Below are 72,089 nucleotides of genomic sequence, written 5' to 3' on the forward strand. Positions count from 1 at the left end.
TTGCACTGGTGAGTCCAGCACTGACAAGACCAAGTAACACCAGTGAGAACTAGATGGCAAAAGGCAAACGCAGGAAAGTCACTAACAGAAATCAAGGCAGTATGGCAACATCTGAACCCAATTCTCCTCTACCAGCATGTCCTGGATACCCCATCACACCAGTAAAACAAGATATGGATTTAAAATCACTGGTCATGATGCTGGTACAGGATCACATGAAGGACATACTTAAAGAAATTCAGGAGAAAATGGAACAAAAGTTAGAAGCTCTTGCACGGGAAACACAAAAATCATTGAAAGAAATCCAGGAGAATGCAAAAGCCAACAATGAGAAAACACAAAAAACACTTAAAGAAATACAGGAGAACTTTGGTCAACAGGCTGAGGTCATGAAAGACAAAACACAAAAATCTCTTAAAGAATTACAGGAAAGCACAAACAAGCAAGTGAAGGAGCTAAGCAAAACCATCCAGGATCTAAAATCAGAAGTAGAAACAACTAAGGAAACTCAAAGGGAGACAACTTTGGAGATAGAAAGCCTTGGGAAGAAATCAGGGGACAGAGATGCAAATATCAACAACAGAATACAAGAGATAGAAGAAAGAATCTCAGATGCTGAAGATTCCATAGAAACCATGGACTCAACAGTTAAAGAAAATGCAAAAAGCTTGTAACCCAAAATATCCAGGAAATCCAGGGTCAAAGACAAACACTACCTTAGAGTAAAAGGCTGGAAGACAATTTTACAAGCAAATGGTCTCAGGAAACAAGCTAGAGTAGCCATTTTAATATCAGATAAAATTGACTTTCAACCCAAAGTCATCAAAAGAGACTCTGAGGGACACTTTTTGCTGGTCAAAGGAAAAATACAACAAGAACTCTCAATCCTAAACATCTATGCTCCAAATGCAAGGGCATCCTCTTTCGTAAAAGAAACTTTATTAAAACTCAAAGCACACATTGCACCTAACACAATAATTGTGGGTGACTTCAACACTGCAGTTTCCTCAAGGGACCGATCAGGAAAACAGAAACTAAACAGGGACACAATGAAACTAATTGAAGCTTTGGAACAATTAGATTTAACAGATATATATATATAGAACATTCTATCCTAAAACAAAAGAATATACCTTTTTCTCAGCACCTCATGGTACTTTCTCCAAAATCGACCATATAATTGGTCACAAGACAGAGCTCAACAAATATAAGGAGATCGAACTAATCCCATGCCTCCTATCTGATCACTATGGAGTAAAAGTGGTCTTCAATAGCAACAGAAACAACAGAAAACCCACATACACGTGGAAACTGAACAATACTCTACTCAATGATACCTTAGTCAAGGAAGAAATAAAGAAAGAAATTAAAGACTTTTTAGAACACAATGAAAATGAAAACACAACATACTCAAATCTATGGGACACAATGAAAGCAGTGCTAAGAGGAAAACTCATAGCCCTGAGTGCTTCCAAAAAGAAAATGGAGAGAGCATACATTACCAGCTTAATGACACACCTGAAAGCCCTGGAACAAAAAGAAGCTATTTCACCCAGGAGGAGTAGAAGGCAGGAAATCATCAAACTCAGGGCTGAAATCAATCAAGTAGAAACAAAGAGAACCATACAAAAAATCAACAAAACCAGGAGCTGGTTCTTTGAGAAAATCAACAAGATAGATAAACCCTTAGCCAGATGGACCAAAGGGCACAGAGAAAGTATCCAAATTAACAAACTTAGAAATGAAAAGGGAGATATAACAACGGAAACTGAGGAAATCCAAAAAATCATCATATCCTACTACAAGAGCCTGTACTCAACACAACTGGAGAATCTGGAGGAAATGGACAATTTCCTTGACAGATACCAAATACCAAAATTAAATCAGGACCAACTAGACCATCTAAACCATCCCATAATGCCTAAAGAAATAGAAGGATTCATAGAAAGTCTTCCAACCAAAAAAAGCACAGAACCAGATGGTTTCAGTGCAGAATTCTATCAGACCTTCAAAGAAGAGTTAACACCAATACTCTTCAAACTATTCCACAAAATAGAAACAGAAGGAACACTACCCAATTCCTTCTACGAAGCCACAATTACGCTGATACCAAAGCCACACAAAGATCCAACAAAGAAAGAGAACTTCAGACCCTTATGAACATCGATGCAAAAATACTCAATAAAATTCTTGCCAACGGAATCCAAGAACACATCAAAACGATCATCCACCATGATCAAGTAGGCTTTATCCCAGGAATGCAGGGTTGGTTCAATATACGGAAATCCATCAATACAATCCACTACATAAACAAACTCAAAGAACAAAACCACATGGTCATTTCATTGGATGCTGAAAAAGCATTTGACAAAATTCAGCATCCTTTCATGCTTAGAGTCTTGGAGAGAACAGGAATTCAAGGCCCATACCTAAACATAGTAAAAGCAATATACAGCAAACCGGTAGCCAGCATCAAACTAAATGGAGAGAAACTTGAAGCAATCCCACTGAAATCAGGGACCAGACAAGGCTGCCCCCTTTCTCCTTATCTTTTCAATATTGTACTTGAGGTACTAGCTCGGGCAATTCGACAACATAAGGAGGTCAAAGGGATACAAATTGGAAAGGAAGAAGTCAAACTATGATTATTTGCAGACGACATGATAGTCTACCTAAGTGACCCAAAAAACTCCACTAGAGAGCTCCTACAGCTGATAAACAACTTCAGCAAAGTGGCAGGTTATAAAATCAACTCAAGCAAATCAGTGGCCTTTCTATACTCAAAGGATAAGCAGGCTGAGAAAGAAATTAGGGAAATGACCCCCTTCACAATAGCCATAAACAGTATAAAGTATCTTGGGGTGACTCTTACCAAACATGCGAAAGATCTGTATGACAAGAACTTCAAGGCTCTGAAGAAGGAAATGGAAGAAGACCTCAAAAAATGGGAAAACCTCCCATGCTCATGGATCGGTAGAATCAATATAGTTAAAATGGCCATTTTGCCAAAAGCAATATACAGATTCAATGCAATACCCATCAAAATCCCAACTCAATTCTTCACAGAGTTAGAAAAAGCAATTCTCAAATTCATCTGAAATAACAAAAAACCCAGGATAGCTAAAACTATTCTCAGCAACAAAAGAAAGTCTGGGGGAATCAGTATCGCTGACCTCAAGCAATACTACAGAGCAATAGTGTTAAAAACTGCATGGTATTGGTACAGTGACAGGCAGGAGGATCAATAGAACAGGATTGAAGATCCAGAAATGAACCCACACACCTATGGCCACTTGATCCTCGACAAAGAGGCTGAAAACATCCAATGAAAAAAAGATAGCCTTTTCAACAAATGGTACTGTTTCAACTGGAGGTCAGCATGCAGAAGAATGCGAATTGATCCATCCTTGTCTCCTTGTACTAAGCTCAAATCCAAATGGATCAAGGACCTCCACATAAAGCCAGACACTCTGAAGCTAATAGAAAAGAAACTGGGGAAGACCCTTGAGGAAATCGGTACAGGGAGAAAGTTTCTGAACAGAACACCAATAGCGTATGCTCTAAGAGCAAGAATTGACAAATGGGACCTCATAAAATTACAAAGTTTCTGTAAGGCAAAGGACACCATCAAGAGGACAAATCGGCAACCAACAAATTGGGAAAAGTTCTTCACCAATCCTACATCAGATAGAGGGCTAATATCCAATATATATAAAGAACTCAAGAAGTTAGACTCCAGAAAACGGAACAATCCAATTAAAAAATGGGGTACAGAGTTAAAGAAAGAATTCTCACCTGAAGAACTTCGGATGGCGGAGAAGCATCTTAAAAAATGCTCAACTTCATTAGTCATTAGGGAAATGCAAATCAAAACAACCCTGAGATTTCATCTTACACCAGTCAGAATGGCTAAAATTAAAAATTCAGGAGACAGCAGGTGTTGGAGAGGGTGTGGAGAAAGAGGAACACTCCTCCACTGCTGGTGGGGTTGCAAATTGGTACAACCACTCTGGAAATCTGTCTGGCGGTTCCTCCGAAAACTGGGCACCTCACTGCCAGAAGATCCTGCTATACCACTCCTGGGCATATACCCAGAGGATTACCCACCATGTAATAAGGATACATGCTCTACTATGTTCATAGCAGCCCTATTTATAATTGCCAGATGCTCGAAAGAACCCAGGTATCCCTTGACAGAAGAGTGGATGCCAAAAATGTGTTATATCTACACAATGGAGTACTATTCAGCCGTTAGAAACAATGAATTCATGAAATTCTTAGGCAAATGGATGGAGCTAAAGAACATCATACTAAGTGAGGTAACCCAGACTCAAAAGGTGATTCATGGTATGCACTCACTAATAAGTGGTTATTAACCTAGAAAACTGGAATACCCAAAACATAATCCACACATCAAATGAGGTACAAGAAGAAAGGTGGAGTGGCCCCTGGTTCTGGAAAGACTCAGTGAAACAGTATTCAGCAAAACCAGAACGGGGAAGTGGGAAGGGGTGGGTGGGAGGACAGGGGAAGAGAAGGGGGCTTACGGGACTTTCGGGGAGTGGGGGGCTAGAAAAGGGGAAATTATTTGAAATGTAAATAAATTATTTTGAATAAAAAAATTAAAAAAAATCAATAAAATAACTCCTAATAATATTCTTCTATAATGATAGATCACTGTGTTATCCAGTCATCATCAGAGAGTTTTACCCAGAAGCAGATAGAATAGATGCAGAGAGCCACAGGCAGATATTAGTCAGAAAGGGACTCTGTCTGGAAGATCTCCACTGCATCCCTCCCCTCAGAGCACAGGGGATCTTTTTGAAGAGGAGGGAGAAAGATTGTAAGAGGCAGAGAGGATGGAGGGCATCTGAAGAACAACACCTCGCAATCAACTGAGCAAGGGGCATATGAGCTCACAGAGACTGAAGCAGCAAGAACAGGACTGAAATGAGTATCCACAGGTCCTCAGTACACAGAACTTGGTTAGTTGTTCATTTTCTCACCTCACATCCTTCCTGTCAAAATAATTAAACCCTAATTAAGGTAGAAATAATTTCTGAGCAAAACAGATGTAACTGTGGGAGAGAGGGAAGCTGTACTTCAGGGACTGAGGCCCCACAGTGGCCTTCCTTCCCCCTGTCACTGTGACAAGATGAAACCTGAAATCTGAAGTACCTGATGGCAGCCAAGAGCCCCACAGATGCAGATAGTACAAATATGACCTGGCAAGTGTCACCTTCCCAGAGCTGCTCCAGAGCCTGTCTGCACCACAGAGGTCCAGGTGAGTACATGAAGGTAAGATATTAGATCCCCTCAGCTGTGCCATGGAGAGATTCATTAAACTGAAGTCTTTCTCTGACTGAGCCAGAGAGACTGTGAGCCTTGGACTTTCCTTCTGACCCTGAGAAGGCTGGTCTCTGGGTCCAGAGAGATCAAAGGAAACAAGTTCTAGGAGACACAGAAATGCTGAGGCATTGCCATCCATCCTCTGGTTGGAGTCAGGGCAGAGCTCTGGGTGGAGCTGTGCCTAAGGCTACCTCTTTAGAGTTTATAAATAAATCAGAAAGATGGAGATTTTCAGATGTCTATCAAAAATTGGAGACAATTATGAAACACATAGGTATTATCAGTACTAGAGAGACTGTCAGTATAAATGTTTTCCAATAGTTGGCATAGGGAGACTGTCTCAAAAGAAACAAGACAAACGTAAATGCACAAAAATAAATGTTTTCCAGCATTGTGACTCCCACAGAGGTAGTGGTATTTGTAATGTTTGTACTTTTCACTTCTGATGCATTTCTATTTTTTAAGTATTGACACGTTTTCTTTTACAATACCTTTATTACTTCTAAGTGAAAATTTCCTTCTGGATTCATCCTTATACTCTTGATTAAGTCACCTAATATTTAAATGCTTATCTTAACTTTAGTCATGGTGTTTTCAGCATGTGGAGAACTGTAAACCATAAGGTGTAATAGTCATTGTTATCATCTTGAGATTTCCTGCTACAAGGGTCCAGGCTGTGAACTAGCACATCCTGAAACAGCTCATTTTAACTTTATCCCAAAACTAAACTGCAAAGAACAATAATCTTTTTTGTTTTGTTTGATTGTTTGCTTACATGCTTTTAGAAAATCAGAATAAATGGATATAATCTAGCTCAGGCTCTTGGGAGGTAAACTCCTCATGGGAACATCCATATATCTAAACACAAATCAATCCTGCCTTTTAAATGAATTTCCTTTAACATTTCCCAAACAATGTGGGTGATGAGTCACCTCTCTCCTCTGACAGTCCACTTCAGTAGAAATGAATCACTTATTAGAAGTGCCAGAGGCTGGTCTCATGTGTGATTTAAAGTTTGGAAACAGGAATAAAGGACTTAAAATGGAGGATTCCTCAGGAAAACTAGCATTAAACAAACAGAAAAATGTTAATATTTTCCACCAGGACTTGAAGTTATTGATTGCAGCAATTTTTATGAACTCCAGCCTTTGATAGAACAGTTAAAGTGTGTGTTAAAGACAATAAAAATGCTAATGACTTTCATGTTAATATCTGGAATATTCTTCATTCTATTCAGATATTCAGGATGGTATTATGATTTCTGAGATATTAAAAATATCTAGTAAACATTCATGGAGAATGAAATCACACAATGGTCACTATAAAAACTTAACATATTAAGATGTAGGAATTGAAGTTATAAAGCTTTGAAGTCAAATGCCATTCTAGAAATTGTACTATTGAAGATGTAGATAAGAAAGGAATATCAAACAAAGCAAGAAAAATGTAGAAAGAAAAGATACTAAATGTGATAGTTGATACAGGTAGTGAGCAGCAGTGTCTTTGTGTGATGTGGGAAATGATTTGGGAATTGTGTGGGTAAATAGGAAGAAATAGAATAAGAAACAGAGGAATAACTTTTGGTAATGAGAACTTGGAATTCAATTCAACTATGGTGAGAGATATCAAGGACAATGAGTGCATGCAGACAGACAGACTCTCTCTCTCTCTCTCTCTCTCTCTCTCTCTCTCTCTCTCACAGATACACACACACACACACACACCATGCACATGTACACGTATATACACACACATACACACACACACAAACTTGAACAAGACAATTTTGCCAGTGTAAAGCTCAAAAATATTTCTTTTAAATTTTAGATTAAAAACCAGTTACCAAACTCCCCTGTCTGCACACTCAAAATATCCTAGAGCCTGCAGGAAGAAGGAGAAGTTTCATGGACCTAATCAGCTACATTGCATGTCTGTCCCTGCTTTGTGAACTCCAGAAAATGCTATTCAGAAAAGTTTGCTGTGCACAACTATGTCTAGAATTGCAGAGACTTCCTTCAAAAAGTGTTTGCATCCTGGATACAAGGTTTTCTACCTAGGAATGAAGAAATGATTTTAAAGTATATTAAGGACATAATTTTCCTCCTTATAACTCTGCTTGGCATTCTGGGGAACATGTCTGTTTCTATGAATCATGTGTTCAGTTGGTGGGAAGGCACTGAGAAGAAACCCATACACCTCATTCTCATCCACTTGGCTTTTACAAACATCCTCATCCTTCTTGCAAAAGGATTGCCAAAGACAGTAGCAGCTTTTGGTTTGAGAAACTTCCTAGATGATATAGGCTGTAAGATCATTGTTTACCTGGAGAGGGTGGCCAGGGGCCTCTCCATCTGCACCAGCAGTCTCCTCACTGTGGTCCAGGCCATCATCATCAGTCCCAGAGAATCTGGGTGGAATAGGTTCAGGCCAAAGTCTGCAAGGCACATCCTTCCATTTTTCTCATTCTTTTGGATAATCAATGCTTTGATAAGTACAGACCTAATCCATTCCATTAGAAGTACAAGTCTGAATATATCACAGTATATAAATGATGAGCGTTATTGCTATTTTATACTAGAAAATCAGAAAATAAAATGGATTGTTCTCCCTCTTATGGTCCTGAGAGATGCAGTGTTTCAGGGTGCCATGGGAGGGGCCAGTGGCTACATGGTATTTCTTCTCCACAAGCACCACCAGCATGTCCTCTACCTTCAGAGCTCCAAGCTTCTCTACAGAACTCCCCCTGAGCTGAGAGCTGCCCAGAGTGTCCTCCTTCTGATGCTCTGTTTTGTTTTCTTCTACTGGATAGATTGTGCCTTTTCTCTAATTATAAGCATTTCTTCAAGCAAAAATACCCTGACGGTAAATATTCGAAATTTTTTAACTCTTGGTTATGCAACTTTTAGCCCCTTTGTGCTGATTCACAGGGATGGGCTTTTGGTTAAATTTTGGCATGCTCAGTGGGAGAAATCAAGAAAATATCTCCAATTTATATATCCAAAAGTCTCAAAGAAATCTCAGTTCTGTAATACTGTGGTAAGATAAGCCACTGACAGCAGTTTCAGCATGTGTTTATTCTCAGACACTCTTCGTATTGTTTCACAGCCTTGAGCTGAGAGGGAAAGAATGACCTTATCAAATTATCATGATACAGAGATCTCATTCTCCATTTGCCACTCTTTTGAATAGAATTTTTACAACTTTCTATATTTGTATTAATTTATTGTGTGTGAATAGCTGTGTAGCACATGCATGCCCTGTGCCTGTTGAGGCTCAAAGAGATCATCAGACATTCAGTGACTGACTGAAGTTACAGAGATTGTTATGAACCAATGTCTGGTTGCTGGAAATGAACCTGGCTTCTCTGGAAGACCAGACAATGATCCAGCACTGAGAAAAATGAGTCTACCAGGGATTTGTAAAACTGGTTTTACTACTACTAAGATTTTGTAAATTTTATCAAAATTCATAGTGCTCTGATCATGTTAGTCCAAGAAATTCCACAGCTTGTACTAGACAATGTGCTTTGTAAATATTAATGCCTCAAGGGTATTTTGGACTTCAAAGTGTTAAGTATACATTCATAGAAAATATTTTATAAAATAAAATGAAAGAATGACATGTACTATGAAGCTAATCAATAGAAGCCAAAAGTATCAGTCACAGAACTTAAATGCCCTGGATCATTTTATTGCTGTTATATTTGTGAAAGTTCTTGGCAGGTAAACACTAGATATATGAAATAAATTAGATAACAAATACACAGTACAGTTTTATACTTAACTGTGGTTACTATGTTGGTTTCAAAATGTGCATGTGTCTTTTTCAAAATGAATTAATAAGTATAACAGAAGCCAAGCAAGCCTGCTTTGCAGATGCCCTGTGTTACTGCTCTCCACAGCTCTGTACAGCTCTGTATCACTAAGGAGCTCTGGAAGAATCTGACTCTACATATATTTAAATGAAAATTCCTGCTCATGCACTTAAATTGGATCCATATAGTAATATAGGGACTCATTTCTAAGAATTTAATGGATGCATTCTATAAGATACTTATTGATATAGTTATTGAGCATGAAATTGTTGAATCATTAGAAGTAAGTTTTTATCTAATTTTTAAAAATTTTTCTGTGATATCTGACTGGAAACACTGGGGGCTGCATGGTTCTATTTTACAATGATGAATACTATTTATATTTTGCTTGGTAGTACTGTATAAACAAAACACTTTAAGTAACTGGTGTGTACTGTATTGTGCTACAGATGATTAAATAGCTTGTTTTTCTAATTATATTCATGTGTATGTGTCTATGTGAGTATATGCCACATTTGTACAGATGTTCCTACAGGCCTGAAGAGAACATTGCATCACTAGGGACTAGAGCTACAAGCTGTCATGCATTCTATGATGTGGGTGTAGGGTAAGACACCAGAGTCTTCTGTAGGACAAGCAGGTCTCTTCACCACCCCTCCACTTCCTTGCCTGATGTAAATGTGACTTGTTTGGAGGTAACGTCCACTGTTTCTTAGTCTCACAGCTTTTTTGTTATAGCTTTTTTTCTAGTGTCTGTCACAAAGAACTAGACACAGACAAATCAAGCACCTTCTAATTCAGTCTATGTAATTTGACTCAAAAGGAAATGATGTAAAATCATGGAGAAGGAGTGAAGAAAGATGTGTTTAATATGAGTGATGGAGAGTTTGTTCAACATTAAGAATAGAGAGGGGGCTTGAGAGATGACTCAGTGGGTAAAAGCACCCGCTGACACCCAGACAACCTGATCTGCCTCTGAAGAAGAAAACTGACTCGCAGATGTTGTCTTCTGACCTCCACAGGCATGCAGAGATGCATACAGGGACACATGCAGGGACATACAAAATAGACTTTAAATTTAATTTTAAAAATTAAAAAACTGGTAGGCAGGAGATATATAATTGTTGATAAAACATAACCTAGGATGACCTAGACTTTGAGTGGCACATAGGTTGATAGTTTTAATTTCTCTGTAAAGGTTAGAATAGATTGGAAAACAATAAAATAAAATCTTGATGAGAAAATAAATTTAAAATTTTAATACATGATAAAAATAGTTACAAATCTTAATATGTAGCAGAGAGCAAAGGCATTCTGGAAATGGAATTAAACTATGTCCTTCGGATACCTTACCAGGGATTTGGCAATTGGATTAGTACAAACATCACCTCAAATTTTACAACTTCTATATGCTGGACACATTGCCTGTCACTAGCATGGACCTGTGAGACATTATGGTAAATATAATTGTTTGGTTGCAGATCCTGGAACCAGGAACTGAGGTGCATATTTTACCTACCAAAGCAGACCTGGACTCCAGGTTCTCCCAACATATCTCAGTCCCTACCTGATATGCCCTATCCCCAGTCCTGAACTTTTGAGCCCAGGAGCTAGGATGTCCTCAGAGTCTCTTCCCTATATAATCCAGACAGCTTGGTTTATCTTCTCTCTCTGCATGCTCACCCCTTTTTCTTTCTCTCACACTTCCCTATGCCCCTTTCCCCATAGTGATTTCCCTGTCCTCAATCTTTGGGGCCAGTGAACTTGCCCACCCAAGAGTTTCCCAAATAAACTTGCCTTTAATATAATCTATCTGGTTTGAATTGGTCCATTCCACCAGTGGTGGAAAAATGACCTATCTGTATTAAGTCAGCTGCATGTAGACAAATACCACATGATTTTACTAATTAGTGGAATCTAAATAAAGAAGAGAATAGAGCCTTCAGTGTGTGGTTTGCAGCCTACAGCCCTAAAAAACCACCACTACTTGAGAGCTCTGCCTGTAGCTGGTTTTTAATATAACCATTGATGTGTTTTTATAAAGCCAGGGGCATGTTTGGTAGAATGAGGTACCATATGGTGAGAGGGGTACCTTAGCAGGCCCATACCGAGGCACTCCCTCCCAAGGACCAGCCATATTTCAGGTCTAATATAGAAGAGAGCTTATTTGGGTGCATGGGAAGTGGAGTTGGGAAGCAGAGTTGAGAAGTGAGTAGAGGCAGAGAAAGAGAAGGGACAGCAGAGGACAGAGAGAGAAAGAGAAAGAGAAAGAGAAAGAGAAAGAGAAAGAGAAAGAGAAAGAGAAAGAGAAAGAGAAAGAGAAAGAGAAAGAGAATGAGAATGAGAATGAGAATGAGAATGAGAAAGAGAATGAAAAAGAGAAGCTGGTCAGAAGCTCATGGAAAGAGAGAGGAGAAGCCAAAGGAGAGACAGGAGAAAGAGGTCAGAGAAAGAAGAGAGACAGAAAGACAGAGAAGGCACAGAGAACAAACAGTCCCTTTTATTGCAAGCCAGACCTGCTTAGTTGTTGCTAAGTAACAGTTGGACAGAGCCTAGAAGGAATGCTACATGCTAAAAATCACATCACACTTAAAGAAAATAGAACCATCACAAAAGTCCAATATTCCTCTGGTTCATACATTCACTCCTTGCAAAATGCTCTCTTACTGTCTTTAGATGCTGAATCTCAAGCCCGAGTGGGCCCCTTAGCTGGCTCATAGCTTTGTAATATAGGCAGAGGAGGATGGCTCTGGGGAAATTAGAAACCACTTCAACAAACTAGTTGGGCTTTTATGCTGTTTTTATTTGTTTTTTCATGTATTGTTTGTTGGGAAAAGTTAAATCATAACGACTGATAGGCTAACTTCTGTCCCAAGCAAAGTTAATAATTATGGAAGAAGGAAGCTGTATTTCAAGGGCCAAGACACCGCATGCTTTTCTGACAGAGTGACAGTGACAACTGAAGTCTGCCATGTTTCCTTGAAGCTGAGAACCACAGGATTCCTACAGTACAACTACAAACTGGGAAGCTTTACTCTGGCAGGCCTGACCTAGCACTCACCTTCAGCAGGCCTCACAGTGAGGAGAATTGGCAGCCCTTTAGTTCATTCTTTGCTACTACATGAATCTGTTGTAGTGATTTCTTACCTCCATAAGCCTGTATAAAAGCACACAACTCAGTTATTATATTTATAAGCTATATGCCAAGATTGGATAGATCGACCACTAACCTAATTTATTCTCCTGCTATGGGACCCCTTTCTGCTTGTGGCTTCTCCAGGCCATGTAGTTCTGCTCCATCTTTCTTTAACTTTCTATTCCTCCATTATTCTCTCTCTCCTCCTTATCTGAGACCTTGCATCCCATCTTTTCTTCCACTGTCCAATCATTTCTCTAGCCTTTATTTGACCAGTCAGTATGGGGAGAAGGTTCAGTGAGATCACCTGAATAGATGATCACTTAAGGACTTTGGAGGCAGCTCCTCTCGAGGAAGCAGAATTAACATAGAAGTACAAACAGAACCAGGGCGCCCCACAACACGATTCCTCTACACAGCAGCACTTCATTCTTTTTACTAGGCAGTGGAGGTTCTGAGAGCCTTTGATCCTTAGATTCTCAACTCTTCTGATAGCAGAAAGATTGGGAACGAGACTACCAGCTGTCATCCCACAAATGCAAGAAGCATCTGTCTCCATGTTTATCAACAGACAGCTTTAGGGTGAGTTTCCCCTGAGGTTTTTATATTGTGTCTCTAAAAAGCTTAGATATATGGAAGTACCTTTCCTGAGTTAAGAAAATCTCTGGAAGCCTGCCCTGATGGTCCATGCTTTAATCCCAGAATTTAGGAGGCTCACACAGGTGGATTTCTGAGGTTGGGGCCAACCTAGTCTTTACAGCAAGGTCCAGGATACACAAGGCTACACAGAAAAACCCTGGGATTACCGGTTTGTGTAACTATACATAGCAAGGTAGTCAATTTTGGCAAGCGCTAAGTTTGTTTAGGGTGGGTTTGCTTGTTGTTCTGTTTTATTTTGTTATCTCTTCTTGTTTGTTTTTGGAACAGAGTCCTATTATTTCACTGGGGATGGACTAGAACTGTCTATGTGGAACAACATGGACTAGAACTCAGAGTGATATGCCAGCCTCTGCTTCCCAAGTATGAGGATTAAAGGTATTCAGTACCACATCTGGCTTCAGGATAATCATTTTTAAGAACTTCCAATGTCTAACACAATCATTAAGCATTCACTAGTTTACTTTTATTAACGAACACCCCTATGCTTATGATGGAAGATTATAGCATAATTCAGTAAACATAAGACAGTCGGGTCTAGAGAGTCTTATTGAGGTGCCAAGCCACCTGGCAGGAACTTGACATCAACCAATGTGAAGTTCCTCTCCCAGCCTTTGAGTGGAAACTCCTGTGTCAGCAATAATCCCCTCCACCAAGGGTGAAGTGCTCAGACAAAGGTGAAGCCTATTGTTCTTCAAGGACCTGCAGTCTCCTGAGAAACACTAGCCACCTGTGGAGCAACTGAACTGATTCTGCTGAGAATCTTCCAGGCTTTTCCACCCTGCATATATGTATGTATGTATGTATGTATGTATGTATGTATGTATGTATGTATGCATGCATGCATGTATGTATGTATGTATTGGGAGTTCTTCATTAAACTTTGAGACCTTGAATAGCAGGTGTTATCTTGGTCTCTGTCTCTTTTTGTCACCTTCCCATACATCCCCAGCTTCCCTTCCAGGTAACCCATTTGATATAACTGCAAGCAGTTACATTCTGGATTTTATACTGCTTCCTTTAGTGCATTGATAGAATATAGTCTCCTCATATGTAATGAAAGAGAAAAGAAGTTGAATTGAAAGGCAATAATAGCTAAAATCAAGCATTACTTGCTACCAACCTTAGGTACGAGCCAGTGTTCCTACAGTTTAGGCTTCCTGAGATGTACAGAGCAGAAAACTCTAAAGCAATCATGTAATGATAACTAGGATGTAGTAGATGAAAGGCCATGTTTATATCTGAGTATTATGTTAAACTGAGTTGCCCCACCCCTTACGTGCAGTGGCAGAGCTGTCCCCACTTCTTATCAGTTATCACACTCAAGAGAGTGCCCTGTCCCTCACCTAGGCAGCAGTGGAGAGCTGGCTCTGGTGGGGTGGGTGCAGGACAGCTGGCCCCATGGAGTGGATGCAGGAGAGCTGCCCCACCACTTACCAGCTATGGCACTCCAGATTTCTGGCCCCACCTGAGCAGCACAATAGAGCTGGCTCCATACCTCATCTGCTATGTGGTGGCATGGGTGTGTGAGAAACACCTCCTTTATCAGTCAGCACTATCTGCTGCAGATGGGAGAGCTAGCCCAGGGGGCATGAGCACTGGAGAGCTAGACCAACCCATCACCTGGGCAGTGTAGGAAAGCTGGTCCTGGGGGCAGGTGCTCAGGAGAGCAGGTGGACTGACTAACTTGACTTGCACTAGACCCAGACCGAGGTTCTCAGTTGGCCCACCCCAACATTTACCTCATCTTTGAACTAATGGATCACAAAGAGCTGGTCCTAAAGATCCAAAGTTAGATCAATATCTAACCAGGGCAACAATAATACATCCAAGAGGCATCCTGGTGAGAATCCAGTATTAATACTGTACGAGGGCTCAAAACAGACCAATGATACATTGCAATGAATATTTGTAAATAAAGCTGTTTGGGGAAAAGGTATACTGTGTAATATCTGTCTGCAAATTATGCAGCGAATATCAGCATGTTTAATTTCATGCCAATTTGACACACATTAGGATCATCCTGGAAGAGGAACCTCAATTGTGAAAATGACTATAGTCCTATCAAGAATGGACTATAGACAAGTTAGTGGGGTATTTTCTTAAGTAATGGTTGATATGGGAGGCTTCAGCTCTTACTGGGTGATGCCCCACCCTGAGTGTCTACAACTGCCTTGTGTAAAGAAGCAAGCTGAGGGAATCATGGTGAGCTGGCCATTCCTCTGAGTTTCTGTGTCAGGAGACAGACCTACTCATGCCTTCCTCAAAGGTCCTGATGAAAGGATGAGGGAAAATGGGTTGTGCATCCTTGTCTAGGAACATACCTGTAAGACCAATCTAATGCTGGAGTCAGTACCTCATGGGAACCAGGGTTAAGGGTTCTAGGAACTTAACCCAGTTACTTGGGCTGTGGCTATACAATACAAAATATTTTGGGAACTCTCCAAGTAAGGAAAATATTTGTATACGAAAGACTTTAAGATATTGAAGAAAGATATTGAAGAAGACACAAGAAAACTGATTCTCCCATACTCATGGATGTACAGGACATTGTGACAAGTAGGCATCCTGCCAAAAGCAAACTACAGATTTAATGCAATTTCCGTCAAAATTACAACACAATTCTTCATAGAAAGAAATTATTTTAAATCTTCAAATTATATAGAAATTAAAAAACAAATGACAGGATAGTTTAAAACAATTATTAATAATAAAAGAACTGATAGAGGTAGCTTTATCCCAGATTTCAAGTTGTATTACAGAGCTATACTAATGTTAAACATGTACTCAAGCACGCGCATGCGCACGCACGCACGCACGCACGCACGCACACACACACACACACACAATGGTTTTGGCATAAAAAAAAAAGCATGTTGGTCAATGGAATCAATTTGAAGACTCAAATATAAGTTTACATCTAAGGACAACTGATTTTTCACAAAAAAGCTATGATATGTATATACTTAGCCTAGGGAGTTGCACTTTTAGAAAGTGTAGCCCTGTTAGAATAGGTGTGGCCTTGTTGGAGTAGGTATGTCACTGTGGGTGTGGAATTTAACACCCTCATTCTAGCTGCCTGGAAGTCAGTATTCTACTAGGATCCTTCAGATGAAGGTGTAGAACTCTCAGCTTCTCCTGTACCATGCCTGTCTTGATGCTGCTAACTAAGACAACCCTAACTAAGACAGAAGTCAAAAATAAAACTGAAAAAAAAGACAACACCTTCAACAAAAGATGGTGGTCAAACTGTATGACTGCATGTAGAATGAAAATAAACATATATTTACCACCCTCAAAAATTAAAATCCCAATGGATCAAGGGTCTCAACATAAGACTTGATATGCTGAATCTGACAGAAGAAAAGGTAAGAAATAGAGTTGAACTCATTAGCACAAAAAAGGGCCTTCCTAAACAGAATACCAGTAGCACAGGTATTAAGACAAAAAATTGATAAATGGATTCTTTTAAAGCTGAAAAGCTCTATAGATTACAGGCTACCATTATTCAGTTAAAGTGGCAGTCTACAGAATGGGAAAAGATCTTTAACAAGTATACATCTGACAGTGGGTTAGTATATAGATTATACAAAAAACTAAAAATAATTACTGGACATCAAAAAATAACATCTTTTATGCTAGGTTCAGCTGTTATAACTGGGATGCTCTTTTTTGAAAAGGAAAGAGGAGCAGTAGGTCTGCAGAAGAGGGGAGGTGAACTAGAGGGCCTGGAAGGAGTGGAGGAGGGGAGGCTGCATTCAGGATATATTGCATTAAAGAAGATTAAAGATTAAAACAATAAAATGAAAGACAAATAAATCAATTTAAAAATGGGGAAAATTAAACAGAACAGCAGTTCTCAACTTTCCTAATGCTGTGACCCTTTAATACAGTTCATTTTATGATAACCCCCAACTATAAAATTATTTTCGTTAATATTTCACCACTCTAAATTTTATAGCTACTGTTATAAATCATCATGTAAATATTTTTGGAGGTAGAAGTTTGCCAAATGACTGTGATCCACATGTTGAGAACTATTGATATAGGGAGTTCTCAAATGATGAAACACAAATGGCTGAGAAACACTTAAAGACATGTTAAATACCCTTAAATAACATGGAAATGCAGATCAAAATTACCCGAGGTCTCATCTCACTCCAGTAAGAATGTCCAAGATCAATTAAAAGCTTATTAGTGTATGCTGACAGGGATATTAAGAAAGAGCAACAATTGTTCATTATTAGTGGGTGCCAACATGTATCCAGCCACTGCAGAAATCAGTGTAGAGGTTCCTCAAGAAGCCAAGAAATAATCCACTTCATAATTCAGCTCTCACAAGCATGTGTATATGCACAAAGAGTCTGCAACTTGCTACAGAAATACTTGTTCATCCTTGTTCATTGCTGCTCTATTCATAATACCGAGAAACAGGAAATAGCTTAGGTGTCCATCAACTTATAAATGAATAACAAAAATGCGGTGCACTACAGAGTGGACTATTACTCAATTGCTAAGAAAAATGAAATTTGCAAGTATTAAATAGATGGAGTTAGAAACAAACACCTTTATTGTTATGAATCAGATCCAAAAGGTCAAATATCACACTTATATGTTTATAGTAGCTTTTAAGCTTTTACTACTTGTGCCACAAGCTGTATAACTACAGGGGTTAGGTGCCTAGTGATGGGTCAAGGGAGAAGATGGGGTTTCCCAAGGAAAGGGAGTTATAATGTAGTGTTACAATGAGATAAAAGGATGAAATAATGAGGGAGGTGGGGGAAAGGTAAAAGAAAACACAGAGGCACAACTAACACTAAAGGTCTTTTGAAAGCCATTGCTGCAGGGTGAGTGCAAATGTTATACCTGCTCAGGAGAAGCTCAAAGAGATTCCCAGGTATGTTTGGTGAGGAGCAAAGAAAACTAAATTATGGAAGACAGACTTAAGGTTCCCACATTAAACTCTTCATGCTTTATGAGAATGGGGTCAAAATGAATACATTTATGTTCAATCCTTACTTTAATTTTAAATGGAAGACTATAAAAATCAGATGTCATATAGAAAATTACCCAAATCAGAATGAGGTAGCAGGCTGCTTGTCATTTATAGGGTATAGCATAAACGACTGATAAAATGATTGATTTGATGAACTTTAGAAATCAAAGTGTTAGGAAGCACTTCTTGGAGTCCAGAAAAACAATGTATAAACTGTGAGCTGAGAGTGGATGTTTCCTTGGGAGACTGTCCTTAGAGAATGGTCAAGAAAAGTAAGGAGGTAGCTTACTTTTCACATGATCCCATGATTAAGATGATATGGAAGATTAATAGCACTCTTCCAAGGGGATGAGCTATGTACCATTATACATAATTAATCTATTTATTATTTATTGCTAAAGTAAATTCAGAATTGAAGACAGGAAAAAGCCACAAATATTTACCTGGAAAGCAACAATGGTTGGGAAAGCATGTATTATAGTAATTTGAAGAAACTACTAATTTTTTTGTTAGCTCAGTGCATACTTGAGAGATGAGTGTGTGCAAGATTGCAAAGAGGATCTGAGATGAGAAGCATCTAATGTTCGATATCATGACTTGGAAACTGTAGGATGCTGTACTGTATTTGGATGTTCTCATGGGAAAGTGTTTAGAGCTGAAGCCTATACAGAACTACCTTCCGTGGAGGCGTCAGCATGGTGCTCACAGCATGGGCATGAGCATGGTGCTCATGTCCAAAAGTCAGCAGCAGCATCTCCATGTCTGTAGAAGAACAGAAGATCCAAGAACAAAATCTAAGCAAAGAACTCTGCATTTACATAATATACTCTTCATTTGACTAAAGAAAACAGGAAACCCACAGGCATGAACTATCTCATGTTTATTTCCTTATGTTTCTGAAAATGTTTTCCTAGTTCTGAGCATGAAATTGTTAAATTTACCAAATTCATCTGGATACCTCCAGTCATTGTAGCAGTAAAACCAATTTTTAAATACACAATTACAAACAGTTTTTTAGTGCTGGAGAAATGTCCCAGTAGTTAAGAGCCCTAGCTGGTCTAATAGAGGATTTACGTTCAATTCACAGCAACCATATTTTGGTTCAGAACAATCTTTCTTACTCTAGCCAGTCAATGGGCATATAGTCTTCCAGAATATACAGGTATCATTCATGGATGTGTTACATAATGCAGGCGAATTATTCATACACAATAAAAGAATGCAAATATGAAAAAAGTTTAAATCCCTTCAAAGGGGTAGCAAATTGGAGAATGAGGTTTCTATAGAACTGTAATTTGCTAAGATTACAGAGTTAATTCAAAATTAATTCTCAGCTCAAGAGTTAGGTCACCAGGAAAAGTGTCTGAGAATGAGTAGATTCTTACAATCCTTTGTGGGGTTTTATTGTATCCATAATATTGCAGAACTGAGATTTTTTCCATACTTATCGAACAGATAAATGAGAGACATTTTCTCAGTTTCTCTCTCTGAGCAAGCCAATAATTAGCCAGAAGTCCATCCCTGTGAATCAGCACAAGTGGAATAAAAGATACATAAACAGGAGTCAGAAATTCTCGAATATTTATTGTAAAGGAATTTTCTACTAAAGAGATACTTACAATTAGAGAAAAGGCATATTCAGTCCAATAGAAGAAAACAAAACAGAGCATCAGAAGGAGGACACTTTGAGCAGCTCTCAGCTCTAGGAGAGTCCTGTAGAGAAGCTTGGAGTTCTGAAGGCAGAGGACATGCTGGTGGTACTTGTGGAGAAGAAATACCATGTAGCAACTGGCCCCTCCCAGGATAACCTGAAACACTGCATCGCTCAGGATCATGAGAGGGAGAAAAATCCATGAACTTGACATTGTGCTTGCTAAACATTAGAACCACAAGGTACACAGGGAAAATCCTGTGACATATCACCCTTTCTGTTTAATCAAATAAAACAAAACATTTTTCTGAAAATAAACTGAGCACATCTATTACCATTTTATAATTTATATAAGATAGACTTAACACCCAGCCTAACATTTTGGTCAATAAAATTGAACACTGTCCTCTATCCTAACTTAAAAACTATAGCTCTGCACCTGGCTTATGTCCTGGCTTCAGATAGAATGATGCCTGAAAACCATCTTCTCAAATCTGTTCTCTCAAAGTAAATAGCCTGGGTTGGCTATGAGACTATAGTTTTCAACCCCATCAGAAACCTAAGAACAAATTATATTAACTGAAAATATATAGGAAGCCTAACACAGCTTAGCAATTTATAGAGACTGCTGATCACCTGGACAGTGCCTTACTTCAAAACATTGGAGCATTAGTCTTCAGTCTTCCGGTCCAAGAAAATCTGACATTCCTTACAGAAACATGATATTAAGGACTAGCCTAGTCTGTCTTGGCCGAACCAAGCTGTCCTAACTTGTAATTGTGTCCTTTCTTTGGACAGTATTTATGTCTATAGACAAAATGAGGCAATTCTTGCCTAGTAGTTGTCTTGCCACAACTGGAGTAACTCATAGATGCTCTATTTCATCTTTGAATCCAAGACACAGAAAGCTGTCAGGTGCAGACTAGTCTCAACAACAAATGAATAAATAACATTAAATGTCACATTCTGTGGATTTCTGACATTTTTGAAAACCAATTATCTATGTAAAGTAATCTGGACTTTTGCCATTAACTACTCTCAGCTATTTCCAATTAAAAATTTGAAAACATCCTTACAATAAACTTAGAGCCATGAATTTGCTATTTGTCCCTAAACTCACATTTCAGATCAGATTAAAATAACATTTCTAGAAGGACTGGGTCTAATCCTTATATTTACAAAATTTTGTATCAACAGAAGAAATTTATACCAATGAAACTGTTGATTTTGCATCAAAATAAATTATATACCACTTAAGAAATTATGACTTCAGCTTAGTAACAAAGAGATTTCTACCAAATGAGATTGTGACTATATAATCAATTCTAGCTTTTCCTCCTTGTTCCAATATGATCATTTCTACATTTCCTGGAAAGACAACCTATTAATAACCCTGTCTAGCCCCAAAGCCCAGGGAATTGGGTCAATGACTCTTCATAACTTCTTCAAGCTGGATATAGGCATTGAGATATTTTTAAGGGCCAGGGAAAGGGTAGGGAAAATAGAGTTGGTTGGCCTTAAGTAGGTCACACCAACAATTGATGTAGTCTCTGATGTCTGTGTCTTGACTGGCTCTAACTGAAAGTCCAAGACATCTAGAGCTCAAGCAGAGACTCACCAAGGCTGTATATTCTGTAATATATAAATCTCAAAACAAAATTTTAGTATCATCAAGATATATTTTTTTTGTTTAATTCTCTGGAATCTAGTCCTCTGGAGGTCTCCCTTCATCATATCTGATCCATATAATTCTGGAAGGTATTAATACCTTAATCACCTTTTCCAAAAACACAAATACAAACCCTTTTTCCAAAATTAGCAGAAACTTGAGCCAGTAATCAGAAAACCCTTTATTTAGACCCTCTCCCAGAGGAATGATATAATCACAAAAGTCAAAATCACACCCATTTTGAAAATCAAAACAATCTAAAACAAATGAAGTAAACTAAGATACTGTATGTCCCTATATTTAGGCCTTTCCTTTCTTGCCAAGCAGGAAAAGACACTCAAGATTTGCGTGGAGCCCATGTTAGATAGAATATGAGCATTTGGTAGCTGGTTAAATAATCTATATCATATTTCTGTTTGGTTCTCCGCCCAGAGCCACAGACATATTTTATTAATACCTGTATAATATCTGTTGATCTCTCTACCTGGAACCACAGGCATTGGTAATACCTGTTCAAAGCAGGCAATGATTATCACTTCACTCTCTGATCTGGAGTCAGTGACTAATATTATATATCCTAGTTCAAATTAAAATAATCTAAACCAAATGAAGTAAACTACAATACTGTATGTGTCTAAACTTAGGAATTTCCTATGCTGCCAAGAGGATATAAAACCCGATATTTCCATGGAGCCCATGTTATACCGACTATGAGTATCCTGCAAGGCATGTAAAGCAATTTTATAACATCTTATGGTTCAGCTCTCTGCCTACAGAAGCCAATTTCATTCTTTTCCTAACTCAGAACAGCCTGTAATTTTCCACCAGCATCTTAGCACTGCTAGCAGTTTGTTTCAATTCCTATGCTTGAGTCACGTGACTTGTTTTAGCACTACCCCTTTTACTCACTTAACATAAATAAATAAATAAATAAATAAATAAACCTCTAACTCTGAGTCTAAAAATCTTACATTTCTAGTGGATTCTTTCTAGTGGGTTTCCAACTGTTGCAGGAAATATTAAAAAAAAATCTAACCAGAATGTTCCCACACTAGTGCCAGCACCAGTGCATTTTCACCGAACTACTCTCCCCAGCTAGTCCCTATTGCACCTGATCACTGCATTCCCAGCTCTCATTCAATTGTCCCTGGAGTCACTAGTTCTTTCTCACCTTCCCAGATTTTAAGTTGTATCATAGTCCTATAGTAAGAAAATATGAGTGGTATTGACATGAAAACCATCAGACATGGTGATGATTGAAATTGAACTAAAGACTAAGACATAAGGCTACACAGGAATGGCCAACTGTTTTTTGACAAAGAAACCAAAGATATAAACTGGAGAACCAAAGGAGAGCAGGCCCTACTCTTTACCTGGACAGCACAGTAGAGCTGACAACCCTAGTTCCTGTGGTTGAAGGTGCACTTACCCCATGGACATGAGAGCAGGAAAGAAGGCAGGCTGGCCATCTAAGATGACTCTCAGACCCAGATGAAGGGTTTTGAATTGGCCCACCACAACATCTGCCTAACTAGTGACCTATTGGAGTACCAGAAGAGGCTGGTTCTACAAATCCAAATCTATAGGATCTCCATGACACAGAGCAACAATAGAATATTCAAGGAGTTCCAGTATTGATAGAATAGCAAAAGCCAGACCTAATACCAGACAAATGAGTCATTGCAATGAATATCTGTAAGCAAAGAAGTGTGGACAAAAGAGAATATTATGGGACATACTTTGACACACCAAAACTTCCACAACAGGTTTTCTTTTAATGTATTGCAGAGGAGATTGCAAGGATAGTGGGTAGATAAAAGTAGAAGGGAGATGAGTAGGATTGGGATGCAAAGTTGGAAGTTCACAAATAACTAATAAAAAGTTTTTTTTAAATCTGACAGAGGGCTAATACCTAATATATACAAAGAACTCAAGAAAGTAGAACCCAGAGAAACAAATAACCCCATTAAAAAGTGGGGTACGGAGCTAAACAAAGAATTTTCACATGAAGAACTTCGGAGAGCTGAGAAACACCTTAAGAAATGATCAACATCATTAATCATTAGGGAAATGCAAATCAAAACAACCCTGAGATTTAACCTCACACCAGTCAGAATGGCTAAGGTCAAAAAATCAGGAGACAGCAGGTGTTGGCGAGGATGTGGAGAAAGAGGAACACTCCTCCACTGCTGGTGGGATTGCAAGATGGTGCAAACACTTTGGAAATCAGTCTGGCGGTTCCTCAGAAAACCGGGCATGTCACTTCCTGAGGACCCTGTTGTACCACTCCTGGGCATATATCCAGAGGATTCTTTAGCATGCAATAAGGACACATGCTCCACTATGTTCATAGCAGCCCTATTTGTAGTAGCCAGAAGCTGGAAAGAACCTAGGTGTCCTTCAACGGAGGAATGGATACAAAAAATGTGGTATATTTACACAATGGAGTACTATTCAGACATTAGAAACAATGAATTCATGAAATTCCTAGACAAATGGATGGAGCTGGAGAACATCATACTAAGTGAGGTAACCCAGTCTCACAAGATCAATCATGGTATGCACTCACTGATAAGTGGATATTAGTCTAGAAACTTTGAATACCCAGGACATAATCCACAAATTAAATGATGTTCAAAAAAGAATGGAGGAGTGGCCCCTGGTTCTGGAAAGACTCAGTGCAAGAGTATAGGGGAATTCTAGAACAGGGAAATGGGAAGGGGAGGAGGGAAGAACAGGGCAGGGAAGAGGGCTTATGGGACTTGCGGGGAGTGGGGACTCAGAAAAGGGGAAATCATTTGAAATGTATATAAAAATATATCAATAAAAAAAGAAAGAACTATTTAAAGCACAAATAAAAAAAAAGAAAACATTGACTTCAAATGGATAAAGGGTCTCAACACCAGACCTGATACATTGAATCTAGTATATGAGAGTGAAAGAAATAGGCTTGAGTCACTGACACAGGAAAAGACTTTTTGAACATGACTCACACACATTAAGATCAACAATTAATAAATGGAACAACATGAAACTAAAAGGCTCTGTACAGTCAAAACGACAAGCTATAGAATAGCAAAAGATCCTTAACAATTATATATCTGACAGTGGCTTAATAGGTAGACTATTCAAAGCACAAAAAAAACCCAAAAAAACAAACTGGATATCAAGAAAACAACCCAATTTAAAAATGGGATATAGACCTAAACAGAGGCTTCCCAAAAGAAAAAAGAAAAAAAAACAAAACAAAAAAACAGACAACAATCTCTTAAAGACATGTTCAGCACTATTAGCCATCATGGGCATGAGAATAAAATTTACTATGAAATTTCATCTTACTCCAGTCAGAATGAGCAAGACCAATAGAAAAAAATACATGCTAGTGAGGATTCTGGCAAAGGGAAACAATTGTTTACTGTTGATGCAAGTCCATGCTTATAGAGTTTCTACAGACATCACTGTGGAGGTTCCTCAGGAAGCTAAGAATCATTTTTCCTCAAGATCCAGGTACCTCAAGCATGAATATATATCCAAAGTTCAAGTCACCAAAGAAAATGTGGTGTTGCCCAAGTGGAATGTTATTCAACTGTTGAAAAAAATGAAATTTACACAAGAAAAGATGGAGCTGGAAACAATTATTTTGACTGAGGTAATTCATACCCTAAAGGAAAAGTATTACATGATTGCTCTTATATATTGATATTAGTTCTTAAGCTTTCACTAGATGTGCTATAATCTATATAACTACAGATGCCAGGTGCCTAGTGTGAGAGAATGAGATTTGCCAAGGAATGAGAATTAGAATACCATATTATTAGGATGAAACAAGGAAGGAGTCACGAATAAAGGGTAAAGGAGAGAGCATAGAGAGATCTCAGGGATCCAGTTTAATTGAGACTGCTGGTCCTCCTTCAGAGTCTCCTCCTCGGCTTCTTTCAGCCTTCCCTAAAGGGATGAGCCTCTTCTGTCCATTGGTTGGGAGCAAATATCTGCATCTGACTCTTTCAGCAGCTTGTTGGTTCTTCTGGAGTGCTGTCATGCTAGGTCCGTTTTTGTGAGCACTCCATAGCCTCAGTAATAGTGTCAGGCCTTCTGGCTATTATAAATAAGGCTGCTACGAACATAATAGAGCATGTGCCTTTATTGCATGCCAGGGAATCCTTTGGGTATATGCCCAGGAGAGGTATAGCAGGGTCCTCTGGAAGTGTCATGTCCAGTTTTCTGAGGAACCACCAGACTGATTTCCAAAGTGGTTGTACCATCTTACAGCCCCACCAGCAGTGGAGGAGTGTTCCTCTTTCTCCACATCCTCGCCAACACCTGCTGTCTCCTGAATTTTTGACCTTAGCCATTCTGACTGATGTAAGGTGAAATCTCAGGTTGTTTTGATCTGCATTTCCCTAATGATGTTGAGCACTTCTTAAGGCGCCTCTCGGCCATCTGAATTTCTTCAGGTGAAGGCCTGAGGCCTGAGGCCTCAGGACTCCTTTATTTACATGTCAAATGTTATTCCCTTTCCTAGTTTTCCCCCCTCCCAGATAGCCTCTTTCCCATCCTCCCTCCCCCTACTTTGATGAGGGGGTTCCCCACCTACCTCTTGGCCTCGATTCCCCCATACTGTGGCATCTATTAAGCCTTCATAGGACCAAGGACCTCACCTCCCATTGATGCGTGACAAGGCTATCATCTGCTACATATGCTGCTAGAGCCATGTGTACCCCTTGGTTGATGGCTAAGTCCCTGGAAGTTCTGGGGGGTTGTGGTTGGTTGATAATGTTGTTTATCCTATGAGGTCGTGAACCCCTTAAGCTCCTTTAGTCCTTTCTCTACCTCTTCCACTGGGGACCCTGTGCTCAGTTCAATGGTTAGCTGTGAGCATCTGCCTCTGTAAAGCTCTGGCAGGGGCTCTCAGTAGACAGCCATATCAGGCCCCTTTCATCAAGCATTTCTTGGCATCCACAATAGTGTTAGGGTTTGGTGACTGTATATGGGATGAATCCCCAAGTGGGACAGCCTCTGGATGGCCTTTGATTCAGTCTCTGCTATACATGTATTTGCTCCTTATCTACATATTTGCTCCTGTAAGTATTTTGTTCCCCTTCTCTGAAGAAATGAAAAACCAACACTTTGGTCTTCCTTATTCTTGAGCTCAAGTGGTCTGTGAATTGTATCTTGGGTATTCAGAGCTTTTGGGCTAATACCCACTTATGAGTGAGTGCATATCATGTGTGTCCTTTTGTGATTGGGTTACCTCTTTCAGGATGACATTTTCTAATTCCATCCATTTGCCTAAGAATTGCATGAATTCATCATTCTTAATAGCTGAATAGTACTCCATTGTGTAAATATCTCACATTTTCTGTATCCATTTCTCTGTTGAAGGACATCTGGGTTCTTTCCAGCAACTGACTATTATAAATAAGGCTGCTATGAACAGAGTAGAGCATGTGTCATTACATGTTGCAGGATTTTCTGGGTATATGTCTAAGATTGTTATAACTGGGACTTCAGGTAGTAAAATGTCCATAAGAAGCTTCCAAAACTATAATCCCACCAGCAATGGAGGAGAATTTCTCTTTCTCCACATCCTTGACAGCATCTGCTGTCACCTGAGTTTTTTATTTTAGCTATTCCGACTGATGTGAGGTGGAATCTCAAGGTTGTTTTGAATTGCATTCCCCTAATAACTAATAATGTTGAACATTTCTTTAGGTGTTTCTCAGCCATTTGATATTCCTCAGTTGAAAATTCTTTGTTTAGCTCTGTACCCCATTTTTAATAGGGTTTTTTTGATTCTTTAGAGTCCAACTTCTTGAGTTCTTTGTGTATATTGGCTATTAGCCCTCTATCAGATGTAGGATTGGTAAAGATCTTTTCCTGATCTGTTGGTTGCCATTTTGTCCTATTGACAGTGTTCTTGCCCTTTCAGAAGCTTTGTAATTTTATGAGGTCCCATTTGTCAATTCTGATCTTAGCATAACTTATTGGTGTTCTGTTTAGGAAATTTTTTCCTGTGCCCATGTGTTCGAGGCTCTACCCACTTTCTCCTCTATAAGTTTCTGGTTTTATGTAGAAGCTCTTGATCCACTTGGACTTGAGTTTTGTAGAAGGAGATAAAAATGGGTCAAATTTCATTTTTCTACATGCTGACCACCAGTTGAACCAGCACCATTTGTTTAAAATGCTCTTTTAACCACTGGGTGTTTTTAGATCCTTGGTCAAATATCAAGTGAACAAGGTAAGTGGGTTCATTTGTGACTCTTCAATTCTACTCCATAGATGTTCTTGCCTGTCTCTGTACCAATACCATACAATTTTTATCACTATTGCTCTGTAAAACATCCTGAGGTCAGGGATGGTGATTCCCTCAGAAGTTCTTATTGTTGAAAATAGTTTTGTTATCCTGGGTTTTTTTTTTTTTTCTTTTTGTTATTTCTGATGAATTTGAAAATTGCTTTTTCTAACTCTATGAAGAATTGAGTTGGAATTTTGATGGGGATTGCATTGAATCTATAGATTGCTTTTGGCAAGATGGCCATTTTTACTATATTAATCCTGTCAATCCATGAGCATGGGAGATCTTTCCATCTTCTGAGATCTTCAATTTCTTTCTTCAGAGATTCGAAGTTCTTTTCATACAGATCTTTCAATCACTTGGTTAAAGTCACACCAAGGTGACTATTGTGATGGTCACAGTATGTGTTGTTTCCCTAATTTCTTTCTCACCCTGTTTTCCCTTTGAGTAGAGGAAGGCAACTGATTTGTTTGAGTTAATGTTATATCCAGCCACTTTGCTAAAGTTGTTTATCTGGTTTAGAAGTTCTTTAGTGGATTTTTTGGGGTCACTTAAGTATATTATCATATTGTTTGCAAATAGTGATATTTTAACTTCTTCCTTTCCAATTTGTATCACTTTGACCTCCTTTTGTTGTCTAATTGCTCTAGCTAGAACTTCAAGTTCTATATTGCGTAGATGAGAAGAAAGTGGGCAGCTTTGTCTAGTCCCTCATTTTAGTGGGATTACTTCAAGTTTCTCTCCATTTAGTTTGATAATGGCTACTGGTTTGTTGTATATTGATTTTACTATGTTTTGGTATGGTCCTTGAATTCCTGATCTTTCCAAGACTTTTATCATAAAGGGATGCTGAATATTGTCAAATGCTTTTTTTTTTTTTTCTTTTTAGCATCTAATGAGATGATCATGTGGATTTTTCCTTTGAGTTTGTTTATATAGTGGGTTACCTTGATGGGTTTCCCTATATTGAACCATCCCTGCAACCCTGGGATGAAGCCGACTTGATCATGGTGAATGATCATTTTGATATGTTCTTGCACTATGTTGGCAAGAATTTTATTGAGTATTTTTGCATCAATTTTCATAAGAGAAAGTGTTCTGAAGCTCTAGTAATTTGTTTGGTCTTTGTTAGGTATAAAAATAATTTTGGATTCATAGAAAGAATTGGGTAGTGTTCCATATGTTTCTATTTTGTGGAATAGATTGAAGAGTATTGGTATTAGGTCTTTTTTTGAAGGTCTGATAGAATTCTGCACTAAACCCATCTGGTCCTGGGCCTTTTTTGGGGGGGAGTGGGAGACTATTAAGGATGGCTTCTATTTCTTCATGGGTTATGGAGTAGTTTAGATGTTTTATCTGATCCTGTTTTAACTTTGGCACCTGGTATGTGTTTAGAAAATTATCCATTTCATACAGATTTTCCAATTTTGTTGAGTACAATGTTTTGGAGGAGGATGTGATGATTTTTTGAATTTCCACAGTTACCATTGTTATGTTTCCCTTTTCATTTCTGATTTTATTAATTTGTGTATTGTCTCTGTCCCTCTGGTTAGTTTGGCTAAAGATTTCTCAATCTACTTGATTTTACTCAAAGATTCAGCTTCTGGTTTTGTTGATTCTTTGTATAGTTCATTTTGTTTCTATTTGGTTGATTTCAGCCTTGAGTTTGATTATTTTCTGTCATGTACTCCTCTTCTTTTTGTTCTAGTGCTTTCAGGTGTGCTGTCAAACTGATAGTGTAAGCTCTCTCCAGTTTATTTTTGAAGGCACTTAGAGCTATGAGTTTTTCTCTTACTACTGCTTTCATTGTGTTCATTAAGTTTTGGTATGCTATGTCTTCATTCTCTTTAAATTCTATAAAGTCTTTAATATCTTTCTTTATTTCTACCTTGACCAAGCTATCATTGAGTAGAGTGTTGTTCAGCTTCCCCATGTATGTGTGTTTTCCATTGTTTTGTTTGAATTTAGGACCAGCCTTATACCGTGGTGATCTGATAGGGTGCATGGGATTATTTCAGTCTTCTTGTATCTTTTGAAGCCTGTTTTGTGACCACTAATATGGCCAATTTTGGAGAAGGTACCATGAGGTGCTGAGAAGATATATTTTTTACTTTAGGATGAAATGTTCTATAAATATCTTTTTTAAACCTTTGTTATTGGATATATTCTTCATTTATATTTCAAATGTTGTCTCTTTTCCTGGTCACACCCCCAACAAAAGTCTTATATCCCATCTCCCCTGCCCCTGTTCCCCAATCACCCTCTGGCTTCTCTGTCCCAACATTCCCCCCACTGCTGAATGGAGCCTTTCCAGAACCAAGGGCCTCTCTTTCCTTTGATGTCCAACAAGGCCATCCTCTACTACCTATGTGTTTGGAACCATGGGTAACTCCATTTGCACTCTCTGGTTGATGGTTTTTGCCCCTGGGAGCTCTGGGAGTACTGGGTAGTTCATATTGTTGTTCTTCCTATGGCACTGCAAACCCCTCAGTTGCTTGGATCCTTACTCTAGCTCCCCCACTGGGGACCCTGTGCTCAGTTCAATGGCTGGCTGAGAGTGCCCTTCTTCTGTATTTTACATGCACTAGAAGAGCCTCTCAGGTGACAGCTATACCTGGTTCTAGTCAGCAAATACTTTTGGGAATCAATAATAGTGTCTGGGTTTTGTAACTGTATATGGGATGGATCATTAGGCAGGGTAGTCTCTGGATCATCCTTCCCTCAGAGTCTGCTCCACACCTTGTCTTTGTATCTCCTTCTGTGGGAATTTTGTTCCCCCTTCTAAAATGGATCAGAGTATCCATACATCTTCCTTCCTTCTTCTTTTTTTCTCTCTTTTTTCTCTCTTCCTTCTTCTTGAGCATCATTTGATATGTGAATTGTGTTTTGGGAATTCCAAGCTTCTGAGCTAATATCCACTTACCAGTGACTGAATACCATTTGTGGTTTTTTTGTTTGTTTGTTTGTTTGTTTGTTTGTTTGTTTGTTTTTTGTGACTGGTTTACCTCATCAGGATGATATTTTCTAATTCCATCCATTTGTCTAAGAATTTAATGAATTCATTGTTTTTAATACCTGAGTAGTATTCCTTTGGGTAAATATACCACATTTTCTGTATCCATTCTTCCGTTGAGGAACATCTGGGTTCTTTCTACCTTCTGGCTATTATAAATAGGGCTGCAATGAACATAGTAGAGCATGTGTCCTTATTACATGCTGGAGAATCCTCTGGGTACATGCCAGGAATGGTATAACATGCTCCTCCAGTAGTATTATGATCAGTTTTCTGAGGAACCACCAGACCTATTTCCAGAGTGGTTGTACCAGCTTACAATCACACCAGCTGTGGAGGAGTGGTCCTCTTTCTCTACATCTTTGCTACCACCTCCTGTCTCCTGAATTTTTTATCTTAGCCATTCTGACTGGTATGAAGTAAAATCTCAGGGTTGGTTGAATTTACATTTCCCTGATAACTAAGAACACTGAACATTTATGTGCTCCTCAGGCATTCAATATTCCTCAGGTAGAAATTCTTTGTTTAGCTCTATAGCTCATTTTTCAATAGGGTTATTTGGTTCTCTGGAATCTAACTTCTTGAGTTCTTTGTATATATTGTACATTAGCCCTCTGTTGGATGTAAGGTTGGTAAAGATCTTTTCCCAATTTGTGGGTTGCCATTTTGTCCTATTGACAATGTTTTTTTGCCTTATAGAACTTTGTAATTTTATGAGGTCCTGTTTGTCAAGTCTTGATCTTAGAGCATAAGCTATTAGTATTCTGTTCAGGAAATTTTTCCCTGTGCCCATGTGCTCAATACTCTTCCCCAGTTTCTTTTCTATTAGTTTCAGTGTGTCTGGTTTTATGTCAAGGTCCTTGATCCACTTGGAGTTAAGCTTAGTACAGGGAGATAAGAATGGATGAATTTGCATTCTTCTGATTGCTGACCACCAGTTGAACCAGCAATATTTGTTGAAAAGGCCATCTTTTTTTCACTGGATGGTTTTAGCTCCTTTATCAAAGATCAAGTGACCATAGGTGTGTGGGTTCATTTCTGGGTCTTCAATTCTATTCCATTGATTTACCTGCCTGTCACTGTACCAATACCATGCAGTTTTTAACACTATTGCTCTGTAGTACAGCTTGAGGTCCAGGACACTGATTGTACCAGAAGTTCTTTTACTGTTGAGAATAGTTTTAGCTATCCAGGGTTATTTGTTATTTCAGATAAATTTGAGAATTGCTTTTTCCAACTCTTTGAAGAATTGAGTTGGAATTTTGATGGGGATTGCATTGAATCAGTAGATGGAGATTGCAATGCAAACAGATTGCATTGAATCTTACCAAAAGATGACTTTTGGTAAGATTGCCATTTTTACTATATTAATCCTGCCAATTCATGAGTATGACAGATCTTTCCATCTTCTGAGATATTCTTTGATTTCTTTCTTCAGAGACCTGAAGTTCTTGTCATACAGATATTTCACTTGCTTGTTTAGAGTCACACCAAGGTATGTAATATTATTTGTGACTATTGTGAACAGTGTTGTTCCCCTAATTCCTTTCTTAGCCTATTTATCCTTTGAGTATAGGAAGGCTACTGATTTGTTTAAGTTACTTTTATATCGGACAACATTGTTGAAGTTGTTTATCAGCTGCAGGAGTTCTCTGGTGGAGTCTTTTGGCTCACTTAAGCATAATATATCATCTGCAAATAGTGATAGTTTGACTTCTTTCTTTCCAATTTGGAGCAGTTTGACCTCCTTTTGTTGTCTAATTGCTCTAACTAGAATTTCAAGTACTATATTGAATGAATATGGAGAGAGGGGGCAGCCTTGTCTAGTCCTTGGTTTTAGTGGGAGTCTTTCAAGTTTCTCTACATTTAGTTTGATGTTGGCTACTGGTTTGATGTATATTGCTTTTACTATGTTTAGGTATGAGCCTTGAATTCCTGATCTTTCCAAGACTTTTAACATGAAAGGATGCTGAATTTTGTCAAATGCTTTTTCAGCATCTGTAGCCACCCGCAGCCACATGTGAACTGGAGACCTGGAAGAGAATTCTGGGCATAAATGGGAAGGGGATGAAAGAGAAATGAGTCAGGATGACATTTTGCCGATCGAGACTGATTTTTACTATTATTTAGCCAATATATATGTAGTCTTTAGAAAACAACCCTGCCCCCCTCCCCCCCCAACAAGGAGAAGGCCATGAATTCCTTGGTTCCTCTTCTCAGCTGGTTGCCTGCTTCAAGTCTCTCAGGTCTCTGCTGGTCTCCAGGTGAGACTGCCCTGAGGCAGCCTTGGTTGTCAAGGTGAAAGCAGCTGTATTGTTCTCAGTGGAACAAGGGCCTGAGATAACACCAGTGGAAGGGTGGAGGCTGCCAGCCAGGAAAGTTGCAGCTTGAATGGGCTGGGTAACAACAGCGGAAGGGTGGGGGCTGCCAGCCAGGAATGTCACAGCTTGAATGGGCTGAGAAGTCCAGCTCACTGCTGTGGGGGAAGGGACAAGTATCTAATGAAATGACCATGTGGTTTTTATTCTTTGAGTTTGTTTATGTAGTGAATTTCCTTGATGGATTTCCATATATTGAATCATCCCTTCATCCCTAGAATGAAGCCTACTTGATCATGGTGAATGATGGGTTTGATGTGTTCTTGGATTTGGTTGGCAAAAATTTTATTGAGTATTTTGCATTGATATTCATAAGGGAAATTGACCTGAAATTCTCTTTCTTTGTTGGATCTTTTGTGGTTTTGGTACCAGTGTAATTTAGACTTCATAGAATGAGTTGGGTAATGCTCGTTCTGCTTCTATTTTGTGGATTTGTTTGAAAAATATCAGTCCTAGGTCTTCTTTGAAGGTCTATAGAATTCTGCACTAAAACCATCCGGTCCTGTTTTTTTTTTTGTTTTTGTTTTTGTTTTTTTTTTTACTTTCTTTTTTATCATTATTGTTATTATTTTCCATATTCCTTGTTTACATTCCAAATGATTTTCCTTTTCCTGGTTCCCCTCCTCCATAAGTCCCATAAGCCCTCTTCCTAGTTGGGAGACTTTCAGTGACTGCTTCTATTTCTTTAGGGGTTTTGGGACTGTTTAGATGGTCTATCTGATCATGACATAACTTTAGTATTTGGTATCTGTACAGAAAATTGTCCATTTCATCCAGATTTTTCTAGTTGTGTTGAGTATAGCCTTTTGTGGTAGAATCCAATGATTTTTTGAATTTCCACAGTTTCTATTATCATAAATCTCCCTTTTCATATCTGATTTTGTTAACTTGGGTACTGTCTATGTGCCGTTTGCTTAGTCTGGCTAGAGGTTTATCCATCTTGTTGATTTTCTCAAAGAACCAACTCCTGGTTTTGTTGATTCTTTGTATCTACTCTTCTTGAGTGTATTAGCTTCTTTCTGTGCTAGAGCTTTCAGGTGTGCTGTTAAGCTGCTAATGTATGCTCTTTCCAGCTTCTTTTTGGAGGCACTCAAGAGCTATGAGTTTTCCTCTTGGCACTGCTTTCATTGTGTCCCATAAATTTGGGTACGTTGTGCCTTAATTTTCATTAAATTCTAAAAAGTCTTTGACTTCTTTCATTATTTCTTCCTTGACCATGTTATCATTGAGTAGAGCATTGTTCAGCCTCCATGTGTATGTGGGCTTTTTGTTGTTTTTGTTGCTATTGAAGATCACCATTATTCCATACTGATCTGATAGGAGGCATCAGATTAGTTCAATCTTACACCTGTTGAGGTCTGTTTTGTGATCAATTATATGGTCAATTTTGGAGAAGGTACCATGAGGTGCTGAGAAGAAGATTTATTCCTAGCAGGGCAGTGGTGGCACATGCCTGTAATCCCAGCACTCTGGCAGGCAGATGTCTGAGTTTGAGGTCAGCCTGGTCTACAGAGTGAGTTCCAGGACAGCCAGGGCTACACAGAGAAACCCTGTCTCAAAAAAACCAAAAATCAAAAAAAAAAAAAAATCAACAAGATTTATTCTTTTGATTTAGGATGAAATGTTCTATAAATATCTGTTAAATCCATTTGGTCCAAAATTTCTGTCAGTTTTACTGTGTCTCTGTTTAAGTTGTGCTTCCATGATCTGTCCATTGAGGAGAGTGGGGTGTTGAAGTCACCCACAATTATTGTGTGAGGTGCAATGTGTGCTTTGAGCTTTAGTAAAGTTTCTTTTACAAATGATAGTGTCCTTGCATTTGGAGCATAAATTTTTGAAGTTGATAGTTCTTCTTGATATATTTTTCCTTTGATGAGTATAAAGTGTCCTTCCCTGTCTTTTTTTTTTTTTTTTTTTTTTGGAATACTTTTGGTTGAAAGTCAATTTTATCCGATATTAGAATGGCTACTACAGCTTGTTTCCTGGAACCATTTGCTTGGAAAATTGTTTTCCAACCTTTGACTCTGGGGTAGTGTCTTTCTTTGTCACTGAAGTGGGTTTCTTGTAACACATAAAGGCAGACCTGTCAGAATTACACCAGACTTCTCACCAGAAACTATGAAAGCTAAAATATCCTGGGCAGATCCCATACAGATCCTAAGAGAACACAAATTGTAGCCTAGGCTACTATACCCAGCAAAACTCTCAATGAACATAGATGGAGAAACTAGACATCCCATGATTAAACCAAATTTGCACAAAATCTTTCCACAAATCCTGCCCTACAAAGGATAATATATGGAAAATACCAATATAAGGAGGCCAACTACACCCCAGAAAAAAACAAGAAAGTAATCTTTTTTCAAAAAATCCAAAAGAAGATAACCACCAAACATTAAAATAATAAAAAGTTAACAGGAAGCAACAATCACTATTCCTTAATATCTCTTAATATCAATGGACTCAATTCCCCAATAAAAAGGCATAGACTAATAAACTAACAGACTGGATATGTAAACAGTACCCAGCATTTTGCTGCATATAAGAAACACACCTCAGTGTCAAAGACAAATAATACCTTAGAGTAAAAGGCTGGAAAACAATTTTCCATGTGAATGGCTTCAGGAAATGAGCTGGAGTAACCATTCTATAAATATATTTTAGATCCATTTGGTTCATTATTTCTGTTAGTTTCACTGTGTCTCTTTTCAGTTTCTGTTTCCATGATCTGTCCATTGCTCAGAGTGGGGTATTGAAGTGGGTGTGATGTGTGCTTTGAGCTTTAGTAAAGTTTCTTTTATGAATGAGGGTGCCCTTACATTTGGAGTATAGGTATTCAGAATTGAGAGTTCATATTTGTAGATATTTCCTTTTACCAGTATGACGTATCCTTCCTTGTCTTTTTTTGACACCTTATGGTTGAAAGTCGATTTTATTCGATATTAGAATGGCTACTCAAGCTTGTTTCTTGGAACCATTTGCTTAGAAAATAGTTTTCCAACATTTTACTCTGAGGTAGTGTCTGTCTTTGACACTGTGGTGCGTTTCCTGTATATAGCAAAATGCTGGGTCTTGTTTGTGTATCCAGTCTGTTAATCTATGTCTTTTTAAAAGGAATTGAGTCCATTGATGTTAAGAGATATTAAAGAAAAGTGATTGTTACTTCCTGTTATTTTTGTTGTTAGAGGTGGAATTATGTTTGTGTGGTTATCTTCTTTTGGGTTTGTTGAAAGATTACCTTCTTGCTTTTTCTGGGGTGTAGTTCCCTCCTTGTGTTGTTATTTTCCATCTATTATCCCTTGTAGAGCAGGGTCTGTAGAAAGTTATTGTGTAAATTTAGTTTTGTCACAGAATATCTTATTTTCTCCATCAATGGTAAATGAGAGTTTTGATAGGTGTAGTAGCCTAGGTTGGCAGTGGTGTTCTTTTAGGGTCTGTATGACATCTGCCTAGGATCTTCTAGCTTTCATAGTTTCTGGTGTAATTCTCATAAGTCTGCCTTTATATGTTACTTGACTTTTCCCTTACTGCTTTTAATATTCTTTATTTGTTTAGTGTATTTGGTGTTTTGATTATTATGAGATGGAAGAATTTCTTTTTTAGATCTTGGATGGTTTTGTTCATTTCCTTTGCTTGTTTGTGTTTTCCTGTAATTCTTTAAGGCATTTTCATGTTTTCTCTTTAAGGGCTTCTACGGGTTTACCTGTGTTTTCCTATATTTCTTTAAGGGAGTTATTTATGTCTTTCTTAAAGTCCTCTATTCTCATCATGAGAATCTTGCTTTTCCGGTGTGATGGTTTATGCAGGACTTGCTATGGTGGGAGGATTGGGTTCTGATGATGCCACATTACCTTGGTTTCTGTTGTTTATGTTCTTATGCTTGCCTCCCACTATCTAATTATCTCTAATGCTACCTGCTCTCGCTATATGTGACTGTACCCTGTCCTTCCTGTGATTCTGGTTGTTTCAGAACTCCTCAGAGTCTAGTTGTCTCTGTGGTCCTGTGATTCCCAGATCCTGTGATCCTGAGATCCTGAATGTGTCAGAACTCCTGGAAGTCTGCCTCTGATGCCCTGGAATCTTGGTGTGACCAAGCTACTGGGATCCTGGGATCCTGAATGTGTTAGAGTGCCTGGCAATGGAAGTTTCTCCTGTTGCTGTGGGGCTGGCTGGGGAGTTTGCTCCCAAGGTAAACCAGCCCAGACTGGAAGGTGTTATTCATTCTTTATTTAACAAGATCTAAAGCACAGCAAGGGGAAACTCTTTCTATTGTAGTGTAATCTGGTAATTCACTAAAGATCTCCAAATACTCTCACTATACATATTAAATGATAACTTTGGAGTAAATGGATTTGTAATTTTTATTTTCTGTAAGAACCATTACACACTGCATTAAAAGTACAGTTTTGAAGGTTAGGTATGTATCACTTTTACTTCTAAACATGCATGAGAAAATAGAGATGATATACAGACCTTGATAGAAATGCTAGGTAAGGGACAGATTGCCCATTCTGCTTCATGCTGTCCACTCAGAAGAAAGGCAGATACAACTTTCTGTCAGTAAAAAAAACTTTGGAGAAACAACCTAGCCATTTATCTACTTGGTAATATGCTGAAGGTGGTCTTTAACCTAGTTAGACCTTATTAAAAATCTAGATTCCCTTAGCAAAGAGCAATATTTCAGAGACCTACATCCTGGCCTTTGTCATGCTTTGCTCTGGAGAGTTTTATCTCCTGGACTGTGCTTCCCTCCTGCCAGGTGTTTGTTTGTGACTCAGTTGCAGAGAGTTCCCTCAAGAGCTGTTCAGATGTTTCTATTTCTCTTTCGATAGGAACTGTAGTGAGTGGATGGACAGCTTTGTCAAGTGCAATGTGCCCGCTACACTGATGGAAGACTCCAGGGGAAGCCTGCATCACAGGGATCCTGAAGAAGACTGTGTCATGGCACTTTTGGACCATCCCTGTCCTCCTGGGCCTGATTCTGTGAGTTCTCAACACCTTTAATGTACTTCCAATTGGCAAGGCCATGCTCCTTAGCTTTCATCAAGATGATTTCCTATGCACCTTCACTACCAGGTCCTCCAATCCACAACCCAGCAGGAAAAATGGAGACCTGGATTACTGGAATTGTGTGTAAAGTTGCTTAGCAAATACCAGATGCTCACTGTCAGTCATTGTGAGTGACATATTGTGAGTGGGGGGGAGGTTTAGTTAACAATTTAGTTAACAATTAGTGAGATGCCTAATCATCCGTGTGCCCATGAGGCCCTATCTTGGAGCATACTCTGCAGAGCTGTGATGCATCATTTGAGAGAGCCTGTTTGGCAGAGCTTTTCATGGTGATTACTTAAGATCTAATAGGGTTAGAACTGTCCCACATTGTCCTCACTAGTTTCCTAGCATGCTTAGAATCTGGCAATTTCAATCAATTAGTAAGCAAATTAATGACAAATATTATATCATGTTACCCTAGGTCTATGGATTTTAGTAAATGTAGTGAAAAAAAAGTCTGGCTTTAATAAAAAAAACAGAAACATTTTGCCTATTCCCATAAGTTCCAGCCACCATTGCCCTGGCATATTTTCTAGGCAGTACATTGTAGGTCAAAGTTTTATATGTGGGTTGGTTTCCAAGTTACTCTTACTTAAGCCTGGATTTTCATCTCCCCAGACCAAAGAGTTAGGGTTTTTTAACACTTTTATAAGTGGTTATATATATTCATATATAATTAATATATAATATGCACCATATGGGTGATGGAAGTTGTAAGAAAGAGTAGGATCCTCTAAAACTAGAGTTACAAGTGGTTGTGAAACAGTGGGTGCTAGGAACCCAATATGAGTTTTGCCAGATTATCAAGTGTTTTTAATTGCTAAACAATTTCTCCAGCTCTAGTAGCAAGGATCATTATCTTTCCCATCCATATCGATAGCCAGCATGAATGAATCAAACCCCAAATTTCCACAAGAATTATTTCTGTGAATTTGTTTCATAACATTTCATTTATCTCATGCTCATATTTAACCTGTTCATGTTCTCCACACCATGTATAGAGATGTATCATTTTGTGGTGGAAGTCTCATTAATTCCTCTCAGACATAGCTTATCTGTGGGATTTCATAGTTTATATCAAGACTATATACATATAAAGTTAATTATATATATCTTTTATTTAAAAAATGTCAGAGAAAATTACAGGCAATAAACATTCTGGATAGAAATGTCAGTTGAGGCACTGATTCCTAATTCTTGTCCCCCACTTAGTCTTTCCATAAAGACTAGATACTCTGTGAACACACTTGAGGTCTCTGCAACAATGGCTCTTCTCTATAAGGATGCCTTTAACAGAGCTGGACATTGTTAAAATGTTTCAAATACACATTCATATCTTGAAAACTCTCATCAAGGGATGATTCAGGGTTTTTTTGTTTGTTTGTCTGTTTTGTGAGAGTTTCAACTTTTGACCAGGGAGCTATTTTGTATTCCTGTTTTGTCTCAACTGCCATATGCTGTTTGGTACTCCTTCAATGGGCAGTGAGCTGTGGGATAGCTTTGGTGAACAGCCCTTTGCTAACTCTTGGCCACCAGGGCACTGCACACAGAGCAAAGACAGGAGTCTCCCTGAAAAGTCTGTAGTAAATCATGACTGGAAGAGTTGTGGTTAGTGTGTTTTGGACTCTTTGTGTCCTCTGGGTCTAGAGGCTGTGGAGCTCTTAGAGACCCAATATCCTATAACATGAATAAGCTGCAGTATATGGCATTCAGCAAATACTTAACCTCCATTCCTTTAGCTCCTTTTCTCTGTCTTCATGTGATACTGTTGGCATTTCATCTAAGCTCCACTGCCAACAGCCAGGTATGCCTGACTCACTGTAAAAGGGGCTTCTTGCCCCCTCCTCTCTCTCTAGCTCACTTTCTCTTGCCTTCTTGCTCCAGCTCCCTCCCCATTCCCCTCCTCCCTCTCTCTCCATGTACACAGTGGACAAAACTCAATATTCTAATAGTCAAATGCCTTATCTAAAGCAAGGTAAGTCATTTCTCATGTCACATGTATCCATTTCACAGGGGAAAAAAGTCCTCCATCTTCTGGGCTTGAAAGCCAGACTGACTCAACTCAAGTTGCCGTGAAGACCACCGAGACCACAGGAAACTTTTGGCTAGGGGGCTCTGTAATTTTTTAATTAATATATGACTGTTAGATTATAGTTTATTTTTCCCCAGATTTCTGACTACATTGATAGCTAAGGTAACTGTAGCTTGACAACTAGGAAACAGAGCTAATGCCTTACCTAAACTCAGTTTCTAGCAACTAGGTCAGATGTGAGCTTTCACACATGTAATCTCATACTTCCTTACCTAAACCCAGTGTCTGTCAATTAAATACTTCATATTTCCTCTTACTGCTATGCCACTGTGCTAACATTATTTAAGTTCTTATAAATTTCCCTAATGCTAATGAAACATTCCTCTCATGGACAAAATAGAGCCACACAAATAAGTACATCTACCTAGAGTTTCTACTTACTTCCTATTCCAGAGGGTGGGATTCCTCTGGGTTTCAAACATACATCTAAGGAAAAATTTTTAAGAAAAAAATATTCTTCCTCCCAAACTCTCCTACTCTTATTCCCTACCTATAATGTGTGTGTGTGTGTGTGTGTGTGTGTGTGTGTGTGTGTGTGTGTGTTTCAGCATCTTGTCAAGTCCAGATGCTTACTACATCTACGATAGCTCCTGAGAATCAACCTCCAGATGGTCCAATCTCCTCTCACAGACACAGACACTTCTTTTTTTTTCCAAATACACCAGTGTTATTGAATACTTAATACATATCTGAAATATAGGGAATACAGGCCAATACTTAATACATAGTTAAAGAAACTGAGCTGCTAAATGATTTGGCATATTGACAGTGAAGGGTATTTTGAACAGAACCTTTGAATCCATGGCCAATGTTTGTCATCTAGTACTAAATATAAAGACAGTTAGAATTTAAAACATTCACATATATACTAGTGTAAGAGCCCCCCTTTTATTATTTTCAGAATGCTAAAATTTTTATTTTAAAATTTTATTATACTTAGTAGTTTAGACATTGTTTTAGTGTTATTTGCTTGCAGTCAATTGAAAAGCTGCCTTTCAAATTTGATCATTCTGTTACAGACCACATGCTTTTAGACTATTCATTATGCATTCCTCCTTATTGTTACAAGTTATATATGATAAAGTATTTTATTTTTTATTTTTTTTATTTTTCACTTTTTTAATTGAATATCATCTTCATTTACATTGTCATGGTAAAACCTTTCCCAATTCCACCCTCTGCAAAGTCCCTCAACCCCTCCTCCCTCCCCCTGCCTCCACATACAGGCCCCTCTACCCAGCACACTCCCACCTCCCCACCTTGGATTCCCTTTGTTGGGGCCTCTGTTGAGCCTTTACCTGACTAAGGACCATTCCTCCCACTGATGCCCAACTAGGCCTTCCTCTGCCACATTTTTGGCTGGAACCATGTGTGCCCCTTGGTTGATGGTTCAGTCCCTGGGAGTCTTGGGGCATCTGGGTGGCTGAAATCATTGTTCTTCCCATGGGGCTGTAAGCCCCTTCAGCTCCTCTGGACCATCCTCCAGCTCCTCCATTGGGGACCCCATGTCCAGTCGAATAGCTGGTTACTAGCATCTGCCTCTGTATTTGTAAGTCTCTGTCAGGGCCCCTCTGGAGACAACCATTGCATGCTCCTTTTGGTATACACTTCTTGTTGTCCTTAGTAGTTTCAGGGTTTGTTGACAGGACACAGACACTTTGACTGAACTTGTTCCTTCTGATTTATCCACAGACAGTTCCATAGACCGTGGACAGCAAGCAAACAGCCAACTCTCCTAAGACTGGACTGATGTCTCCATACTAGAGAGCACGATGATCCAATTTCCTGCTTCACCATTGTCTCTTTCTATTTTTTCCTTTTTACTTAAACCAAAATGGGGTTTACCATTTTGTCTAAGATATGCCCCACAATTACTTGGCAACATCCAGGTATGTCTGACTTACTATAAAATGGGCTGTTTGCCCCCTCCTCTCTCTCTCTCTTGCTCTTGTTCTTACCTTCTTGCTCCCATTCCCTCCCCATTTCCCTCCATCTTCTCTCTCCAAGTGCTCATGGCTGGCCTCTCCTCTCCTCTCCTCTCCTCTCCTCTCCTCTCCTCTCCTCTCCTCTCCTCTCCTCTCCTCTCCTCTCCTCTCCTCTCCTCTCCTCTCCTCTCCTCTCCTCCCCTCCCCTCCCCTCTTCTCCCCTCTCACTCTTGCTCTCGTATGTGATCTCTCTCTCTCTCTCTCTCTCTCTCTCTCTCTCTCTCTCTCTACCTTTACTGCCATCTTGACTCCCCTCCCCATTCCTGAAGAAACACTCTTCTATACTAGACCTTCGTGCTTTGTGGTGTGATGGATCCCTCAGGGGGGTAGGGAATGCCTCATCATGGGCCCACCGAGGCACCCCCTTCCCCACACTTCATCATACCTCCATAGAATATATCCCCTCTCTCTTTATATTTTTATAAACCCATCAGATACCATGTGCTTGAACAGCAATCTTGAGGATGGAGCCCTAAAGCCTGGAAGCAAGGCAGGGATGCAGGTACAAGGTGACCTAGTAAATTCCGCATTTTCTGTGTATATGCTAATGAATGAACTGATGTAGGAACCACGTACTGTGGTACACTGTTATTGAGCTATTTACAGAGCACCTGGCCCAGGACTGTCACTCCTGATTGGAGCTGGGTTTCTAAACCAAAATGGCAATCACTGCAAGGTAACATTTCCCCTGTGTTTTCTTATTTATTTTGTGACCAGACATCAATGTTTTAAATGTGTTTGGGGTTGTCATACAGGGCTTATTCTTACCTGTTTTTTAATGATTGGTACACAGCAATGCCAAGCACTTACTAAGCTGTAGTGAATTGGCTTCTCTTCCTGCTCATCTCCACTTTGTATGAAACCTTCAGATAAAGTATGATTCCTGGAATTGTTCTTAATCACTTGATCATTGGTTTAGAATAGCCCTTTGCACACAGTAAGTGCTTTGAAATAAGTAGAGGTCATGAAAATACAGTAGAAGAAACAAAAGGACATAGGAGGAACAACAATATGAGCCAGCCAGTACTCCCAGAGCTCCCTGGGACAAAGACATCAACCAGATAGTACGCATGGTGTTATCCATGGCTCCAGAAGCATAGGCAGCAGAGGATGGCCTTGTTGGACATCAAAGGGAAGAGAGGTCCCTGGTCCTGGAAAGGTGTGATACAGCAGTATAGGGGAATATCAAGACAGGGAAGTGGTGGGGGGTTGATTGGGGAACAGGGGGAGGGGAGAGGGCTTATGGGACTTTCGGGGGAGGGAACCAGGAAAGGGGACATCATTTGAAATGCCAATAAAGAGTATATGTTTAAAAAAAAGAGAAGAAATAAGATGATGTTCCATAATAACTACAAGTCCAAAACATAAAATCATTCTCCAGTTGAGGTCATTTCAAATCATCTTTATCCCCACGACTAGGACACACAACTAGGACACACAACTATGAGAAACACAAGCAAGTATCTTTCATACTTGTAGAGATCCAGATTTTAAAGAAAAATTAAACCACCATATTACGTCTTGTTCAAAGTTATCCTTAAATATTAACCTTGATATTTTTAAATATTATAGCTCCTCAAAGAAGTATAATACTTGCCCAAATGGTTTTGCTTCCCTAGGAAATTTATGTCTCCAACTCTGAATTGATTTTTGGCAATAAGTAACACATAATTAATTTAGGTAGTATAGTGGGTAGCATTTCTCCTTGCCTTGAATTGAAGGTGTGATTAATTTTTGTTCCCTATATTCTTATATATGGGATCATATTAATGGCATCCCATCCCCAACACACACACACACACATACACACACACACACACACACACACACACACACACACTCGCAATACTAAGTGATTTTACTGACTATTGACTAAGAACTTTTTCCCAACCAAACTCAACTTTCAACTTAGACATTGCTTCTTTACTCCCAAGAAGGCTACCTACCATTCATTACTTAGGTTAGCCAAACAGTTATTTTATCAGCAAGTAATGTTTTGTACTATAAACAACAAGAACCCAAAATCTATCCCATGGTTTGTTTGACTTTTCACATTTTCTGTCTTCCCATTCTGTTTAGAGTTACAAAGAGGACTAAAGTATAAATCATTCATTTGGCTTCCTTTTTACACACAAATCACAAATAGTTTTACATGAGGATATAAGTCTACTCTCTTCCACTTTAGCATTCTCGACTGCTCACCAAATTTATCTGTGAATCACTTTCAGCTTCTTGCGAGCAATGTAACACTGGTATTTGTCATGTGACAAGGGTACATGTGATATTCCTGATCTGATTCCAGCCATGATCCTTAATAGCTCAGTGAGGCCCACAGGTCACACATGCGTCTCCTATAATTCCTCTGAAACTTCAGTACTGTGCTGTTTGTTAGTCTGCTTATATCAGCCCCAGGTGCCGAGAGATGCTTTAGTGTATCAGTTACTTTGAATACATCCTGTCATGGAATGCTTTAAAAACAGCTCACGCATAACTCACTGAGTGCTATGGTTGTACTATCCTCTTGAAGAATATAGATCCACCACAAAACACAATACTCACCCGGCTCATACATCCTCTTCAGTCTTTCCTAAATGCTCTATTAACATCTTTAGATGCTGAATCCCAAGCCCAAGTGGGTCCCTGAGAATGTTACCATAAAACATGGAGATGGAGAGGGATGATTCCAGAGAAACTGGAAATTAGTTGTGAAACTTAGTGGCATTTTAGGGTGTTGTTTTTCTTTCTCAAGATTTTGTCTTATTTTATCCAATCTTCTGTAACATTCAGTGAGAAGTATAAACTAGCAACTCTATGCACCCCTCTGAATCTAGACTATCCTTCTTCATGATCTATCAAAAAGTATACATTTCCTATCTACCATTTTTTTTAACTTCTAAATTTAAAGTTTATTTTGTATGTCCCTGCATGTGTTCATGTGTGTGTGCATCTCAGCATGTATGTGGAGGTCAGAGGACAGCATGTGGGAGTCAGTTTTCTTCTTCAGTGACAGATCAGGCTGTCTGGGTGTCAGCAGGTGCTTTTACTCACTGAGTCAACTCTCCAGGCTCCTGTCTATTCTTAATGTTGAACAACCTCTCCATCACTCAGATTAAACACATCTTTCTCCTCTCCTCCATGTTCTTACATCATTTCCTTTTGAGTGATATTACACAGACTGACTTAGGTGTTGATTTGTCTGGTCCTTTGTGTCAGACACTTAGAAAAGAGCTTTAACAAAAGAGCTATGAGACTAAACATGAGCAGGGGAGATTACCTATAGACAAGTCACATTTACACAAAAAAGACAAGGAGGTGGAGGGATGGTAAAAGACCTGCTCCTCTGGCAGAAAACTCTACTTTATTACCCCACACCCACATCATAGGACTCAGGGCAGCTTGTAGGTCTAGTTTCTAGGGTCTAAAACTATCTTCAGACCTGTATGGGCACCTGTACAAATGTGGCATAAAATCACACAGACGCATGCACATAAATAGAAAGAAATATATCAGAAAAAAACAAGCTATATAAAAACCTATAGAATAATATGATACACATCACTTCCTTACAAGTTTTGTATATATATTTCACAGGCATGCAAAAATAAATGCCTAACCATATTGAAAGTACATCCAAGAGGAACCCTCAATGTTTATAAGGGTTCTAGTCTGATATGATAAATAACTTTTAAAACATAAGGCATAACCCTACAACTAACTATATTACAATATCATGTTCAATAGTTATGTCAATATTTTCATAATTTGTCCATCAGATAATGAGAACCATTTCAATAACAATGAATGGATCCAATACAAGAAATTAAACAATGAATTCTTCATTGAACTGAGTGTAGAGCAAGATCCTTTGGCTGCTCTTTGGTGATAGAGAGCTGCACTGTACCATGCAGAGCATTCAGACATTAACAAAGGGCATCTGCAAACAAGCCTTGCTCTGCTTCACACACACTTACTGATTCATTTTGAAAAAGACAAATGCACATTTTAAACTCCACTTAGCAACTTCAGACAGATACAAAATGAAGCTTTACTGCGTGCTTGTTTTCTAGTTTATCCCATATCTGCAGTCTGTATTTCTACGGATAACCTCCAAATACATAACACCGATGACATGTTTCAGGGCATTTAAGTTCTATGACTGGTGAATTGAGAACCTTTTGACTGAATGTACAGTACATGTCATTCTTGTAAAACATTATCCATGGATGGATAGTTACAAATACTTATATATATATTTTGAAGTAGCCTAAAACAGTCCCATGGTGTTAACATTCAGCAAGCATAATGTAAGGTAAAGGATAAGAAAAAATTAGAGTAGCATGATTATATCAGTATGAATTTTGATAAAATTCATTACTTCATCTGCATACTTTCCATCATGCTGGTAGCAAAGCACATTTTATAAAATCCAGTTAAAATGATTTTTTCAATGCTAGACAGATGGTTCAGGTGCTAAGAGCCATGGCTGGACTTACAAGGGACCTAGTTTCAATTCATAGCAAATACGTATTGCTTCAGAGCCATCTTTCAAATCCAGTTCATTACAGGATATTTGATGGTATCTTCAAGCCTCTATAGACCTCAGGCATGTGCATGCTACACAGTCATAAATGTAAGCAAACTATTCATACAGTAGATTAATACAAAAATCAAAATGTTAAAAAATAATATTCCATAAAAAGAGTAGCCAATGGAGAATGAACTTTGTAAATCACTGTAATTTGCTGAGATTACACTTAGTGTAAGGCTTCAGTCACCAAGATTATTGTTTGAGAAAAAGACATGCCTAAACTGCTAAGTGAGATTTTGTCTTACGCACAATATTGCAGAACTGAGAGCTTTTACTCACTTGTTGAACATATAAATGAGAGAGACATTTTCTCAATTTCTCCATCTGAGAATGCCAACATTCAACCAGAAGCCCATCCCTGTGAATCAACAAAAGGGGGCTAAAAGTTGCATAACCAAGGGTTAGAAGTTCTCGAGTATTTACCATCAAGGTATTGTCCCTCGAAGACAGACTTAAAAACAGAGAAAAGGCACAGTCTGTCCAGTAGAAGAAAACAAAACAGAGCATCAGAAGGAGGACACTCTGGGCAGCTCTCAGCTCAGGGGGAGTTCTGTAGAGAAGCTTGGAGTTCTGAAGGTAGAGGACATGCTGGTGGTGCTTGTGGAGAAGAAATATCCTGTAGCCACTGGCCCCTCCCGTGGCACCCTGAAACACTGCATCTCTCAGGACCATGAGAGGAAGAAAAATCAATTTTTTTTTCTGATTTGGTAACATAAAATAACAATTGTCACCAGTTTTATGCTGTGATACATTCAGTCTTGTATTTGTAGTGGACTGTATTAGGTTCACACATATTAAACCATTGATTATCCAAAAGAATGTGAAGAGTGGAAGGATGTGCCATGTAGACTTTGGCCTGAACCTCCTCCATCGAGATCCTCTGGGGCTGATGATGATGGCCTGGACCACAGTGAGGAGACTGCTGGTGCAGATGGAGAGGCCCCTTGCCACCCTCTCCATGTAAACAATGATCTTACAGCCTATGTCACCTAGGAAGTTTCTCAAACCAAATGCTACAATAGTCTTTGGCAATCCTTTTGTTAGAAGAATTAGAATATTTGTACAAACCAAGTGGATGAGAATAAGGTGTACAGGTTTCTTCTCATGGCCTCTCCACCAACTGAACACATAATTAGGAGAAACTGACAAGTTTCCCAGAATGCCAAGCACAGTGATAAAGAGAAAAATTAGTTTCTTAATAAACTTCAAAACCATTTCTTTCTTGTGTATAGGATGGAAATATATTTTAATGAAAGCAGTATTAATGATATGCATGGATCTGAACAACATATTTTGCATTATAGCATTTTCTGGTGTTCAAGAGGCAGTGATGCATGCATGCTGAAGAGGAATCAGAAATTCCGGCCCCTCCTCCTGTGGACTCTATGTAGGTGTTTGGTAACTGGTTGAAATGTAAACTTTTAAAAAGAGATTTTAATTTTATAGCTGTACACTAGCAAAACAGGCTTGTTCAAGTGTGTGTGTGTGTGTGTGTGTGTGTGTGTGTTTGTCTATCTGTCTGCATTTATGCGTTACCCTTGTCTCCTTATAGTTGAGTTGAACGCCAAGTTTCCCTAAACAAAATTTCTTCCTCTTGTTCTCATTTTATTCCTTCATATTTCCTCAGCCAATTTCCAAATCTGAGGCTCATTCTGAACGTGTCTGCCTGCCCCATATCATACACATACACGAACCTTGCTGCCCAACACCTGTAATTTCTCTCAGAGTTAATAACTTTACCTTCCACATCTTTCCTTTGATCAATACTCCTTTCTTAAGTAGGAGTAAGAAGTATAATTACATGCATCTTAAGTAGTACAATTTCTAGAATTGCATTTGGTTTGAAAGCTTTATAACTTCAATTTTTACATGTTAAGATTATTAAACATTTTTATATTGACCATTCTGTGATTTCACTCCATACAATGGTTTGCTATATAATGTTTAAGATCAAAAAATAATAATGTCAAGTAAATTATTGAATAATCCATCCAGATATGGCCCAGAAGTTAAAGCTGAATCATCATAAGTTATCCTGAAAAATTCTTGTAACCACCATGTTACAAGCAGGGCGAACGTCTAGCTGAGCTCTGGAGTGCTTCTGGGATCGTGAAGAGTAGAGAGCTGTGATTCCAGTGGATCACACCTTAGTGATGCCTTTAGTGCATGTATGACCCACATGAATGAGTCACTCAGGGCATCGAAAGGGTGTGGAGCAGCTCTGGATCAAGGATGATGATACAGATGGAAGAAGGGGATTGCTAAGGTGATACACACTGCAATGAGAAGAGTGAATGAGTATATGAGTTATGAGTCCTCAATATGGCTGCATGCAGCACAGTGGGCTGGGGTATACAGATGTGAGCAGGGACCCTCCCATCTAAGAGGTCCTGGTGGCATTTGCCTCTGTGGGGCCTTGTGAGCAGCAGTTATGTCAGCTTGCTTTACAGCCTGCTTCTCCTCCTGTTTCTTTTCCAACCTGTTTGTCAGGCAGGCTGCTTTGTTCTACATCAGCCCAAGCTGACTCCAGAACTTAGACCTCTGAAGTTATTCTTCATATTCAGGAGATCCATTATCATTATATCTTATCATAAATCTTACCATTAGAAATTTATGGTAAGATTTGGGGAACTTTTCTAGAATAAGAGGAGTCCAAATGCTTTAGTATCTCCATAGAATTGTGTGTTCTGAGTACAGGGAATACCTCTATTCCCTGCTCTCTTTCTGTTAAACTTGCAGGAGTACTTAGAAGTTTATGTCTAGGTGAGCTCACAATTGTTATTTGTGAACCTGGGTTTTCTTCCCCCAGGTTTGTTTCCAGGTGGCTTCATGACTCTAAAAATCAGTTATTGCCTTTCATCTGCTTCCTTACTGCATAATGGAAATCCTATTCTAAATATCTAAATACAATGAATAATGCTCCAGACATTAGTGTCAAGCACATTAGCATTCATTAACAAATTTAAAATAAAAACTGAATGTTCAATGATTGGAATTTGCAAAAATCCCTGCAATCAACTCACCCTAATGGGAAATACTAATTTTTTGTTTATCTAATGCTTCCTTTCCTAGGCATCCCTTCTTATATAGTCATCTCTTCCCCTTTTCTAACTTTAAATCATATATGGGACTAGCTGATTCCTTCTACTGAATTGGCCTCTCAGCAGAGGGACAGGGATGATTCATCTCCCACATTATCTTCAGCAATGCTAGAAAATTTTCAGAGACAGGATAGACTTGTGTTTTGATAGATGGATGATACCATGTCTGCGTCTAGTCCCCAAATCTTGAAAAGGTTACATCCATCTATCCTGGTTCACTAAAAAGAAGCAAAAAAAACAAAAACAATTTATTTCTATTTGCTGCTTAGGAGTGGGATAAAATTAAGATGAGGTATTTCAGGATGTACCACTTCACAGCCTGGATCCTTAAAGCAGGACTTCTGAATATGGTAATGGTAACTGCTACTCTAGTGGCTTATATGTCTACATACCCAACAGGTATACAGTAACTGAAGTTGACATAAATATGCATAATATTATATGATAGAATCCTGAGAATATTGGGATGGTTACAGAAAGAAAAGTTTTAAATTAGGAATTCAATGTTACTATAAAGAAAACACATGTCAATATATAAAGTGTAGAAATACAGGAAAAGCAAAAAATGCAAATTTTATAAACACTAATGGCACTGTTGAAATCAAAAGGCTGGCAAGCATGGAGGCTGAAATTTAAGAATTTTTTTTTATTTTTTATTGTTATTTTTGAGACAGAGTCTCCCTGTATAAACCAGGCAAGCATTGAATAAATTATCTTGGCTCAGTCTCTCTACTGCTGATGTTATAGGAGTATATCATTATGCTTGTCTCAAATTTTTGATGTCAAAAATAAATCTATATCTTACTGATTTCTTTAAAACAGGTAAGGAGGTAACCTTAGACAAATGTCCACCCAGAGCTGTGCCCTACTCCAGCCTGAGGGTGGATAGCAAGGTCTCAGCATTTCTGTCCTATCTCCATATCTCTATGAACTCACTCCTTTGCACTTTCTGTAGCCAAGGACCAGCCTTGTCAGGATGAGAGGGGAAGTGGAGGACTTAAGCCTCCCAGAGCATCTCAACTCCTCTCTGGCTTAGGCAGAGTGAGAGAGAGAGAGAGAGAGAGAGAGAGAGAGAGAGAGAGAGAGAGCTCAATTTTAGTAAATCTCTCTATGGCGTGGCTGAGGGTATCTAAGGTCTTACCTCCATGTCTTCACCTGGACTTCTGTGGTGCACACAGGCTCTGGAGCACTTTTAGGAAGGTGACATTTGCCAGGTCATATTTGTACTGTCTGGATCTGTGGGGTTCTTGACTCTTGTCAGGTACTGCAGACTTCAAGTTTCATGTCACAGTATCAGGAGAAAGGAAGGCCACTTCAGGGCCCCAGTCCCCGAAGTGCAGCTTCCATCTCTCCCACAGTTACGACATTTGTTTTGCTCAGAAGTTATTTCCAGCTTAATTAGGGTTTAATTATTTTAATAGGAAGGATGTGGAGTGAGGAAATGAACAACTAACCAAGTTCTGTGTCCTGAGCTTCCCACAGCTCCAGAGCCTCCTGTGTGCTCACTCAGGCCCTGTGCTTGATGCTTCAGTCTCTGTGAGCTCATATGCTCCTTGCTTAGTTGATTCCCAGGGCCCTATTGTCTGGATGTCCTCCATCCTGTTACAATTTCTTACAATTTCTGCCTCCTCTTCCACATGATCCCCTGTGCTCTGAGGTGTAGGATTTGATGGCGAATTCCCAGATAGACTTCCTTTTTACCTAATACCTGACTGTGGGTCTTTATATCTGTTCCTATCTGCTACTAGAGGATGCTTTTCTGGTGAAGACTGGATAACACACTGATCTATGAGTATAGAAGAATATCATAAGGAGACATTTTATTGATATTTTATAAGACCAATAATGTTTTTTACCCTAGGTTTGTGCACTCTCTAGTCTCTGGTTTTTGGTCATGCAACCCATTTTGAGGTCCGGTTTCTTCTCATAGAGTATGACTTTAAGTAAAATCAGACATTAGTTGGCTAGTCCCATAGCTTCTGTGTTATCAGTGTCCTGGCATATTTTTTTCAGGCAGATTTAAGGTCAAAGGTTTTGTGGTTGAGTGAGCATCCATGTTTCTGTGTCTGAAGCTTGCTAGAGTACCTTCTTCCCACATCAGTTTTGAGGAAAGAGTGAAGGCTCCAAGTGGACACCATCTTAGCGTCTCCATTTTCAATGAATTGTATGGGTGTTGTCATTGCTAATGGAACACTCATATCAGTTTTCAGAGGTCTACCCTATTTCTTAGCAAATGCTTGCTTTGGGGTGAATTTTGTGGGATACCCCTGGCACACAACTCAACTAAGTGCAGTCTAGTCTGACCACTGGAGACTTCACTTGGCTACAAGAGATGGCCAGTTCATAGTTAGCATTCCCCATTACTAGGAGTCTTCATTAGGATTACCTTCCTAGATCCCAGAAAGTTACCACTGCTCTGGATTTCCAAATACCACCCAATACTACCCAATTTCATCTTTCTCTCACATACTCTCTTCTTCCACCTCATCTCTCCCTCAACCTCCTCCTTCTATTCCTGTCTCCTCAAGCTACCAGTCCATTTATAATCTATCCTTTTTAAAGATTTATTTATTATTTAAGGAGTGCTCTGCTGGCCTGTATGCCTGCACCAGAAAAAGGAGAGTAGATTTTATTATAGACGGTTGTAAGCCACCACCAGGTTTTTGGGAATTGAACTTAGGTCATGTGGGAGAACATCTAGTGCTCTTAACCTCTGAGCCATTTCTCCTGTAAAATCTCCTAAATTTGCCCAACCCAAGGAGATCCATATTTCTTTCCTAGACCATGCCATTTTCCTAGACTTGCTACATCTACAGGGTATAGCTAGTTGTAGATCAAAGGTTAATATCAATTTATAAGGAATACATATCATGTTTATTTTTCTGGGTCTGTGTTACCCAGACAGTTTTATTTGCAATCATTCATTCCAAGGATTATTTGTCTGGATCTAGGCCTCTGGCTTCTGCTAGACTATAAACACTAGCATGGGGATTCCTCTCAGGAATACTGCTATTGCCCTGTGTAATGGATATCCTAAAGTTTTGGATCTGCATGGCCAACGCCATAATATGCTCCTGTGGTTCATAGATAATGTAGATATTGTTGTCGACATACTCAAAGCCCTGGATCTTAACCTGGATTGTTCACCTGCTAGCTCTCCTGTGTCTCTGCCACCAGGGCCAGCTGTCTTTCTTTGCCCAGATGAGGAATGGGGCCATCTAACCTGTGCCCACACCACTGTCTAGTTGAGATGCAGGGACAATCTAGCAAGTGCTGCTGCCAGTACAGGGCAAGCTCTGTTTTTTTCCTCAGACATTAACACAGCTACAATTGGAAGCCAAGACTGGGGATAATTATTGAGATGCTCTTCTTTTAATTTCTTCTTTTTGTTTTTGAGGTGTTTTGTTTGTTTTTTAGTTTTGTTGTTGTTTTGGTTGGGGTTTTTTGATATTTCAGGTATGCTGTTAAGTTGCTAATATGAAATCTCTCAAAATTTTAATATGTATGTACTTAATGCTACAGAATTTCCTAGTAACATCTCTTTCATTTTATTCCATAAGTTTGGATGTTAGGAGCAGTCACAGGAGAAGCCAATAATTAGCAGGTGAACTTACTGAGATGACTCTGCCTTGGATTAAAAAAAAAATCCATGGTGGATTTGCTCTGTGAGACAAGGGCTAGAAGAAATTCATTTTAGAATAGATTCCTGGTATTAATATGCTTTTCCTGGTATCATTAAATATATTTAACAAGCACTAAGTATTAGCCCACAATGTTGAGCATATCTCTGTAGAAGTACAAAGATGTTCTATCTTGTAGTGATGCTATATAGAAAAAAAAATGAGTTACTAGTTGTTAATGATTTTCCTATAAGAATTCCTAAAATTATATCAGTTTTTATTAAACTCTTTTATAGTGGAACTACTATTAGTTCTCTCTGATAATCAAAACTGCAATGAGAACTCTGCCAGTCCCTAAGTGTCACCAGTTAATTGTTTCTAAGATAATAGGCAGGGATTGTACTACTTAGAGCACATTCTAAAAGGTTGTTAAACTATTAACTAAAGGTCATAAAAACGAAACTGATAATTTATTATATAATGCTATAATAGAACATAAAATATTGACTAGGTTTCTCTACACAAAACTTTACTAATAACTTAGTTATGGTTTTTAATTCTGCATGGACCTGTGGAGCTGTCACAGGTGATGAGTATTTAGCCAGATAATTAGTCCTAATGGACATGAATGTAAACATTCTCTGCTGTGAACTTCTTACTTGATTAATAATTTTAATTTATGTGTAAACTTGTGATGAACTTTTTACCATGTGATTATGTATTCTGGAAGATATATAATGCTGAGGACAAAGAGAAGAGACAGAACTGAGCTAAGAAGAACTTTTTAAACAGATCTGAACAAAACTCTTTAGAACAGAATTGAGGATAATTTTTTTTATTCAGGACACAGATCTTTTTAGACAGAACCGAACTCAAGACTTAGAAGTAAATGTATATAGCATTGGAAGAAAAATCATTCAGAGTAAGAACATTATTTTGACCTCAGAGAAGGAGTAGACATTATGGGGAGAATTCAGAGTGGAATAACTTAGAAACTATAAGGTAACATAAAAAAACTAAAATAACAATATGCAGAATGCAGACAGAAAGAGGAAAACAGAAGAAGCTGCAAAGAGAGCAAAATGAACAGGCAGGGTTCTCCTTACCATGGAACAGAACAGGTCTTTTCTTAATAACAAGGCAGGCTTAGTCTCATTAAAAGGAAAAAAAAAACTTTCTTCCTACAGACTAGGATTTGATTCATTTAGCAATAAAAGGGTAGAAGCTTTTTCTTTCTCTATGCAGTAAAGTGTGGAACTCATTTTCACCCAGAATGAGTGAACTCCTTTGGCACTGTTGCTTGATCTTTTGTTCCAAATGGATATGTAAGTATGGACATGTGTGTGTGTGTGTGTAATAATGTAATTATGAGAATGTATGCAAGCTGGAACCAACTGGTTTGAATGAATATATACATATGCATGTGTTAATCTGTATGTGAATTTGTGTGAGTTTATGCACATTTGCTTATATAAAAAGTTTTCCTTCTTCAAGATAAATTCTCTTCTCCTGGTTCAATAGAAGTTTATTGCTCCAAACTTCCCTCTAGCCTGACAAGCAAGAGGTAGCTGGACAAAAGGGAAAGGCCCTAGCAATTAATGCTTTACTTAACACATGGCTGTTTTAAAGTAAGGTGCTAAATGCCAGAGACTTAAGTTTCTGGCCTCAAAGGGATTCAGGCAGATCAGCTACAAAAACAAAGTGATTTAGACTTAGATAAGTAAATATTTTATTATTATACAGCAACCTTAAATATCTCCAGAGACCAAATCTTACCCTGTATCTCCTAAGTCTGTCTTTTCCCTGCTGGCACTTTTCCCTGTTGACATGGAATCATAGACCCACTATGCTGATCTCATTCTGAGGGTCAAGGTCATGGTACACACAGGCAGGTGTGTGTGATTAGGGTAGCAGTTTTCTCAGTAGCTCCATTTACAGAAATCTTTCATATCTATAGACTTGAAGAAGTTGAGAATCCAACTCGAGCTTTACTTGAGCCATACACAAAAGAAATTGCCTGATTTAATGAACAGGAATCTGAGCTGAGTAAGAGAGACTAGTGAACAGCCAGTGTATTCACTTCATTTCCCAGTGCCACAATATTGTCTGGACAGGCAAAGACAGATCCTGATCATAAACACTCAAGAATATGCTGCCAAAATATGTATCCAGGCTGACACACTGTGGATCCCCAACCCAGCTATGACCCTGATATATCAGTTTCTAAATAAAGATACTGGATTGAACTTGGTGTTCATAGTGGATTATTTGCTAAATTTTCTGTTCCTAACAAGAAAAATACCCAAACACATGTGCTAAGCACCACATACTCTTCTTCACATATATTCCTCCAATCGTATACAGTCACACACTGCATTATCATTTGGGAAGTTCAGAAAAAATGAAATTGGAGTCAGAAAACAAGAGAGATTTATCTGCAAAAGACTAAAGAGCATAAGGAGTATAATACACAGCTAAGATCAAATCTTTGATTCTGTTGAGGGTAATATGTATAAGGCTGTGGAGAGAGTGAGTCCTTCCTCACACCTAGAATCAAATGCTATCAGGTGCCTGTGTCCTGTCCCTGCCTGGTCCACATGATGAGCAGCTCTGGTATGGCTCACCACAAACTTCTACAAACACTCCCTAAACTGTGTCCTGGATTACAAATGGGAAGTGATAAACTGTTTTTTTTTTTCTGGGTCTTGCTTCCTTCCTTTTGCACAGTGACAGATGACTAGGACCTGCCATTTTTCCTACCTAAGGGTCTCCTTTCCTCACATTTCCCTTGGCAAAGTCAAAGGCAGCCTCAGTCCACAGCTACAAGCCTGCACTCAGCTGCTTGGTCTGTGTAGGACTGGGGTGGGTGTCCTCACAGCATAGCCAGATACTGTTTATCATTCCTTAGTTTTCATGTTCACAGGAGCTCATACTGCTGTTAGGCATTTGGCTTCATCAGGAGAAAAGGGCTCCTTCTGCACATCTCCATGCCTGAGGTCAGCCCTCTGCTTGGTTTTCTGACATTTGCCGATCCAAAATCATTATGATTATGTAACTGTGGATGAAAAACACAGTCAGACACACACAGTTGTTCAATTCAACTTGCCTTATTGGCACGATTGCTGGGCACCACCAATTTACCACACTTAGTGTGCCCTTCTCGGAACTCTCAGCTCAGCACCCTAAATCCATCCTCACTCATAGTTTCTCAGTCACCTTCTGTCCCAGCTCAACATCCCCATGTTCCCTACTGTAGTAGTGGCCTATGACCACTCCACCCAAGATCTCGCATGGCTAGTCGAGTCTTTTCTCTCTCTCTCTGCAGCATGATGAACTCTCCCTTCCTCTTTCTCCTGTGTCTGCAGGGATCCAGAATTCCCACACATTCCTTCCACCCAGCAATTGGCCCATGATTTCTTTACTGATAGATCAAGAACTAATTGGGGATTAGGACATTATCATCAGAACCACCCTTACATAGCTCCAATATTATGATGATCAGAGATATCCATGTTCACTTAGATATCTTGCATGTTCACTAAGAAGTAAAGAAATTATGTTTTACACCTATTTTGCATGAGATAAAATTATGTACATTTTAAACTGATTTTTATTGATGAATTTTAGGGATAGGAGTTATAATGTTTGTTCTATAGCATAGGCTGACCTAGCAGTCAGTATGTAGCCCAGGCTGATCTTGAACTGCTGTAGAGTCTCAAATACTGGATTACAACATTGCCCACCAAACTCTCATTGGCCTTAATTTTGTAAGGTATAACAACATTAAGTTACATATTATAATGATACATATCCCTTTCTTAAGTCTGGCATCAGACAATCTTAAGACTAGTTGTGCTTTTCTAGGCAGATAGAAAGTGGATTCTAAGCATCATACTATTTTACCATCCCCATCTTTTAGGTTTTCATTAGAATTGGGGAAAATACTGGAGTTAATGGACCCTGTTGAGCTGAGGACAAGGAGACCAAGGTGCTGAGAGCACATAATGGGTTTCATTGGTAGATGCCACCCAGGTTTTATAGCCTTGTCATGTGGCAGGACATTTGTGGCACAGAGAACAAGACACTATAGTGCTGTTATGCTATTGAGGCTCCTGTATTCTCTGAGCTATTTGAGTGCCACTCCTGAAGGGATGCAGGGCCATGAAGGGCTATTCACCAAAGCTGCCCATCAGCTTACTGCAGTTCCTCCGCAGGTCAAACAGAAAAACTCAAACAGAACTTGCAGGTACTAGGGTTGAATTGTTCTGTCTGAAGCTGAGCACTGTGCCTGGAGGGGACCTAAGGCTTCCTGAGCTCCTTCCCTGGTTTAAGAGTGATATTCTGCAGACTGAAGTAAGAGATAAGCCAGGCTGTGGGTCTCTGAAATGTGGCCCTTTCCATTCTCTGTCAACTTGTCACAAATTCTAATTACCCAAGAAAGCAAGCTTACCTGAAGAAGTGTTCTGTCTTGACTGATGTTTGCTTTCTTTATTATTTATTTGTGGCTTCACCAGCCTTTTAAAGGCCTAACTTCTGGTGGTCAGTGCCATTCCAGAAGATACTGATGTGAGTTTCCTCTTTTATCTCTTTCTCTTCTTTCCCACTCTTTGTCAACCTTTCTTCTCCCTTGACCTCTTTGGCCTTTCTCCCCCTTCTTCCCTCCTTCCCCACTTCTTCTTGTGATGTAATCTTTTAGTCTTTCTCTAAATCTCCCATGAACCCTAAATCTGAAACATTTCACTCCCTTGATACATGCATCTACAACACTAAATATTAAGATATTTCTAAACCATGGCTCTGATGTTCTTGGCCCCTTTGCATGATCAGCAAAGATGTCGGTATTGCTAAATGGGGAAGAGCACACTGATAAATATATCAGTTATTCTTTACACTCATTATTATGTGAAGTAAAAATGCACATATTACACATACCTGATCCAATGTTGTAATATATCTAGCCATTAAGTTAATCAAGGCTTTTAAAATAGCTTCCCCTCCTTTTTATAAAAAAAAAATGCTCCTTGGTGATCTGAGACCTGCTGAGGGGTTCTAGAAAGCTGGAAGAACAGATTCTTATCAGCCTCCCACTCCACTGTGTCCATCATGTGACTTTGAATCTCTTTGTTACTTGGGGAAAACAATGGAGATGACCTCATTGCAAGGAACCTAGAACTACAATTAAGAAGAAACTATAGCCCCTAAGTGGCATGCCACAAAAGCCATCAAAGAGCTAGCCTGACCCTCCTTCCTGCCCTAGCCCTCAGCTGTGTTAAGATCCCTTGGCAGGATCTGTTTGAAATCCTGTCAAAATGGCAGCACCAAGACATCTCGACCTCCAGCCTTCTCAACATTCAGATGAATACAGATGTCCATGATTGTGCATCTTTCACACCTCAGTAGGCGCTGTACCACAGGAACTTTCCATAGTGGCAGCACCTCTTTAGCCCCATCCCGACCCCAAACGCCAACAGCCCCACAGAGATCGCATCTCAGCAAAATCTGGTTGTAGTCTGGAAGGATTTCCCACCCTAACCCTTGGGCCCAACACAGGGAAAAGGTGTGTGTGTGTGTGTGTGTGTGTGTGTGTGTGTGTGTGTGAAAAATGGCCAGCTATCCCTGAGCAAGAAAACCAATCAATTCCTGAGCTATCCACAAAAACTCACCAGTCCATTAGTAGGAAAACCACCAATCCCTGAACAGGAAAAGCCACCAATCTCTGAACAGAAAAAACCACCAACCCCTGAGATCCCCAAGCTCAGAACTTGAAATCCCACAAATGATCACTCTGGAAATCTCTGGCCAGAGTAGCTACACCTCCTCAGAAATCCTATATAAACACTGCCCCTTTGTCCAATTTTCTGCTGTCAGTTCCCAGGAGCAGAGGACAATCATTGCTGAATTTGTCCCTTGAACCCTCCAATAATCAATCCTGAGACTTTTCTTCTGCCTGGTGTTATACTCTTGTTGGACAAAGCCAAAAAAAAAAAAAAGAAAAAGAAAAAAAGAAAAAAAGAAAAAAGAAAAAAAAGGAAAAGAAAAGAAAAAATAAAAAAAAGAAAAGAAAGAAAGAAACTATGGAGAGAAGAGGCAAGAAGAGAGGAGAGCAGAGAAGAGGAGGAGGAAGGCCAGGACGAATGGGAGAAGAAGGAGGAGGAGATGGAGGAGTAGGAAGAAGCCCTTGCAGAGCTGAAGTGCCTGAGCTCAGCTTGTCATACTTTCCCGCTGGGAGCTTTAAGGCCTCTGCTGAGGAGGCTTCCTCACAGAGGTTTAGTCCCTGGATCCTCATGTCTCTGGGTGCCCTTCCATTAGGAAATTGTTTCACCTCAGAGCTGTGTGGTTCCTGAGTCGGAGGTCCTGAGTCTCAGGATACCTTTCACTGGGATAAATTTCCCTTCAGGGCTGTCTGGTGCCTGTGCTTCCAAGTCCCAGGATCCCCTCACATCCAAGCAAAAACACTTACAGGAATGATCGTTCACGTGAATATTCCTTCAAGGGGCTTCCATGCTCATCTGGTGAAGGAAGTTCCCCAGCACTTCCTGTTTGTCATGGGCTCTCCCAAGAGCAATGCGCATGAGACCACCAGGGACCGAGGTGTCATGATGTAACTGCCCTGGCAAGATAGTAGATATTGTCTCCTCCTTTTCACTATCAGAGTATTGATGCAAGAATACCAAACATTTACCCAGGAGTCAGTCCAATCCCTGGGGAGGAGTAAGGCTGAAGCCCTGGCACTGTCAGAGGAGGAACTTGCCTCCCAAGAGAGGATTCACCCAATTCTGATGAGACATGTGTCTTTCTTGGATTTTCTTTCTTTTATAAAAGTTTAACATTGCTACAGAGGAGAGGAGAAGAAATGAGTAGTCTGTCTTTCCTTGGTTTTGCCAAACCATAAATAAACCCATGTGCTTTATTAGCTTGTTTCCTAATTTCCTTAAGGACACAGTGACTTTATAAAACTTTTGAAGTTTCTATGCGCTTTTCTCTCTTTCTGTCTTTTTTTCTCTCTCTGTCTCTCTCTTTCTGTGTGTGTGTGTGTGTGTGTGTGTGTGTTGAATTGTTGAATGTATACACATGTTGTAATTGATTGGGCACAATTGTAAGGAGATACGCACATTTTATGATTGAGCAGGCACACATGTGTATCAGTCTGTAGGCATACATGTGTGAATGAGCAGATGTGTGTGTGTGTGTGTGTGTGTTTGCGCGCGTGTGCGCACTTGTGCTCATCTATATACATGAGTCTGAGAGTGAAGAATTCTCAGGAAGAATCCTTCAAAATCGTCTACTTTATTGAATCAGGATCCTTCAGTCAAACATGGAGCACACCAAAATGCCTCATCCCTTTTCCCAGTTCTTCTAGGATAGTGTTTTCCTGGTTTCTGAGGCTGGAATTAGAGGCAAGTAGCCACTCCATCAAACTTTTAAGTAAGGTGTTACTTACACTTGGAAGCAAACCACTTTAACCACTCAGCCATATCTCTAAACAAGTTCAATTCACCTTAAATGCCACACTGTTACAAAAGAATATCCTTTATTTGAGGTCAGCTTTTGGGAGAAAATGGAGATTCCCAGTGAACCCCAGTTTGTTTTCTGAGAGTGGCCAATTGTCTCTACAGAACTCTTCCTGGATGGAAGCTACATGAAGGGCTCTCTTTCTGACCTATTTTAGACTTTAATTGAGTAACCTAGTCAGATAAGTACAAACTTTCAACTGTTTTATTCTTCTTTATATTTCAAAGACAAAGAAGATATTTTGTTTCCAAAACCAAATAACAAAGACAACAGAAGGATGTACTCCTTTTTGGATCAGAGGTAATTATTTTATTTTTCAATTTATTTTATATGTTATGTTTTTATTTTAGAAAATTATTTTTAGATTTAAATATTTTGCTCATATTCTTCACCTCCCTAAAGTTTCTCAATATCATTTCCTCTACTTTGACATACCTAACTACAAGGTCCTTCTTAAAAAACAAACAAGAACCCAATACAACAGAAAAACCTCAAAGAAAACAAAGTACAAAAATTCAAAAAAGAATGACAAAACTATGATCAAAGAGACACACACAACTGTGGAGTACAGTTATGTGCTGGTCAGCACTATCTTTGAACACAAGGGCTATGCTGGTGTGGTTAATATACTAAGTGTGACCCTTAAAGAAAGCTGATTTTTTGCATTATCAAAAAATATAAGTGAGAGTTTCATAGTTAATCTTTACCCTAGTGACTAGTTTTTCATTCGTTCATTCATTCATGAGCTCATTTTTGAATATAACAAACTAAAATAAAAGATAAAACAAAAACTATCACATCCTTGGACAATTGAAAAGGAGGACAAGAGCTGAAGTAAAGGCGTTAGAATCAGAGACTTAGGGGTCCCAACCCGTCAAGCTGGAATCCATAATACATACACAGAGGATCTGGTGCAGACCCGTGCAGTCCATGTGCATGCTTCTTCAGTCATTGTGAGTTCTCGAGAGCTTTGCTCATATTGACGTTGAGATCCTCATTTTCTTGGTGTCATTCATCCTTTCTGGCTCTAATGTTCTTTCAACATTTTCAAAACATGGGGTTCCCTGAGCTCTGGAGGAAGTTACTTGATGGGGACATTCAATTTTGGGCGGAGTGCTTCAGCATCTCACTCTCTGCTTAACGTCTGGCCATGGGACTTTATATGTAAGCTTCTGTGCTGGGAGCTTAGCGAAGCAGTGGTCTGTGAATACCATAGAATGTCATTAGGAGTCGTTTATCACTTCCTTTTTGTTCCATTTTTGGAGCAGAGTTATTCAGCTCTACCCTAGGTCCCTGGGTTATTTAGTCTTGGGTTCTTGGTTACTTAAGCAGTGTTGAGTATGGGGGTTCATTTCGTGGAAAGGGCCATGGACCAAGCAGTTATTTTTTCGTCATTCCAAAAGCTTTGTGCCATTATTATTTTTTTTTGGGGGGGGGGAATTTGGTTTTTTTTTTGTTTTGTTTTGTTTTTTGTTTTTGTTTTTTTGTTTTTTTGAGACAGGGTTTCTCTGTGTAGCCCTGGCTGTCCTGGAACTCACTCTGTAGACCAGGCTGGCCTCGAACTCAGGAATCCGCCTGCCTCTGCCTCCCAGAGTACTGGGATTACAGGCGTGCGCCACCACTGCCCGGCGCTTTGTGCCATTATTGCCCTAGGATATCTTCCTGACAGCACAATATTAGATAAAGAATTTGTAGCCGACTTAGTGTTTATGTTTCTCCTCTGAGAGCATGCAGGGTATATTCCTGTATCAATGACACAAAAGAGAGGGAGGAGTAAAGGCTCTTCATAGTTACCAGATCAAGATCTCCAAGTTCAATGAGTTCTGTAGGTTTTGTCTTCCTCAACGTGGCCCTGATGTTTATGGAGCAACCTATAGTCTTGGCAACCGCATGAGATGTTTGGGGGATTTCCATGGTGCCTTTTGTGCCAACCAGCCTCATTTCAAAATTTTTATCTATCCTGACATTTGTATGTGACAACTTAGTTTCTCTATAACATAATCCACACTTCAAATGAGGTACAAGAAGAACGGAGGAGTGGCCCCTAGTTCTGGAAAGACTCAGTGTAGCAGTATAAGACAAAACCAGAACAGGGAAGTGGGAAGGGATGGGTGGGAGAACAGAGGGAGGGAAGGGGGCTTATGTGACTTTCGGGGAATGGGGGACCAGAAAAGGGGAAATCATTTGAAATGTAAATAAAAAATATATCGAATAAAATTAAAAAAAAGACAGGTATGCAAATCCTAACTTCCTCGAAAACTTTTCATTTCAATTACAACAAAACATTTCTAACTTTTATTATGGTCAGCATCACCCACATGTGTGGAAACACTAGCATAAACAGCACTAAGAGAAACCAGAGGCCTCTAAATCATCACCCAAGGAAATACAGTGTTGCTTTCTCCTCAAGAACAGAATGATGATGTCATCACCTCTAATCTCAGCCCTGCATACACATTTATTCATACATTTACATCATTTTGTATCTGTGTTAGGAAGAGTTGCCTAGGAGCGAGAATGAAAAGTTTCTGGAAGGACCAGTATTGGGCACATATAAGTTTTAGAAGTATTTTTGGAAGTTTCATACTAAGTAAGGATTGCTTTTAGAATAAGGCCAAATGTTGGAGGGGCATTCATATTTCAAGTCTCATAAGTAACTTAACTTGCAGGTTTGAGACAATCAATTACAGCAAAACCCTTCATTACTGAAGGATACAAGTAGAATAAGGAACTCTAACCTTATTCTTTTTTGGGACTTGCACAGGAAGCAGAATCTCAAGGTTCTGACAACTATTTATGTTAATTCTGTCTAACAAGGTGTTTCAGAGAGAAAGAAAAGAGACTTGGTCTTTGTGGTGGAATGTAGTCTTATGCCAGCCTATGGCTTGGCATTTTGGGAAGAGGAAAAACAGTCGAGATTCAGGATGCTCAGAACACAGAAACTTGGTTAGTTGTTTATTTTGTCATTTCACATCTTCCTCTCAAAATAATTAAACCCTAATTAAGCTGGAAATAAGTTCTGAGCAATACAGATGCCACAAATGAACGAAAGAGGGAAGCTGTACTTCAGGGACTGAGGCCCTGCAGTGGCCTTCCTTCCCCCTGACACTGTGACAACATGAGACCTGAAGTCTATAGTACCTGATGGCAGCCAAGATCCCCACAGATCCAGACAGTACAAATATGAACTGGCAAGTGTCACCTTCCCAGAGCTGCTCCAGACCTGCCTGCACCACAGAGGTCCCGGTAAGTGCATGAAGGTTAAGATCTTCATCCCCTCAGCTGTGCCATGAAGAAATTCATTAAAGCTGAACTCTCTCTCTCTCCCTCTCTCTCTTTGTGTAAGCCAAGTAGTAGCTGAAAGACTCTGTGAGCCTTGGGTCCTCCCCTTTCCTTCTGATGAGTCTGATGCCTGCATCCAGAGAGATCAAAGGAAATGAGTTCCTGGAGATGCAGAAATGGGACTGAAGTGCTAAGGCATCACTATTCATCCTCAGGCTGAAGTCAGGACAGAGCTCTGGGTAGGGCATTGCCTAAGGTTACCTCCTAAAATTTTTAAAGGAATCAAAAAATATAGAGAGGATTTTCAGATGTCTATAAAAAATTTGAGACAATAAGGCAATACTCAGGTAATATCAGCACTAGAGACATTGAGGCAAGAAATTATGTTCAAAGCTACTTATATAGGGAAACTCTTCTTAAAAATAACAAAACAAAATTCTTTTTTTCCCTTTGCCTTCATGTTTGTCAGTATTGTGCATTAGCAGTGTGACTAATGTTTATAAAGTTTGTACTTTTCTTTTCTCTTGCATTTCCACTTTAGAAGTATTGGCACAATACTTATTTCACAATAACCTTCTAACTCCTAATGGGAGGTTTTCTTTCTGTATCCATCCTTAAAATCTCTCAGTCCTATGACATGATATAATACAAACCTATATCACCTTCAGTCATTCTATACCTGGTGAGTATGTAGAAGTATGAGCCACTAAGTGTAACAGTCATAGTTACCATGTTGAGAATTCCTGCTATAAGGATCCAGGCTGTGAACTAGTACATCCTGAAACAGCTCATCTTAATTTTAACATACTACTAAGAAGCAAAGATCAATAATCTGTTTTGGCTTTGTTCACTTGTTTTTATAAAAACAGGATGGGTGGTTATAGCCTGCCTAAGATTCTTAGAAGTTACACCCATCATGGGATCATCTATCTATCTTCACAAAGTCCATCCTGTCTTTTAAATTAATTGCCTATGCCATTTCCAAGATAGTGAGGGAATGAGCCACCTCTGCCTCCTCCTATAGTCCATGTCTGAAAGAGAGGAATCACTAAATAAAAGATCAGAATCTAATTTTAAAAATAATTTAAAGTTTCAGAAGAGGAATAGAGAAGTAGAAAAGCAAGCATCAAACAAATGATTATATTTTCCATCAGTATTCAGGAAAGAATTAATATTAGGGATTTTTGACAGATTCTAATCTCTCACTAAAACCTTAACATTTATTCTAAATATGTTAATGAAGGATGGTGACTTGTTATTATTGTCCAAAGCATATGTCATTAGATATGTAGGATGATACTGTGATTTCTAGGATACACTGATAGATGTGATAATTACTTCCTTGTCAAAGGAGCAGTTGAAAGGCAGTAATTGACATTTCTGAAGTCAGGAGGCCACCTGGACCCAAACATGGGCACAAAGCTAAGTTCATGCAGGTCACGTGTTAGATCATCAGGACAGACATTTAAAGTAATCTTGTGAGTTGTATAGGAAGAACACTGAAGAGAGGCACTCCAAGTACTCAGAAGATGCACAAATTCATGAAACCACTGAAACATCCACATTCCTCTTATTCTAGAAAACAGACCCACCCTTTATGATAAATCCCTGAGTAATGAGAATGGCCCTCCCGCATATCATCCTGCTGTGATCTAAGTCCTAGAATCAGCTTGAGCTGATCAAAACAGTCTGCCTGACAAATATGTTGGAAAAGAAAAAGGAGAAGCAGTCTGTAAATCAAACTGATATAACTACAGATCCCAAGGTTCCACAGAGGTAAATGCTACCATAACCTCTTAGATGGGAGAATCCCTGCTCACAGTGGTATGCCCCAACCTACTGTGCTGCATGCAGCCATATTGAGAACTCCTAACTCATAGATTCATTCACTCATATCAAGGCAGCAGCTAACACCTTCATCTCCTTCCATCTCTATCAGCATCCCCCTAGTCCAGAGCTGCTCCATGTTCCCTTAGATGCCTTGAGGTCACTCATTTGTGTCACAGATACCTGGGAGTCATCCTCTAGGATCACAGCTCTCTGCTACCCTCTCTTCTAGGAAGCACACCAGGGCTCCAGCAGACACCCTCACTAGTTGAATTCTGGCAGTTACATTAGTTTTTTAGACAAGAGTCTTTTTCAGGATATGTTTTAATGATTCAGCTTTAACTGATGGGCCACATAAGGAAGGATTATTCAGTTTGAATTGACATTGAAGATTACCATAAGGAATACCTGGCAAATACTTATATGGAATGAAATCACAGAATGGTCAATGTAAGACCTTTTAAAATGTTAAAATGTAGAAATTGAAGTTACAAAGTGTTGAAGTCAAAGGCAAATCTAGACATTGTCATGCTAATCAAGATGCAAATAAGAAAGGAATATCAAACAAAGGAAGAGAGATGTGGACAATAAGGTTACCAGATCTGAGATGCTACAGAGTTGAGCAGTAGTTTCCCAGTGTCTGTGTGTGTTGTGGGGAAGGCACACAGGGTAAGCATGAGCCTCAGGCTGTGGGAATTGGGTCGGGGAAATATGATTAAATAGAATGAGAAACAGAAGAAATTTTGTGTGAGGAAACTCAGAGTTTAATTCAGCAAACTGACACTTGTCAAGGATAATTCAGACATTTGAACCAGACAGACAGACAGACAGACAGATAGACAGAAACACACACACACACACACACACACACACACACACATCAATTTGGATAGTATAACTAAAAAAACCATCTCCATTAAAAGTTCGAAGTTTGATACTAGTTGCCAAATGCACTGTAATACAGACAATATTCCAGAGTTCAGAGGATAAAAAGTGGGGGTGGAAGGATCTAATCTACATTACATGTGTCCATTGCTGCCCCCTTCACAGGAGAAAATACTACTATGCAAAAAGTGTACTGTCAGATTCATGCCTAATATTACTAGTGCTTTTTTAAAAGTTATTTGCATCTTGGATAAAAGGAAAAAAGAAATGGTTTTTCAGTTTATTAAGGAAATAGTTTTTCTCTTTATAATAATGCTTGGCATTCTGGGGAACATGTCTGTTTCTGTGAACTACATGTACAGTTTGCAGAGAGGCACTGAGAAGAAACCCATATACCTTATTCTCACCAATTTGGCTTTTACAAACATCTTACTCCTTCTTGCAAAAGGATTGCCAAAGACAATAGCAGCTTTTGGCTTGAGAAACTTCCTCGATGACATAGGCTGTAAGATTCTCCTTTACTTGGAGAGGGTGGCCCGTGGCCTCTCCATCTGCACCAGCAGTCTCCTCACTATGGTCCAGGCCATCATCATCAGTCCCAGAGCATCTGGGTGGAGGAGGCTCAGACAGCAGTCTGCATGGCACATCCTTCTGTTCTTCTCATTTTTCTGGATACTCAATGCTTTAGTAAGTGTGAATCTAATCCCTTCCATCAAAAGTACAAGCCTTAATACGTCACAGCTTAAGAGTGGCTACAACTATTGTTATTTTATGCTAGAAAGTCAGAAAATAAAATGGATTGTTCTCCCTCTCATGGTCCTGAGAGATGCAGTGTTTCAGGGTGCCATGGGAGGGGCCAGTGGCTACATGGTATTTCTCCTCCACAAGCACCACCAGCATGTCCTCTACCTTCAGAACTCCAAGCTTCTCTACAGAACTCCCCCTGAGCTGAGAGCTGCCCAGAGTGTCCTCCTTCTGATGCTCTGTTTTGTTTTCTTCTACTGGACAGATTGTGCCTTTTCTCTTTTTCAAAGTCTTTCTTTAGGGGATTATTCGTTGATGACAAATATTCATGAATTTCTCACTTTTGGCTATGCAATCTTCAGCCCCATTGTGCTGATTCACAGAGATGGACTTCTGGTTAAATGTTGGCATGCGCAGTGAGAGAAAGTAGGAAATTGTCTGCCTTATCTATCTGTTCAGTAAGTATGAAAGAACTCTCAGTCCTGCTATATTGTGGGTAAGGTAAAATTCCACAAAGCAGCTCAATTGTGTGTTTATCTTTAGTCAACAATTTTGGTGATTCATAGCCTTGAGCTAAGAGAGATATTAGGAAAAATAGTGTTATAGAAATGCCATTCTCCATTTTCCCATTCTTTTGAAGGGACTTGATTAATTTTTTTACATTTAAATAAATTTACTGTTAACAAAGACTTCACCTGCATTAATGACTATATAGCACCTGTATGCCAAGTGACTGCAGATATTGGAAGAGACCATCAAATTCCCTTTTACTGACTGCAGTTAAACCAAACTTAAATGCTCTGAAACATTTCATTGGTATTATAGTCGTGAATGTTTTCTGCAGGTATAGACTGGAGATATAGGATAAACTAGATAACAAACATACAATAATGTTTTATTTTATATCTGCTGTAGTTCTATGTGGATTTTAAAATGATCATTTGTCTTTTTCCAAGATCAATCAATGAGTGTGGTTGAAGCTGAACAAGGCTTGTTTGCAGCTGTTCCTTGGTAATGCCCTGGGGCTCTACAGCACAAGCAGCTCTGTATCACCAAAGAGCTGCAAAAGGATCTGACTCTACATTCATTTAAATGCACGATTCACTGCTTAATTTCTTAAATTGGGTCCATACAATAAGATATTGATTTGCTTCTATGAATACTTCGGGCACACTCTGACAAAATACTTTCCGATATATTGAAATTGTTGACTTGTTTGAGATATGTTCTATCGTATTTTTAAAAATTTCTCTGTCATATCTGACTAGAACCCCTGCAAACACACTTTACCTTGATGAATTAGTATTTTATTTTTCTGGATTGTACTGTATACAAACAACATTTAGTAACTAATATCTATTGTATTATGCTATAGATTGCTAAGTGGTTTGTAATATATTTATATTAAAATTTTATATTTGCTTTTTATGTAAATGTGTCTGTGTGAGTGTATACCTCATTTGTAAAGGTGTCCACACAGGCTTGAAGAGGGTTTTGAGTTCTATGATGTGGTGTATTGGGTAAGTAACCAGGGTCCTGTACAAGAGGAGCAGGTCCCTTTAGCATCTCTCCAGCACCTTGTCCTTCTGATGTCAACATGACCTGTTTATAGGTAACATCCATTGCTTTCCTTAGTCTTACAGCTCTTTTGTTGAAGTCTTTCCAGTAACTGACACAAAAGACTAGAAAAATCAATACATTCTAAATCAGTTTATATAAATCAGTTTATCAGAACCAAAAGGACAAATATTGCAAGTGTTCTCTTATGTGAGATATTAGCTTTTAAGCTTTCACTATATATGCTATAGTCTATAAAAGTACCTAGGTCATTTACCTAGGGAGGGATCAGGGTGGAAAATGGGTTTTCCCAAAAAAAAAAAAGGGAATTCGAATACAGTGTTATAAGGAGAATAAAAGGATGAAGTTATAGGGGAGGTAGGATGAAATGCAAAGGGGGACATAGAGAGAGATATACCTAACACTAAAAGCCTTTTGAAAAGCCATATACAAACTTACAACTATAGAAGCTTCCTATAATATATACACATATAAAAGAAATTCAAATGCATTCAGCATACAATATGGAAATGTATGTTCCAACTAGACATTTTATGATTCCAAGTAAAACCTCCTATACCAGTAATGACTTAGATCTTCTTAAGTCATTGATCTAGAGTGTTCCACGGTCCCTCTCCAAACATCACATGGCTATTGTTGGCTCTCCACAACTTGTTGGTAAGAGTGCTCCAACCACTGTTTTCTACAAGAAAGTCAGAAGCTGAAATGTATTTTCTTCGGTCTCAGGTTCCTACTTGATACTGTTATAGACTGCCATGGGTAGAGGCAGTGGCTATAAAATATTTCTTCTCTACAAACACCACTAGTGTGTCCTCTACCTTCAGAAGTCTCCCCCTGATCTTAGACCTGCTCAAAGTGTCCTCTTTCTGATGCTCTATTGTCCTCTTTGTTTTCTTCTATTGGACAAATAGTGCCCTTTCCCTATTCTTAATAAAATGGACCTCACATATCTGCAGAACATTTCATCCAAACACAAAAGAATATAACTTCTCAGTTCCTCACAGAACCTTTTCCAAAACTGACCATATACTTGGTCACAAAGCAAGCCTCAACAGACACAAGAAGATTGAAATAACACTCTATCTTATCATACCCTAATATATTAAAACTGGAGTTCAACAAAACATACACAATAGAAAACTTATAAACTCGTTGAAACTGAAAACTTCTCTATTCAATGAACACTGGGTCAAAAAAGAAAGAAAGAACTTAAAGACATTCTAGAAGTCAATGAAAATTAATGCACAAAATACTCAAACTTATGGGACACAATGAAAGCACTGCTAAGAGGAAAGTTCATAACACTAAGTGCCTTTATAAAGAATTAAAGAGATCTGAAGCTAGCAACTTAACAATATGCCTAAAAGTTCTAGAACAAAAAGAAGCAACTATACCAAAAAAGTAGATCACAGGAAATAATCTCAGGTATAAAATCAAATAAAATAGAAACAAAGAATAAATAAAATAAATAAATACAATAAAACAAAATACAATAAAATAAAATACAAAGAATCAATGAAATGAAGAGTTAGTTCTTTCATTAAATCAACAAGATAGACAAAACCTTGGCCAAATTAACTAAAAGGCAGAGAATATCCAAATTAAGAGAATCGGAAATGAAAAGGACATAACGGCAAACACAGAGAAAATTCAAAAAAATCATTGAAAGTTACTTCAAAAGTATGTACACAATGTTGGAAAATCCAAGTGAAATAGACAATTTTCTTGTAAATACTATTTACCAAAGCTAAATCATGATCAGGTAAACAATCTAAATAGAGCTATAATCCCTAAGGAAATAGAAACAGTAATTAAAAGTCTCACAGCAACAACAACAACAACAACAACAACCACAAAGCTGAGGGCCAGGTGGTTTTAGTGTAGAGTTCTATCAGGCCTTTAAAGAGCTAATACCAATACTCCTCAAATTATTCCACAAAATGAAAACAGAGGAACATTCCCAATTTTTTTAATGAGGCTACAGTCACCCTGATACAGAAACCACACAAAGATTCAGCAAAGAAAGAAAATTTCATATGAATATTCCTTATGAACACCAATGCAAAATTTTTCAATAAAATACTTGCAACCAGAATTCAAGAACACATCAAACACATCATCCACCATGATCAAGTAGGCTTCATCCCAGAGATGCAGGAATGGTTCAACATAATAATTTCCATCAATATAATCCACCATATAAGCAAACAAGCCCACACAATCATCTTATTAAATGCCAAAAAATCCTTTGAAAAAATTCAACATCCTTCATGATAAAAGTCTCAAAGAGATCAAGGATAAGAAGCATATACTAAATATAGAAAAGGTAATATATGGCAAGCTGATAGAAAACATTAAATTAAATGGAGAGAAACTTAAAGCAATTCCACTAAATCAGTCAGAAGACAAGACTTCTTTATATCTACTCAATATAGTACTTTAAGTTTTAGCTAGAACAATAAAACAACTGAAGGAGATCAAGGAAATAAAATTGGAAAGAAAGAAGTCCAAGTATCAATATTTTCTATCACAATAACCCCAAATTTCTACCAGAGAACACTTATAGCTGACGAACACCTTCAGCAATGTGGCTGGATACAAAATTAACTCAAAAAGAAAAAACAACAACAACAACAAAAAGCTGTAGCTCTCCTATATACAAAAGAGAAATGTAATGAGAAAGAAATTATGGAAACAATACTCCTTTTTGAAAAATTTATTCTTTAATCTTTTTTACAGTCCAGACTTTATCCCCCTCCCAGTCCACCCACACATCTACATCCCACACATCGTTACCCCTTATCTCCAAGAGGATGTCCTCGTCCACCTCCACTCCACCAGAGCACCCCGCTCCCTGGTTCTCCA

General features: G+C 38.9%; 1 protein-coding gene and 2 pseudogenes across 1 annotated transcript; 2 read left to right on the forward strand and 1 right to left on the reverse strand.

Annotated features, from left to right (window-relative positions):
* Positions 1 to 7,392: 7,392 nt before the first annotated feature.
* Positions 7,393 to 8,389, forward strand: LOC127664561 (vomeronasal type-1 receptor 4-like; annotated as a pseudogene).
* Positions 8,390 to 19,256: 10,867 nt separating this feature from the next.
* On the reverse strand, positions 19,257 to 47,998 carry LOC127664444 (vomeronasal type-1 receptor 4-like; annotated as a pseudogene).
* A 19,108-nt stretch (positions 47,999 to 67,106) lies between these two features.
* LOC127664428 (vomeronasal type-1 receptor 4-like) lies at positions 67,107 to 68,066 on the forward strand. Its single transcript, XM_052156406.1, has one exon. The coding sequence runs from the start codon at positions 67,107 to 67,109 to the stop codon at positions 68,064 to 68,066; it is 960 nt and encodes a 319-aa protein (XP_052012366.1).
* Positions 68,067 to 72,089: the final 4,023 nt, after the last annotated feature.

The sequence above is a fragment of the Apodemus sylvaticus genome, chromosome 14 (assembly GCF_947179515.1).
Source record: "Apodemus sylvaticus chromosome 14, mApoSyl1.1, whole genome shotgun sequence".
In the NCBI taxonomy this organism is placed as follows: Eukaryota; Metazoa; Chordata; class Mammalia; order Rodentia; family Muridae; genus Apodemus; species Apodemus sylvaticus.

Bases quoted from the DNA above. Each gene is read 5' to 3' on its own strand.
- LOC127664428 (XM_052156406.1), top strand. From the start codon at position 67,107: ATGCCTAATATTACTAGTGCTTTTTTAAAAGTTATTTGCATCTTGGAT.